Consider the following 65,866-nt stretch of genomic DNA (forward strand, 5'->3'; position numbering starts at 1 on the left):
TATGTTTTACGGTATAAGATACTATTTTTATTTCTAAATTTATATATATGCTAATAAATTTAGATTTATTATTATTATTTTTGTCATCATATATATATAGATAAATCTAGTTAGGATAAACAAATTCTTTAATACAAAAGAGAGTATTAAACATAGGTTTGTTCCATTGAAGGAGAAGAGGTATATTGATTAAAAAAAAGTACTATCTCTATTTCATGATATAAGTATTACATATTAGAAATGCTATGTTTTAGAATGGAGCCAAGGAGGAAGTAGTTCTTACTGAAAACATAGTGGGTGATTGTTTGATTTTTTTCATTGAAAAAGCCAAACAATATATTTATAAACGAAAAATAATTTGTGAATAAAATTTTTATATACGTACTTTAGCAGTCTAAAAGACAAGGCTCAAAAATAATCTTTGATGACAAACCTCAAAATTAACTTTTTTTTCTATTTTCCTTTTACATAATTTATATTTTTTATATTTTTATCTAGTTGTTTGATCCAAATGTACTAGACTTTTTATAGTGCATAGAATATTTAATTATGAAAATTTTATATATGAAATATTTGAGTATTTTTGTATAAAGTTTGTGTCAAAAAATTATGATATATTTTTTTAAAATATCAACGTTGTACCTATAACATTCTATGTATAAGTTTATAAAGTTCTTGCTATTCCTACATATAATCACGTATATGAATGTACATTAATACGTTCATATTTGCTATAAGCTTGTACACTAAGTCCATGCTTTATTTTTAAATATCTAAATAGGTTTAGGTTTACTGTAAGAATTACTTTGTTCTAATTACTTTCCAATTTCTTGTGGAAATTATCTCGTGATTAACTCATCTTTTTGAAATTTTCACATTAACCTTTCTATTTTCCATATATAAAGTATGTTTATATACATAAAGTTTACGCATAAAAAATTTATGTGTATAAAGTTTACACATAATTGTATAAAGTGTGCACATGGTTTTATAAAATATGTACATATAATGTTTATTTAAATAAAGTTGACATGCATGAAATTTTATTTTTATATATAAAGTTTACGCATGCGTGTGGAAAGAGTGTTCGCGTCTTTCACATCTACGCTAACAGTCATGGCATATTAAAAGCATAATATATAATGCTAAGTATAGAAACTATATACTCCATCATCTCATAATATAAGACATTCTTAATTTTTTTCTCTATCATATAATATATATATTCTTTAAATTTGTTTTGTTTTAAATTTTTCGCTTTTCAAACCTTTGACCACTTACATACATTTATACATATACTCAGATAAAGAGAATGAAATATAAATCTTTTAGTTACGTAAAGATGTTAGCGTGGGTAGTGAAGCGGTAAACCTCTCCCCCTTTCACATGGAGTCCGAGGGTGACGACGCGCATGGAGTCAGCGTATTAGAAGTACGATATATAATGCAAAATATAAAAACTTTATACTCCCTCCATCATATAATATAAATATAATATAAGATATAATTAATTTTTTTTCTTTGTAGGTGTGCATGCAACAATGCATTAGCTAGTGTATATATACATTCTTTAAATTTGATTTATTTTAAATTTTTTATTATTTAAACATCTAATTATATTACATGAATGGGTAATCTAACCGAAAAACGATTATTCCCTCTGTTTTGCAACATAAGATTTTAATGAATCTAGACACATATATAAATTACATATATTTATTAATAATAAATAAATTTAGATAAGACTAAAAAAATTTAAGATATAAAACGAAGATAGTAGTTTTTGTCGGTGCTAGTCGTGATTTATATTATTGGACAGAGGAAACTTTTAGGCACGTAAAGATGTTAGCGTGGGCAACGGAGCGGTAAACCTCTCTCTCCCCCTTGCGCATGGAGTTCGGCGCCGACGACACGCCGCCGCCGCAGGCGCAGCCGTGCGGCGCGGGGCACCGCGCGTCGCACACGCTGCCGACCTCGGCGGGCGGCCGCGTCTGCCTCTCCTGCGCGGCGGCCCTCCTCTCCTCGGCCTCCTCCGCGCCGTCCCACCACGTCTCCCACGCGCTCGCCAGCCTCTCCCTGGCGCTCGCCGACCCGGCCTTCCTTGCGCCGCTCCGCGCGGCGCACCCGCGCCTCCTCGCCGCGCCCCTCGCCGACGCGCTCGCGGGAGCCGCCGCCCGCCGCGACGCGGCGCTCGCGGCCCAGGCGTCCGATTTGGCGGCCGACCTTGCCGCCGCCGTGGGCGCCCCCGCCGCCTCCGAGCTCGTCGCCCGTATCTCCCGCGTCCTCTCCTCCGGCTCCCTCGTCAAGCACCTCCACACGGTACGTACGCTGCTGCCTTGTCTTTGGAAAGGCGAAAATCCGTGCGCTCTAGACGTGGCTGCTGGTGAATTGAGGTGGCAGTAGTGGATGGAGTATTGGAGTGTTTGAACAATATTTTACTACTAGCATATGCGATGCAAACGACAGTCTGAACTGTATGTTCTGCTTAAGAGGACTGCGGAACATGGTATTTGTTAATTGCTTTGATGTACAACTCATGTTGAGTGTATGAGATTTTGGTTGCTTGCTTACACATAGTGCCATTTCCTGCTTTCCAGGTTGAATATTTAATTGTTTATTGTTTCATTTCGTTGCTTCCATTGATGTTCTCTTAGTGCCTTATTACACATGGCCTGAGGATTTCCGTACTCCTAAACGGGATTATACAAGTTGTGCGTCATCTGAGTCAATGAGTCATGCATTTTATGTTTCCAACAGCAAATTTTCGTATACAAATATATTTGAAACAGTTAATAGGGATGCTTAGCTTGACCATTATATAAGTAGAAACACTAAACTCTCATGCAAAGCATGATCAATTATATAATTATTTTTAGCAATATTACAGAATCATTTCTATGCATTGATGGTCTGGGCCTCTGGGGCATGAATTTAAACGTTTCCAGCACTTGCTGTTAATGTTTTTATGGCGTAGATGGGCGATGTCTTGATTTTCTTTGACCATATTTACGTATTTTCAACCCCTGACTGTTGTATCTGATCCATTGGGCTGCAGCCCTTTTATATCATCGTTTAACTAGGCAGACTGGATCCTTTAAGATGTGAGGATTGGTACTTCTCTTGCAACTGTGCTGAAGTAGTGGCAACAACAGTGTTGCATTTTTACTGAATATATTTGCTACCCTAATTTCTGAACCTTACATTTATGTCAGTACAGCTACACTGTTTGGGAGTACTGCTAAATACTACGAAAGATGCTGCAGCTTACATTGGAGATAAACATTCTCTTTACTTAAACCTTGTCAATGATCTCCGGTTACCAAGGTTAATACCATTGCATGCTGACACTTTTCTGACCTTGAAAATAACTTTATCTGACGGCACCCTTAATTTCTTGTGGTACAGTGATGAAATTCGTGGAGAGATACTCTTTGTACTATACAAACTCTCACTGTTAAACACCACCCCATGGGATGATATATGTGATAATAACAATGTGGATCTTTCAGCGATTGGAAGAAACTTACTTCAATTCTCACTTGAAGTCCTACTCAAAACCCAAAATGATGCTGTTCGCCTCAACTGTGTTGGTTGGTATATTCTTTTTTATTCAATATAAACATAGATTTATTACAAATAAATAGATGACACTAACAATGATGCATTTCTATATGATGATGGTTTACTTATTACAGTGGCACATACAATTACCATCTCCAGATATGCAGCCAAAATTCTTGATGCTTTTGCCTTATCATGGTTTTGGAGAGGCTGGATGCAATTTCAATAGTATTAATTCTTACCATACGATTCATATCACTATTTATTCATTGAAGTCAAACAATTTAGCACTATGAAAGTTTTCTGTACGAAATCCACATATTATGTTCATGTGATCATTTAAATAATAAATAAATAATTAGTTAAATGTTAAAAAGAAGTTTAACTGAATGCCTCTCATGGTTTGCATGACTTGTGGTCTGAGAGAGTACCAAAAGATAACCTGCTAAAGTTATATAAATGCACAGTTTCTACAGTTGCATGTGTACGAAGAATTTTTTAGAGTTTTAAAATTGATGGGGATGCTTATGACAGTTCTAGGCTTCCAATAGTTTAGTATTCATCAAGGAAGGGAAATATTTTGTAAGGTTGATGAAGTACCTGAAAATTTCTTCAGACAGATTTTCTCATAGTGGTAGTTCATATCCATTTAATATATTCATATCATTCATTGTAATAAATTTATATTTTCATTTTAATATAATCATGGAACAGCTCATAAATGTTGAAAATTGAAATGTCTCTAGCCTGTTCTGTACTTGCTAGAATGCATAATGATGCTTTTGTTCTTCTGCAGCATTGCTCCTTACTTTAGCAAAGAAGGGGGCCTTTGACATTTTACTGCTCACTGATCAGAGCTTAATAAATTCTGCTGAAGCAGAAGATTATGTGCCACTAAATGCCTCTCTTGTAATTCTGTTTGCTGATGCTGCCAAAGGATCTCTGCTGTCTACTAATATAGAAGTGCAAACAGGGACGTTGGAATTGATTTTCTATTTCCTGTCATCCGACGCAAATACATTTGTTATTAAAACATTGATAGATGAGAATGTTGCTGATTATGTATTTGAGGTTCTCAGGTTATCAGGTATGACGTATGAGGGACCATCTTCTGTAGTCATCAAATGTTGCACAGTTTCTAACCAAGATGTTGTATGTTTCAGGAAATAATGATCCACTGGTCATTGCCTCTACTCAAGTACTATCACTTTTATCCAATTCAGAGGAGAGATTCAAGGAAAAGCTTGCCATTGCATTTTCTACTTTACTTCCTGTTCTTCACTTTGTTTCAGAGATACCATTTCACCCAGTCCAATCTCAAGTTTTACGACTTGTTTATATTTCAATAGTTAACTGTTCTGGCATTTTGTCGCTGTCCCAAGAAGAACAGATAGTGTGTGCTTTGTCTGCAATTTTGAGAAGAAATGGAAACGGTGAACTTGGCATGAGTTCTGAAACCTTTGCTCTAGTTTGCTCAATGCTTGTAGAGATTCTGAAGTTACCATCTGCTGATGACGTTGAAAAATTACCATCATTCATTGAAGAAGCATCAAAACATGCAATTTCCTCGACATTCTCTCATGAGTATGATTGCCAGTTCCTAATACCACATTCCCTTCTTCTTCTAAAAGAAGCACTTATATTCTGCCTTGAAGGGAATAAAGATCAGATTCTTCACAAGAAGGTTCTTGAGGATAGCATCGTTGAAACCTGCAAAACATATTTATTTCCTTGGCTTGAAAGTGCTATTGTCGATGGTAATGATGAAGAAACATTGTCTGGCATCCTTCAGATTTTCCAAATTATTTTATCAAGGGCATCTGACAACAAATCATTTAAGTTTGCTGAGATGCTTGCATCATCATCATGGTTTAGCTTATCATTTGGATTCATGGGCTTATTTCCTACTGATCATGTAAAATCAGTGGTATACTTGGTCATCAGTTCAATTGTTGATGAAGTTCTGGGCTTCAATTATGGGGAAACAATTAGAGATGCATGCATTTATCTCCCACCAGACCCTGCAGAGCTGATGTATTTACTCGGGCAATGCAGCTCAGAAGACTTTAACTTGGCATCATGCCAATGTGCTATTCTTGTTATATTATATGTTTGTTCATTCTACAACGAAAGGTCTGAACTACTGATCTGGCAGATACATGCATTTTGCTCACCTTCTGAAGAATGCGTATACATTCTCTAAAATGATAATTGTTTTCTGACCAGGCTAGCTGCTGACAATCAAATCCTGGCTTCGGTCGAGCAATACATCCTTCTCAATGGTGGGAAGTTCCCGCATGAAATCCCAGGTTCTCTGATGCTTACCCTTCTGGTCCATCTTTATGCCTTCGTCAGAGGTATTTCATTTAGATTTAGCATTCCACATAGTCCAGAAGCTGAGAAAACACTGTTCCATGCAATGACACTTAAGGAGTGGGACTTGCTTTCGAGCCGAGTCCATCCGATAGGGCTAAAATGGCTCTTCCAGAACGAAGAACTTATGGAACCACTCTCCTTTCAATTGCTGAATTTCTGTAAAACTGTCACGCTTTCAAGTAGTGGTCAGTTGGTGGACATACAAATGATTGCGGAACTGGTATATTCTGGGGAAACCTGCATCTCTTCTTTGCTGGTATCCTTACTGAGTCAGATGATAAAGGAGGATGCAGAAGATGAGGTCCTCTCAGTGGCTAATGTTATTACTGAAATTCTAGTGATCTTTCCTTGTACTTCTGATCAGTTTGTGTCATGCGGTATTGTTGATGCACTTGGTAGTGTATATGTCTCCCTGTACTCATCGAGGATCAGAGCAGTTTGTTCCTTGTTGGTATTTAACATTTTACATTCAGCAAGTGCAATGACATTCACCTATGATGATAATGTATGGATTGGTCTTACCATGAAGGTACTCATGTTCTTGTATTATTTGAGTTCAATGTTACACTGCCAGTTGGAGTTTATTTCATCTGTATATATGCTAGTTTTTCCTGTTTACTGATAGCTTATAGAGAGTGACTATCCTATAAATTCAATTTAGATTACAATCTTTTGCTTTTGTTCCCATTGTGCACTGTTCTGAAAGGATATTTCTTGTGTTTGTGTTTACCAATACCATGGGTGAATGCTGGCACCAAAAAGTTCCAAATGTAGAAAGAGTAAATAGAACTAACCATTTCCTTGCCCCTATTGGATCAAGCCTAGTAGCCAGCTGTTTCTTCGTTTGTCCTTCAAGCTCAGTTGCATGACATTATGAAAAATGAGTTCAAACTTTAATTGGCATCGTATTTTCTTTTGTTCCCTACTTAGAATTTATAATTTCGTCTAATTTACTAACCACTTTTTGGGCAGCTATTGGATTCTTTCAATTGTAGTCTTGATTGTACATCAAATGACCAAGAACGGAAGATATTAATTGGAATATTATGTCTTATTTTAAATCATTCGGCAAACAAGGTGCTTATTGAGCCTGCAAAAGCCATAGTCTTGAATAATTGTTTGGTTTTGCTAATGGATGGGATAGTTCAAGAAGCTTGTGCAAAGGGCCCATCTTTATTTCAACACAATCAGGAGACAGCCTTTGGGGAATTATTGGTTCTTATTCTTTTACTGATACTTTTCTCGCTACGAAGGTATGCATCTGAATTGCTTCCTTCATTTAATTGCTAGTGTATGAACCAATGGTAGTCTTCTTTTTTACAGCTTGCATGTGATACTAGAGGCAAGCATTGACTGGCAGGACTTCCTGCAATATTCAGACGACACTCAGTCTTGCTCTTTTGTTGGCATTCCGTGCCATGATTTGTGTCGTCTCATGCACTTTGGCCCTTCTCCTATTAAACTTCTTGCTTCACAGTGCCTACTGGAATTGTTGAATAGAATTTCATTTCAGAGGAGTTGTCTTAATGCAGAGTTAAGATGCTCTGCAAAGTATCTGAAGTCCATTATTGCAGTGACAGAGGGAATGGTCTTCAGTCAAGATAGTAGAGTTGCTGAAAATTGTGGTGCCTGCCTCTCGGTGATTTTAGGTTGGGAGAGATATGGAAACAAAGAGAAGGTGGTGATCAGAGAATCTAAATGGTCTAGGCTAATACTGGAGGAATTGGCAGTTGCCTTGACTGCTCCTGGTTTGACATCCAAATCCTTCACAAACCAGCAGAAGATTGCAGCAAATATAGCTGTTTCATTGCTCCAGCTGAGCCAAGTACCGGAGTGGCTGACGTCACTGTTCAATGGTTCTTTGGTGTCTGGTATAGTTGCTAACCTTTCTGCTAGGAATGTTACGGCAGAAATTGTCAATCTCTTCAGTGAACTTATGACAAAAAACTATCTCAATCAAGAAGACATTGCTGGTCTACACGACTTATTCCAGGTACGTACCACTATTCTTTATATTAACAAATCAGGCCACGTTGGTTATGATTTGGGGTAAATTATCTGGTGTAGAAAACATAGTAATAGATTAATACATGATTAATTAATTATTAATTATAAAAAATAAAAATAGATTAATATGATATTTTAAAGTAACTTTTTTTTGAAAAAACATACCGTTTAACCGTTAGCAAAGCATGCGCACGAAAAATGAGGGAACGTGGGTAAGTAGTAAGTACAGGCAAACACGGCCTCATAGTATTGCTTACATGCAGTTTGGCAGGTCGCCGTACGTTAACAATTGTTGATATTTGATCACAATTTATCCCATTAGTTGTTCTGTGATCTACACAATTGCACTTTCACTCTTTTAGGGGTTTCTCCCTAGTCCATAACTCCACGCTGTATGTAGGATTGGAAGCAAGCAGAGCGTCGGTTTATTTCTCTCTTGGATATGTGGCGTGATCTTTCCCTCGGTCCTCATTACTAAACTTAATGACAAGAAAATGCTTCCTTATGTGTTTAAAAAAAATTAAAAGCTTCTGCATTTCTTGCTTCATGGTAGACGATTGAATTACATCGGGCAACTCTTAATAATAGAAATGGTTTACATCTCCGACCTCTGTCGGGATATGCACACAATTAATTACTCTATTAGATTTCGTCATATATATCTTCGTTTGGATGATCATCTAAAACACTTTCATTCTCCATATCTCTTTGTACTTCACCAGATCATCTATATATATGACATCCTATCTTATTGGAGGATAGAGAGAGATCATCCAAATATGAAGGTTCTCTCCTAATATAGATGACATGCAAAAATAGATGATAGGATAGCTGTTCTGTTAGAGCATCTCCAACAAACTTGCTAAATGGCTCTCCAAGCTAAAATTTGACCATTCTCACTAAAAAGTGTACTCCAACAGAATGGCCAACCGGATGGCCAAGCCATCCGGCTGGCCAAACTTCTTCCCTAACTGGCCAAATTTGGCCAACCAAAATAGACTTGCCAAACATGGGCTCCACACATGGGCCCATAAACAGTACTAGTACTACTACTATACTACTACAACAATAGGGCCGCCGGAGGGGTGTCGCCGTCGCTAGGGGGCCGCCGGGGAGCCGTCGCCGTGTTCGGGGCCGCTAGCTCTCCGCCCTCGCGCCCAGATTCGGCCGTCGCCTCGCCGCCTCCCGCCGCGGGGCTTCTCCGTGCCGCCCGGGCCTCCCGCCGCCGCCACTGCGCCGCGCCGCCTCCGCGATCAAATCCGACTGCCACCATCCAAGGCCACCGCCGCCGCCGGCTCGCCGCCTCCCGCCACGGGGCCTCCCCGCTGCCGCCGCGCAGGGGCCTCCAGCGCCTCCCGGCCGCTGCGCCGCCACCGCGTTGCTCGACCTCCCATCCCGTGCCGCCTGCTCTGCTGCCTCTGCCGCCGGTCTATTGGAGAGAGAGAAAGAGATAGAAAAAAAAGAGGATGGGAAAGAGATTGAGGAAGAGGGAGAGAAAAAGACATAAGAGAGGATGACATGCGGGCCCCGGCTGTCATGGACTCGAAATAGAGAGCGTGGATGGAGAGTCTGTAGGAGTAAAAAACGAATATGAGTGGCCAAATAAAATGGGGAATGACCAAATAGGCATTTGGAGAGTCTAATTTGGACTGTCTGTTGGAGATACTCTTAGAGCTTAATTTGTAGTCATACTCTATTTTCGGAATAGAGGATGTGATAAATGAGCTGTTGATGATGCTCGTACATATTCCCTCAGGAAGTCGAGAGTGACAACTTTTGCGTATCCTGATGCAGGTCTGCAGGAGACAGGCCTACGAGGGAGGCGGATCGAATGCGCAGCTGCCGTCACCGGAGAAGAAGGCTGAGACGGCGGTGGCGAGAAGCGCCGACGAAGTGTGCGGTTTGCTCTTCGGCATGATGCTGGACCAGCGCACAGGCTCGTGCAACGCCGGTGAGACGGAGCAGCAGAGGCTTCTCCGCGAGATCGACTCTTTCTTCTTCCAGGAGTCGAGCCTGCGAGGACAGCGTGAAGCAGCTCAAGTCTCGAGGGCTTGAGGCCAGCCGGCAAACCATACCAGGCAAACTCGTACAATTCCCCCCCAACCCAATATGTAGATGCTGTACAGAACTAGGGAGTAGGGATATTAATCTTGTTGATATCGTTCAAAAGGCACCAAAAAAAAAAATCAAAATTTCCATCATACCAACAAAAATGTTGAAACTGCATATCAAAGTTGTTGGTATACCAAATGCAATCCATTAAAAAATGGAATATAATGATTGATGTTCAAAGGTAATATAATTGATTATTGAAAAATAGTTGGAACTCATTGCACTTTATGTTCCTTTCTCGAACTGAATTGATTTAAGTTCTCTGATGCGGAATTAGGTATTTTTTAAAAAAGGTTATTTGAAGCCCGTTTTCTAATTTTGATAATTCAAAACCATGTGCTAAGCCTGTTTTTTCTTGATTCTAATTATACTTTCTTTTTTCTTTTACCAAATTTCTCTAGGCTGTAAATACCGAGAAATGCAATGCATGTGCTGACTCTCTAGATTATAATTGTGCTCTAATTTTGCCTTGACCTAATCTCTAAATTCAACAGCATGTCACGATAACCACTGCACATTTAGGAAAAGTTGTAACATGACATAAATTCCAGACAACTGCATCAATTTCGTTTGCTGTTTTACCTTTTTTAGTGCCAAGTTTGTTTTACGGGTTTGGGCATTATCAAAATTTTGTAGGGCTAGTATTGTTTGGTTTAGTACCATATTTACCAAATGTGTGAATGAATGAATCCTACCAATCTTTTAGTAACATACTAGTACTGTTTTTTTCCATGGGCTTCCTCGGTTTTTTTCAAAGACGAGATTCAAAAATATAGCAATGGGAAGAACTTACTAAGGATGTTGTTAAATCTTGAAATTTGACATCATTAATTAATTATTAATATATGCCTAAATACCAGGATTTAAATGAAAAAAATTATATTAGTAAATCTGTCATGAAAAACATTATCATTTAATGTTATTTCTAATATTGTTGTAAACATATAATTTGAGATAATGATAAAACATGTCTAATAGAGGCTTTGTCGATATCTAAAACCTCATCCTCGAACACAGGTAGTACTCTTTTCTTGTAAAAAAACAAGTTGTTTTAGACTTTTCAAAGTCAACATTATACAATTTTGATTATCTAATTAGGCCACGTTCGAAACCTCCGTGTATAATCCTAGATTATCTCGTTTTCCGCGCGCACATTTCCCAAACTGCTAAACGGTGTACTTTTTATAAAAAAAATCTATATAAAAGTTACGTAAAAATCATATTAATCTATTTTATATTTTTTAATAATTAATAATTAGTTAATTATGTACTCCCTTCATCCCTAAATATTTAACGTCGTTGACTTTTTATACATATTTGACTATTCGTCTTATTCAAAATATTTACATAATTATTAATTATTTTTATATCATTTCATTTATTGTTAAATATATGTTTATGCATATATATAGATTTACATATTTAAAAAATTGAATAAAACGAACGGTCAAACATGTGTAAAAAATCAACGGTGTCAAACATTTAGTAATGGAGAGAGTATTAAATTATTAATACGTCTTCCGTACCGGATAAGTAACCCCTTCTTTCCCGTACCAAACACGGCCTTAGTTAGCATATGTTACATAAGTGTAATACCATTAAAACTAACAAATTTAGATACTCCTTTCAATTTAATATTTCTTATCGTTGTCCTTTTTTCATTTTGGGCAACAACAGGGTTTTTCTATTAAAATATGTATAATAAATATTTCTTGTTTTATTTAAGTACTCTTTATGACTCACTTATGCTACACATGTATTTTCAAACTAAATATCTTAAAAGTTATTAATGATTATAATTTTAGAAGTTTAACCACACATTTATCCAAAATGATAAAAACAATATGGAGCTGTATAAAAAATTATATTTTGAGTGGTTTTTATGGTCAAAGTTAACTAATGCTGACTGCATGTATTCCAAAATAACTTGTTTTCTTTTTGGAGGTAGTACTATTTTTAGATTGGCTTTTAATAGTAATTACCTCTATTATTAAATTTGCACTAAAGATGGTCTTCTATTTTTAGTTTCTAAACTTGTTCCATTTTTTAACCTAAATTATAAACTGGATGTTTTTCACCCGTAACTTATAAAACCGGATAAAAACACATCGGGGGATATATTTATTAGTGGTTTTGTATGAAGTAGAGTTGGTTTTCCTCGTTTATACCCTTGCTATGCATTTCTTGCTGGCACAAATGTCAATTGATTACATGTAGAAACCATGGAACTGATTTAACTGAAGTTCATGTAAAGAAAAACAATGATAGCATCGATTAGTTTAAAACTACGTAAAATTTGTTTACATTGTTGTGTGTTCGGTTTTCAAGGAATTGTTTGAATGTACTAATCTTACAGTTTATATTAAAGTTGGGCTTTGAGCAAAATACGACGACTAAAAATGAACTCTACCCCAAGTCATAAGTCTGCTAAGTAAAAGTGGAGTCACCCTCCTTCCACCGTTCAGCACAATGAAAACTATGAGATGTATCGTCCAGTCATAAAATATGAGCATTTTCAGATTATTTAGTATAGATTAAAGTTAAGAAAAAATAATATATTGATATTTAATAATGAGGAATAGATGAGATGAGAGAGGGTAGCTAGAGGTAAAATGGGAAGAACAGTGAATAAGAAGTGATTGATGTGACTAATACATATATTTTAGGATAATATTTGAATACTAGATATACTTATATTTTTATAGATGGAGGGAGTGATATATTTTGGTGAATTCCCACCAGCTATAGTACTCAAACGTACAAACATACCATCTCATAACTTACAAGAATTATTATCAGTAAATTTCAAAAAAAGAAAAACACATGTAATACAAGTCTGAGTTTCACAAAATCATATGGTTTTTGGTAGGTTGGATATGACCATAAGTATTATAAGCCTAGAGTTTCGTAAAACCATATTATTGACTAATTGTTTCTTCTATTCACCATGATTATGAGCTATAAAATTATACATAGAATTACGTTTGATTTATAAGTTTCATGATACAATTATATATCAAAGACTAAATGATTTTGTTTTACTCATGTACCAAATTAAATTGATTAATGGTGTGGTTTGTAAAATTTGTTATACCATAATATCTAGGTTTTACATGTGCTATATCCCACGCGCCAAAAACCCTTCTCCTCTTTCACCCTCATCTTTCGATTCAAAATTTAAACTTTTAACCTTAAATTTGAAGTTAACTTTAGAGTTTTTATCTTTGCTTTATTTTTTGTCATTATTTATATATCACTAAGAACATGTATATAAAAATTTCATCCACAAATTATTTTTCATTCATAGAAAACTATTGTCCGATCAATTATTTATCTATATATTTTGTAGCAAAACACCAAACATTATCCGTGGCTCGCTATAATGGAGACAACCCGTTACTTCGATTTTACTAATTTTTGTGATGAGCTCTACTATATATATAAGACCAGTCTCAATGCATGGTTTTATGGCATAGTTACCAATACTGTAAACTAGATAATCAAGCCAGATAAGTTTTATGGGGATGAAACTCCTCTCTTAACTCATGAAACTCCATCATTTAATGATCCTACAAAGTCAGCAATTTTGCTTATGTGACATCCTATTTAATATACATGACACCCTTATGAAACATGCATTGAGACTGTCCTAAGAGTCACGTGAACAGGCCTCAATGGGTCCACCAGTTGGTGAGTCCTTAACAACAGAACAGAATGAGCCCACCGCTCAGTGAATCTTCGACACCTCGCCTCTTTGTTTTTTTTTTGAGTCTTTTACGCCTATGCCATTAAAAAGTTGCTGCTTATCTGTGTGCCACTAAAAAGTTCGTAAACATCTTTATGCCATCACACAAACTTTTGTTTACCTACGTGCCATTTTGGATAGATGAAGACTTGACGGTGTTAAATAAAAGGGTAAAAAGACTATTTTGCCCTTCTTAGTAAATAATTGGTAGCTATTAAATTCTAACAGTAAATGTATATGAAAAATCAGTACAAAAGTTATTAACTGACATAATTAATTTTAAATCAAGAAATAAGTAAGAAAATTCGTAATTAAATTATATAATGTATAGAAATTCACAAAAATCCAAAAAATTCGCTCATAAATCCAGAATATTGTATTAAATAAAGGAAAATTCGTAAGTAAATCCAAAAAAAATCAAAAAAATGGATAATTTCAAAAAAACAGAAAAAGAACGAAATTTAATTATCAAATGTCTAGAAAGTCACGAAAATTCAGCAAAATTGGCTCATAAATCCGGAAAATTGTTAAAAATAAAGGAAAATTCGTAAAAATCCAAAAAATTCAAAAAATAATCAGATAATTCCAAAAAAACATAAAAATGCCGAAACTAAATTATAAAAAGTCTAGAAATTCATGAAAATTCAGCAAAATTGGCAAATAAATTCAGAAAATTGTAAAAAATAAAGGAAAATTCATAAAATATCAAGATAATTCAAAAAAATCATAAAAATGCCTAAATTAATCAGTAAATTAGGAGAATAAATCAGAAAAATATGAGAATAAATCAGAACAATATGGAATACAATAGATGAAATACATGACATTAATACTAAATAACTTGGGTCATATCATCAACATTCAAGCAGGTGCATGACCATTGCATACCAACAAAAAACAAGGGCATGACCATTGCATCCATAGCAACAAGTTCATATGAGCAACATTTAAAGTAGTTCATCAGCACAATAAGTTCGCAGATAAAAAGATCATCAACATTTAAATTAGTAGTTCACCACACTAAGTCCACACATAAAAAGCTGGGCTAGATGGGTTGGTCACTTCAACTGGAACCCTACTTGGTGTACTCTTCTTCATGACCAGCAACGAATTCTAGGGCTCCAGCTCTTCATGTCACAGTGGTAGCTTGTCTCCAAGATAAAATTTCCTCGAAACACCATCAGCATTTATCTGCAATACGATCATATCGATAAGTTTTGTCCATCGGTCTTTCAAAAATACATAATAGCATTTTAAGCAACTATAAGTAAGAACAAAGAGAACATGAAAGGCTTGTAGACTTAATTTTTACTCATGGTGTTTGTTTGACATAGCAAGCCAAATATAGCACAGAAACTTGTATGTTTGTATGAAGTCTATTAAAATAGTCAGCTCTGGTCTGTGATAGTCTGATGTTTAAAATATGTCCAACAAAGGAAGAAACAAGGACAAAAGGGATGAAGAAAAGCGAGCACTTACGGTGACTATATGAACAACCCCTCCACTAGCACCATCACGGGCTATAGCAAGGAAACTACCTTCACTACAAACTTCTGTAAAGATGAAAGGAAGTAATCAAGTTAAGAGACGAGGTGCAATTATTATACAGGGAATACTCGTGGTGTTTGTACTCCATAATTCTGGACCTCTCAAAATAACTTAGGAGATTTTCACTATATCATGGTGAAAATACTAATAAATAATTAACTGGACATATCCCTCCCACAAATGCCATAAAAAAGCTAATGTAACATACCTTATCACACATGCCATGAAAAATCTAATGAATGCTACTGCTCACAACAATGGTCAACCAAATAAGTAAGCAGTAATATAAGTATATAACCAAAAGGGAGAAGTGAACATAACTGTAGAGTTTATTCTACCAAGTAGATTGAACAAACTTTTTTTTACTACTCATGGTTTACATGTATTAGATGATATACCTCAGCTCTTCTTGGGACATGCCCTCCTTCCATTCATGGTCAAGCAGTCCATACAGGTAACTGGAACCTGAACCTGCAATACTCACAAACAACATCAAGTGTCAGAAACTGCGATCAATATAGCATAAGGTAAAGTAGGAACTCGGGAAAATTTCATGGTCAATGCTATAACCCAACCAGTTTGCATAAGAGGATGGTAAACAGCAAAGAGTATGATAGGATAAATATAGACGGAAGTGAATCATGATAATTACAAATATAGTCAAAAGCACGGGAGAGGTGGTAGCCGGGGCTGCAGGGGCCGAGGCTGCGGGCGCTACACACGGGGCTGCGGGCGCCACGCCAGCCTAGCCACACGGGAGGAAGGAGGAGCTATCGGTGACGGTCCCGGGGCGGCGAAGGCCCGACGAGGCGGAGATCCGACGGTGGCGGCTAGGGTTCCGATGGGGAGCCTGGCACACGGGAGGAAGAGGACGTGAGGAGGAGAGGACGGTGGAAGGGAGGGCAGCGGAGTAAATTCCCTAGGTGGGTTCTACATGTAAGAGGTTAATTTGTAACGGAAGATGAATGAAATAACATGTAGGTAAATAAAAGTTCGTGTGATGGCATAGAGGTATCTACGAACTTTTTAATGGCACATAGCTAACTTTTTTTTTAATGGCTTAGGCGGAAAAGACTCTCGTTTTTTCTTTCTCCCTCGCACGCATAACCGCGCCTCCCTCCCTCCCAAAAGGAGGAAAGGGGAAATGGCCACCAAAACCCCAAACCCCCCGCCGCCGCCGGCGAGCCCTCGCCGGAGCGCGCCGCCGCCGGTCACGATGCTCAGCCCTTCCTTCTCGCGGAACCCTCTGCGCTCCTCCGCCGGCCCCGTCCCGTTCCACTGCGACGAGGAGCGCCCCTGCGTACGAGCCTCCCCCCACCCTTTTCGCATTCTGGCCTGCGTTTCTCCTTTTTCTTCTTCTTCTTTTGCTTGTTATAAGTACTGACGCTTGCCGCCGGCGTGTCCGCGCACAGGTCGAGCTGTTCAACTGGTGGCTGGAGAGGGTGGAAGGGGATGACCGGAAAGTTCGCGTCGCCGGCCACGCGGAAAGGTGAAGCTTTTCTTGATAAAAGAAAGGAGGCTTTTTGTGTGTGTGTGTGTGTGGTTGATGTCTCTCGATCGATAGGCTTCGAGCCACCATTGTGTTTATCCATGCAGGAATCAGCGCGAGCAAGAACCTTTTTTTTTCGATCTCTGTCTTCTTTTCTTTTTCGCATTAATTTCGAAGCAGTTGCTTTCTTTCAAGTTTATTTGATACATGAAGTGGCATGAAGAACTGCTCCCTTGAGCTGGCTTTGGTTGGCAGTGAAGGAGAGGTCATGTGCGCCAAACTAGATGCAGAAATCTGCAATGTGCATATAACATGAATCGTAGAAGTGAAGGTCTGGATAAATTTGAAATGGAGGTGTTGTCCATAGTTATAGGAATCGATCCATCAGGGCATGCATAGAAACATTCCCTACCTGACCACCTGCTGGGTCTTTGTGAAAGGTGTGCCCAGACGATTGTTTGATACTCCAGTCCAAAACATGCTTCAACGTGTGCCTTGTGGTGTTACTCTTGCATTTTAGTTGTCTTGGAGACCATGAAACTGTCGTTGGGTTATGTAGCTCGTTGTTTTGAAACAGATTGAGCATCGTCTTGTAGTCATGATCCTCCTATTTTGGAGTCACCAGTATTCTTTCTCAATTTGTTTCTTGTTTTAAATGCAAATTTCTGGTATTTTAATGAAGTTATTGGTTGCTCATGTATAACAGGGGCCGCAAACTTCATCTATTCACTTCTGCACCTATTGTTAAACGTCATGAAGCTTGTTTTCTTGAAGCTGAAGACAGTGTCATAGTGTTAATTAATGGCCCGCTAGACCTTTCACAAATGCAAAAACATGGATATTCGCTTGAGGTATGCACATTTTTCAGTGTTTCTTGGCTTATGGACCACTTAAATGGACAATGTCACGAGCTGCTCGGCCAAAGACCTGTTTCTCTCATTTGTTCTGTGTATCTATCCTACTGTGTTACTATTTGCTGATAGATAACAGGAATTCATATGATTCAAAAAGTCACGCATTACCTATATTAACTTTGGAAATTTTGTCTGCTTGGTAACTTATTTGAAATTCATGTCCAAAAAGGTTCTACTTCTGTAACTGCAGTTATACATGACATGGTCTTTAATGTGCAAACAATGCAGGTCTGCGAAAAATTCATGGTTGGATTTCCATACTTCTGGGAGAGATACAACTTAGGATCTCAAGCAAGCTCTTGTAAAACTAGCAAGTTACAAGATAGTTCAACTAAGTTTTATTTGGAGAAATTTCAGCTAGGAAACTTTATTGATAAAGTTGGATATTCTTTCATAGCGAGCCTTCTTAACAACGGTACACATTTCTCAGGCGATGCTGGTTCCTTTGAAAATGTTTTCTATTTATCAAATAAAAAACCAAGATTTGAGGAATACGCCTGTGACATTGACATTTCAGCAAAGGAAAATACTACTGCTTTCAATGAAGGCAATGAAGGATCTTCAGCTGTATGTAACAAGGTGGGCAATGGGAAGATAGACTTGATCGTAGAGAGCACTTCGAAAGATAGAGATCATGGCGTGACTTCTACAGAAGAATTTACGAGGGACGAGACTTCTGAACAAGCTGGAAATCAGAATGAATTTATCCATCCAGATGTAGAAGATAAGGAGGCTGCCAGTCATCTTGTCAACTCCGATTCGATTTATGATAAGTCCACTGATAATATGACCTTTGGGATGGGAGATGGAAGTGCCAATGCTGGAAGTTCAGTGGGTCAGGGATCTAAAGAGGTTTTAGCCACTGTGCTACCTGAAAGGGCTAATTTCTCCTCAGACGATTGTTTGGACAATATTCTGCCCATAAGTACATGCAATAGCAATAATTGTGTGGAAAATCAAACTTGCCTGGAAATAGCTCAGCACATAACATTGAATGAGGAGGTTGTACAAAATGAAGATATGTCAACTTCAGTCCATTCAGATGGGGAATCCCTGAGAAATGTGAGCTTTAAACCATTTGTTAGGTTAAAATGTTCAAACCTCATTTAGCTACTTCTTGTACGTATGCAGTTTATGTGCTGATAAGCCCCTATTAGTTTTCCATTCTTTGGTCATTTGTTGATGTTGGAATAGTTTAAACAAACTTCTTGTACTTATGAGACAAGGTTATTTCACAAAGATATTTTAACAAGCATAACAATGCTGCATATAACCTGTAACACTATGATATAAAAATAAATAATCAACACAATGTAGCATCTTTGTGCAAGCAAAGAGGCATCATATTTATGATGTCGAGTTCATATTTAGCATGTTTGTCAGTTGTGTTCCTCATGATACACATGTATAAAAGGCTTGATAACATTTATCTGGAAAAGCAGCCTGCAGGCCCAGCAAAGGAGCAGATATCAAAGTCCAATGTGTTACAGGGTGCTCAAAGATGGCCTAAGAAGCATGTTGGCTCAGCACAGGAGCAAAGACCTGAGCGTTACATGTCACCCGGTGCTACTAGATCGCCAATGATCAGAACTGCAATACCATATGTAAGTATTAATTCACATCCCTTTTATTCTTTAGAAGTTAAAAATTTTAGTACCTGTAACTACTTGAAGAGTTATTGAAGGCAAAACAAGAAAAGGGTAATTGCAAATCTCAGTCATTAGGACTAAATTAAGCATGAACAATCCAAGATTGACACATAATTACAATCTTCAAACTTATTAGCAGCCTAGGTGGTGGGCACCTCCTCTGGCAGTAGACTCTAGATCCTCCACGTATCCTTCAGCAGTGACGTCATCAGCAATATCGCTTTGCTGTTTGACATGTTTTTTCCATTGTGGAAGTAAATATCCAGTATGATATAAAGGCTACTTTAGTAGCTCTACTATATTTATAAATTACCGTGCTATCCTTTTGGGAGATAGTTATGTTAAGCTGTTGGGTTTGAAAATTTGTGGTGATGATTTACCGCTGTTTGTACTATTCAATTAGGGTTGCCAATTCTTTCTGCCCATCTTCTGCATCTGCATGTATTTATCTGCCTACCCTATGTAAATCAGTCTGCATCAGTATGATATATTTTTGCTTTTATATATTTCCCTGTAATATTGTTGGAACATCTCAGGCACATTGTTCTCCTCTTACCCGTGCCAAGGCCAAGTCATCATCAGTTTCAACACCTGAATCTCTCGAACTGAGAAGAACTAGATCAGGTAAAATATACATTTTGCTGCTGGACTCTGTTTATTGAATTATTTATCAATTGCAACTAAATCTAGGGCAATTCTTTTTGCAGGTCGTGTGGTAGTTCCGCCATTGGATCCTGGACGCCAAAGGATTATATATGACAAAGTTAGTCAAGAAACATGAAATCTCTTTGCCATGTGATAAGATCGTCTCCATAATTAGTTTATATATGATTGCTAAAATTAATTAGTGTAGGTTCAGGGGATATTAGCCAAGCGGCATCCAACCTATATGTGATTTGACGCAGTGTGTTCAAACCCTTTGCTCAGTGTATCACTAAATGCTTTCCTTTTGTAGGATGGTTTGGTTTCAGGCGTGGCTGGTTTAGAGTTGCAATCACCTCTCAAAGGTTGATTTATTACTGCTGTTTCTAATTATGTTTTTTTTCCTCAGGAGACTCTGAAACACCATGCTTCGGGGTAAATCATAATGATGTATGATTTTTCTGGCAGGGAGCAAGTCAAGGACTCCTGCGAAGAAGAGAAGGGCTCACTGAGCATCTTCCATAGCCCACGGGTCGCTTATATCCTCTTCGAAAATGTGGGCTCTTTGTCTGCAACATTTTGCCGATCTATCTGGAACTCCTAAGGTCTAGGATGGATGGTACATTCTATATGTATACACCCAGCAGTTTATTTGCAGCTAATTGTCGTTCGATAGCTGATTCTGATCGTAGGCCTTGGTATGGAAGATGTATTGAGGGTTAAAAACGATTGATGCTGCTAGTGCGACTGTTAGTTGCAGCACCTCTTTACCTCCATTGTCGCCACCACTACTAACAAGTTTGTTTTTGCATCACCAGTTGCAGGTGTCTGCTCCTGGTACACCAGTAATATATATATATATCAATATATGTGCTGTCAAATATGAAATTTATTCATGCCTGTCTAGAGGAATTTGTGTTAAATCTTTTTTGTACTACTGTAATGCCTTCATGAAATTGAGTGAATCTCTTGTCCATGGCATGAATTCTGTACGGTGTTGGCTGCGGCTGAATGGAGTATGGAGAAGAGATGCACATCAGCAGCAGCTTATGCATATGTTTCGTGCATTGTTTATTCGAAGAGATTCTATAGTTTGCCATTGGCAAGTGTAGATTCTATTCATCTACTGAACCCCTTTGACAAATATACAAGGGATTTTCTTCACTTTTTCTAATCATTTACAAAATGCGCTGAAAATATGATCGCATGATAGTATTTTCATGGAAAATCTGTTGATTTTATTTGATGGAGAATCTGTTAAATGTCATGTTAATATTCAAAATCTTTACATTTTTGCTCGCTGAGTAAAACGTTTTTTGGAGTTCGATTATGCAGATTTTTAGACGATATTTGCTTCCCCAAAATTGCCAGTTTCATTTTTCTCATATTAAGTCGACTTATGGTAGTTGTAGTTTAAATTAGAATGATGGAAAAGAAAGACCAAAGTGTAATTAATAAGTAGGTATAGTGTGTGGATAGTTAAGAGGTACCAAAGCTATAAAAGCTTCTAATATGTGGTGGATGATAGATAAAGAGATACAAATCAACTTATTTTGAGAGTTGATACAAATCAACTTCTAACATTAAGATACAAATCAACTTCTACAATTACGATAGAGTTCTTTGAGTTTGTTTTTCTTTCATTGTCCTTAAAAATCAGAGTAAATTGTATTCTGTGCTAAGAAAAAATACGTCGGTTTTCAAATTGCACTAGCCTGAGCATACACATCCACTTTGCACTGGTGTTTTCCGTTTAACACCAGAACATGCTATCAATCCTATAGAAACTTCTTTGGAATTTTATAAAATATAAATGAAAGTTCATAAAACATGGTCTAAATGCAACATTCCTAAAGTTCCAATCATATTTTACAATATTTTCCTTCGGTTTTACTCTATCTGTTTCACAATGTAAGATTTTTTAGTCTTACCTAGATTCATATAGATGTTAATAAATTTAGATATATATATAAATTATATATATTTATTAATTGATGAATTTAGACAAGGCTGAAAATCTTACAAGACGAAACGAATGGAGTACGAAGTAACCTAGGGTAAAAGTGAAAATTAATTTGATATACCCCGATGTGAGCTGAAACTTCAGGCTCGAGCCAACCTCAGACCTAATGTAGATAGAGAATTTTTTTATTTTTTAAATCTTTTAATAAATAATTTTATTAGTAAACCTCCGGGATAAATATTTTCACCGTATGAACCTTTTGACCATGTCACCACTGACGAAACGGCTTGCTACGCTATTGGTGGTGGCGTGGCAGCATTATTTTGCCACGCCACCAACAATGGCGTAGGCGTAGCAAGATTGCCACGCCATGCTATGCCGACCAGGTTGCGTGGCAGTGTTGTCTTGCCACGCCGTTAACATTAGCGTTATCAAAAGATTCAGTTTTGAAAAAATTTTGCCCGGTGGTTTAATAATAAAATTAATTGCTAAAAAGGTTTATTTAATAAAAAAATTTCATAGATAGAACTCGAAGATGACATGTTCCAGGACAACTTCTTTCGTAAAAAAATTTTGACTGAACCAATTTTCGTATAAAATGAGATAAATTATAATTAGTCATATTTTAATTATTTTAAACATGAGAAAATGAGTTTATTTGTGGCTCTAAAACAACTGATCCAAGAGGTTAAAAACTAATTCGTGGGTAAGACTTTTATATACATGTTCAATAGATATAAAAACAATAACCGAAAATTAAACTATGATGAAAAAATCCTCTAAATTAGATTTAATTTTAAATTTTGGCTTATAAATATATAAGAAAAGGCAGAGCTCCAAGGAAACAAAACAAAAATCAGGTATTAGTAACCGTTGCGTTTCGTCGGAAGGAAGAGCCTCTCAAACAAATCGTAGCAGGCAGAGGAGAGCTGCCAACCAACCCCAACGGCAACGGGAAACCACCTCCTCCGCTCCCTCCCTCACCGGCGGCGGTACGGCGACCATCTCCTCCCATCCCCCTCGCGGCAAGGCCGCCTCCGAGCTCCGTAGAGAGAGAGAGAGAGAGAGAGGCCCCTCCCTCTCGTCGGGAGCTAAACCCTAGCCGCCGTCCGTCCGAACGAACGGGCGACCAGCCACGGCGCTTGTGCGCGGTACGTACGCTCCTTCTTCCGCTTGCCTCTGTTTACTTTCGTAGCACCCCCCCCCCCCGCGCGCTTTGTTGGCTGGTGGTCGGTAGAGGAATGGAGCACACACACCCCAAACTAGTGTTGGAATTGTGGAGGGGAGTTCTTTCATGTTGATGGAGGATGGGGATGTTTTGGGACCCCCCCCCCCCTCCTTTGATTTGATTTGGAGGGTTCTTGCCACTATACAAGATTGGAATTTTTTTTTTTGGGTCGGGTTGGGTGGACAGAGGAGCGTAGTTCGTGATTTGAAACACATGGGGTTTGCTTTGAGCTGAGATTCTATATGGCATTTTCTTCTGTCAATGTACATTCGTACCAACAAATTTGTGCATAGAAGTTTCTCATCTGACTGTTCTAAAGCAAAATTTCAAAGTTTGTAGCAGTTAATTCAGTCGTTTATACCCTCGAATAGTTATCAGAAAATCTAACGATCTCAATGAGACGATGTTCTTAGCATTGCTCATTCAACTCAATATGGTTGAGGTATAGAACTAGTTGAATTCTCTTTAGACATCTAATTGCAGCTATATATCCGAATTTTTCCTTTAAAAGCACCCACAATATTGAGGATTCTAGGCTTTCACTAAAGATACGAAGTTCTTGTTTTTGGTTACATGTATTTTATTCCAAATTTTATGTTTGAGGAATTCATGAAAGCATGCTTTAACTCTAGTATAATCGAAAAACTGTTATGATGCATCGTTGTATGACATGCATGCAGGTCTGCTTGATCGCTATTCCAGTCACGAGTAACTAGAACAGTTTGTATGCCTGAAAAGCAAATTTGTGGATGTAGTCTCAATCTGGCTCTGTTGTCACCATTGGTCCAGAGAGTGTGTGCAACTCAAGCGTCCTTGGAGAAGTTTGTGGAAGACATCCGCTTGCAACTTATCTCATGGGAAACGTTGTTAACACTGTAAAGAAGCTCTCAGGCAACAATGCTGATGCTATTCCCTTACAGAGATGCTCTTGCTTACCAAATAGGATACCGAGATTAGACAAATATACATTTGATGAGAATGGGAGTTCAGTGACCAGAAAATCTACTTCTGCTATAAATAACCCTATTAATGGACATACGGAGGTGGTTAATGAGGAAATGCACTTGGCTACTGACTGTACCTCTAAATTAGAGTGCAATGGTGATACTTGTACCAACAAAGAAAGAGAAACTCAGAATGAAACTAACCACACTGATTTGAGACAAAATATGGATACAAAATATGGATGCTAATAATTCTGACAATGTTGTTTTAATTTGCAATCAGACTGCTGGTCATATCTCCTATGAATTGGGTGGTGAAAGCAATAGAAGTTCTGGAAGCTTAGCAGGTGTGAATTCTGAAGTTCTTGTTAGTAAAGCACCACCTGAAAAGAGATTATGTACAGGCCATGAGGAAGCCGGGGATTTGGAAAGTACTCCAAATACACGTGTGAGGAAAAGGTCAAGACTGAGCAGGGTTTCTCCTGCAAACAATTTGTTTGATCATGAGGCTTCTGATGACTTCATTTGTAGAGGTCATAATTTAGATTGTAGTCATACTCCTAATTTGCATGATGAGATGGTACCAAATGAAGATAAAATACCTTGTGCTTCTTTAGATGTGAGTGGTTGTGAAAATACCCCTAAAACTTCATCGAAGAGGCGAGTGAACAAGAAAAGAACTAAACATGAGTCATCAAATCAGACAACGGAACTATATGGAAATACTGGAGCTTTAGTTGTAAGTGTAAATTTCTTTCCAGAACTCCCTTTATAATGGGGAAATAGCTCCCTATTCCTATAGGTATTGCTGGTTCATATGGAATCCGTACAAAATTTCTTTTCATGTCTGCCAAACTGCCTGCTAAGGTAACATATGGTTTAACATTCATAGAGTATGTTTGAGGTTGATTTAAGGCATACTTTCTTACATTCGAAACTTACATTTCACAACTTTCAGTAAGTCATCGTATTATTGATCATGCAACTAATAGATAAGATCTAAACTAAATGTTTGATCCCTTTTTCCAAAAGGCAAATACTCTTGTTCTGGACGATATCAAGGGAGTAGGCTTCTGATGACTACCTAATTTAAAAGAGAAATAGATAGCCACACATATAACATATTCAAACAATCAGCAAGATGTGCAAATTCTGGTTTTATGTTTTTTTTGCTTTCTCTTTCAGCCTGCATACTGCCTATAATGAAGTTGCTTATACATTATGAATCCATTTGTGTTTCATGTACATGTATAGTCTCATTTATATGTGAAATATTGCTGCTTCTATTGAACACTTATATAAGCGTTTGTTGAAATTTTAAGGTGATTCAAATTCCACTCACTCGTACTAAGGCTAAGGCCTTATGTCTTGCTACACCTGAATATCTCAGGAGAAGCACTAGATCAGGTGAAAATGTTTGGTCTTTGAATTTCGTTATTTTTAACATTTCATTCATTTACCCAAGAAATGATTTTTTCAGGTCGACTGATAGTTCCACGTTTGGATCCAGGAAGCCAAAACATTATGTATGACATGGTTAGTAATAACATGACTTGAATTGATTGCCCGTCGAATAGTTAAACTGTAAATATTGGACTCTGATGTTAAAATTCTGCTCATTATGTCTTCAGAAACTGTATTTTGAATTGCTTGTGGTGTCTAGCAGGAACCCATGTGCTCCATGAGCTTCTTTCTATGCCGCTTAACCCAAGGCTTTTAATTGGTGTTTTGTGTGGCACCGCAAGGCGACGTTTTTGTTTTTTTTTTGTTTTTCCTTTTTCTTAGTGTGGGTTTGACAGTGCCTTTCCTTTTTTTTTTTCTCTCTTCTTAATGCAATGAATGGCAGTTCTCCTGCTTTCTTTTATATAATGGAACACGTTCTTACATTTCGAGAAGAGTAATATGGGTGAGACTGCAAAAAAATACTTGAAACTTAAAATACAGTCAGTTACTTAGGTTGGCTCAGATTATTTTCCTTTCTTCAATAGACAAACCGTAGAAAACTGACTCCTGTTCCTGGCAAGGCTATTTCAGGACATGTCTGAGTAAACCGTTTTTTACTGTGACTGAGGAAATCTCGACAACTACTTATTAGGCATGCCTTGAACTTTTCTCTCTCACTACTGAATACATAGTTTTGTTCACAGGACGGTTCTATCTTTGGCATAACTAACTTAGAGCTGCCCCAGCTTCAAGGTTTGTTCAGAACTTCAGACATCCTTGCCATTGCACATTCCTTTCCAGTTTCTTGTGCCTGATGATCTGAGCCAAACCTAATGTGATGCTATGCCATCTCTTCTTCCTGCAGGGCCTTACTCGGAGCCACCTTCCAGGAGGAGGAAGAGGCCTCGATGTTCGTCCCCAGGCCACAGGAGATTGCTGCTATTCTGATATGGAGTTTAACCAGCTGAGATAGCTTCAGGAAAAAAAAAATGTATCGTGTGTATAGTATGCTGTTATGTTTTCTCTGCTAGGCTTCGAAATGGATGCTTGCCGGAACGGATGTGCTGCAAATTTAACATCTTGACCATTTAAGAAAATACTTATTTAACAATGTAGCCTACGCAAAACTAATCGCATGAATGTGCCATTTTTTGTCATAGCCAAACCACTCTGATTAGTTCGGGTTGACGAGCCGTCCACCTACCCCCATATTCATGACCATTGGCACCAAGCTGGTGTATCTGATATAGGAACTTACCAATTGCTAATCCTATTTTACTCATCTATTCTCTTAACCTCATCTATTCTTTATTTATCGAGGGGCATCATAATCTTTTCTCCTCGACCTTAATAAATGCTAAATAAGTTACAAATAGTTACATTTTTGGATGAACGAGAAAGTTTCTTACAAAAAATTTATATATATATATATACATATCTATATCTATACTATTATAAAAACGGTAACGATTTCGCCGGGAAATTTTCGTCCGTCCGTGCTGACATCAGCAATACTTCTTGATGACGTCAGCAGCAGCAACGTTGCCAAACTTTTTCTCTTCCGTGTCCACGCGACAACTGCAGTCATATTTTTATGCTCAACAACCAAGTAAGCAATCGTTTGTTGGGACAGTGGAACCAAGTAAGCAATCCTCTTGCAATCTGCAAGTTCCTGGTTCAAATCCCAGGGCAGGCGAGGCGGCGGTTAATTTTTTTTGGCGACTTGATTAACTGCAGCTAGCCGATTAATTAATAAAATTAAGATTTGATTATTGTTTTATATTTTTTATTATTAAATATATCAGACAGTATATTACAAATTTAACACAAAAAATTTGACACATAAATAAATTCTTAAATTAAATCTATATTATTATAAAAAGAGGATGGCTACAGGACGGCATTCCGTCCAAACGGCATGTGAGTGCGGAGATGGGTGGGTGGAGGCACATGCATGCGGAGGCAAACGTGACGGGATACCGTTCTGTAGGTTTTCTCTTATAAAAAACGGTAAAGAATTCTCCTCGGGATTTTCGTCCGTTTGTGCTAACGTCATCCATACGTCAGCTGCAACAGCGATTTCTTTGTTCTTTCTTTACACCCATGCTACTGGGCCGGCTATAGATGGAGAGGCACACAAGCAGACCACTCACGCACGCCGCATATCGCCGTCGCCGCCGCTGGATGTCTCGCTCCCGTCGGACGTCTCGCCGTTGTCCACCCGCGTATGGGTCTCAGCGCGACACCCCAAGAACACACACACGCACGCTTCAATGTGGTAGTTGTGCACGTGCAGACGTCTCCATCGCCTCCTAGCGATCGGTGAAACCTCCACCTCCTCCTTTGGTGCAGCCACCGCCGTCGCCAACAAGCGAGTCTCTCCTGTGCCTCAACGCATCGTCGCGTTTCTCTATGGTCTTCTCATCGGCCTTGCGGCGGTCGCCGTCGCGGTGTCGCACAAAGACCGTGACTCCGGTCTCGGGAGCTCAGTCCATTGGGCCAAGATCCGGACGGCTCCCCGCCCCAACAGGAGGATGATGACCGCCTAGAGCGCAGTAGCCCGTCAAGGCGTACTTCCTCAATTTGCAGAATAACCCTATCAGATGATCAGATCGCCATTAAGGAGCAAAATTATGGAATATTACAATGGCGTTTTAACTTGGGAAAATCAGAGAAAGGAGTCTACTTTGCGTTGCTTTGGAATGACAATAATTTGCCGCGATTCCTAGTCTGGTTGCTGAATGAATCATCATAATCATACGGTGACCAGATGGAGTGGGTGTTGAAGACTAATATCAATCTTGAAGCAGTTATAGATAATGCAACAATTACCGATCATGTTAGTTTTAGTACACTATGAATCATTAACTATGTGACCAATGAAGCAATACGCATGTTACAGGACGACGAGAAACTCTAATTTTATTGCATAACTATCTTTTTTATAACAATTACACCATCGTCTTTTCACTTCTTTTTATAATTATATGCCAAAATTTGAACTTAACCTTAAATTGAAGTTGATTTTTAAGGTTTTTCTTAATCGTACTTTTTTTCAACATTTGTTATTACATAGCTAAAAACAAGTATGTAAAAGTTTTATCACAAAATATTTTTATTTGCACCAAACAATAACCCTTTAATCATCCATAGTTGTATACTCAAAAGTCACCCGTTGCTATGCACATGCATATTGATAATACCTTTATCTATTTAAAAATATGAATTATTTCTATTCATCCATCTGCTATGTTCTCGTGATACGTGCCCAATTAATTACATCAAATCCTACTTAAAAATATTTTTATGAGACTTGACAGCCTATTAAATTATATATACATGTATGTCATATATCTTAATTGAATTTTACATGGAATGATTTTTTATCCCCGTGACGAAGCACGGACATTATGCTAGTGTATATATATATATATATATATATATATATATATATATATATATATATATATATAAAATCTAAAATGGAAATAGACTGTGGGAGCTCACAGCATAAGGCCCGGCCCATGTTCCACCCCAGCCCAGACCGAAAGGCCCAATAGGGCCCACAAGCGGCTTCCCATGAAACCCTCCGTTAAACCCTTCTCTCTCTTCGGCTACCCCCTTTCCAAAAGAGAGAGAGAGAGAGAGAAAGAGAGAGAAAACTCGTTCCCCTCTCCTCCACCGGCGGCAATGGCGACCCAACCCCGACCACCCGCCGACGTAGCGCCGCCGCCGGCGGTCCCCGCCGTGTCCTACCTTCAGGCCTGCGTAAGACCCGTCCCTCCCTCTCGTGAGCGCGTTGGGCGCGGGCTTGGTGGGCTCACCGTGCTGCTCTTCCCTCCGCGTGTGTGTGTGTGTGTCGGCTAGGTCGAGCTCCGCGACTGGTGGATGCAGAGGGTGGAAGGGGAGGAAGGCAAGGTCCGCGTCGTCGGCTCCGACACCACGACGTGAGCCGCTCTCTTCGCTTCGCTTCGCGTCCCTTCCCTTCCCTTCCCTTCCCTCCCTCTGTATGTTCCGGCTACTGCAATCTCTGCCGCGAGTAGTGCGGTCGATTTCTTGTTTAGTGGCGCTCGCTAATGAAATCTTTGGGGTTTAGGGGTTGCAGGATGCTCGCTACGGGAGATTTGGTATTTTGCCACTCGAAGAAATGGCTTCGATTATCTTCCAGTAGTCACCTGCCTGCCTCCATAGAGTTTTGCGTTTTCGTCGAAAATTTGGTTTAGGTAATTATTTAGTGGCGTTAGTGAAGGTTATCATCAAAGTACCTCGCGTTCATTGCATTTTTAACATTGTTTGTACATAAACGTGTGTGTGAGAGATAATGAGGATGTGTGAAGTGGCAACTTAATAGGAACAGGCAAGCTATATGGAAAAAAATTGTCGATGGGGTTCATAACGAAGTTTCTAGGTGCTTGGTTTAGGGTAATTTGTGGTTGTTGTGCTGTGTTGTACTGTAATTTGAAATCTAGTTACTTAGGGGAATGTTTACTAAATCGAGTATGATTTTTTTATTTGAATACAAACAGAAATGCTTCAAGCCCTTGCACCCAAAATAAATATGAAGGGACTAATTCTGTGTCTCTTTGAAATTTTATTCTAGATAGTTGCTTCATTTCTCTAAGTTCTGTTATAATATTATCTGTGGATTTGTTTTTTGTTTTTGCCAAATACCTCCAGGTGCTTGCGTAACATTTATCCTGTCCTGCTAGTGTTTCTCATCTTTTGGGTTGTAACTTGTAACAACAGGATTACTATCTTCTGTAAACACAATATTAAACCACTTGCAGTTTTTTTGTGGATCAACAAACACTTTTTATTGACAAATTGGTCACTCTGTCAACAGGAGTCGAGCTTGTCGAAAATTCACTTCTGCTTCCATTAAAACACGGCATGCTAATGGTGATATTGAGACTGCAGATAGTGTCATTATAATGACGGTAGGCCCACCGGACATTTCTAAAATGCATCAGAATGGATTTCCTCATGAGGTATTGGTTTCTGTCTTGATTTTTTCTCTGGAGAAGAGTGCAGAGGGAGGAGGGGCTTGACCTCTCCCAACTAGGGTTTCACTTACCGCGTAAACCGCCAAAACCGCGGTACCGCGCTCTCGTGGATCCCGCACGGAAACCGCAAAAACCATAAAAACCGTGATAAATTTGAATCCAAAAAATTTGAATTTACACTCGCGCGGTTTTCGCGGCTTACCGTGCGGTTTCGCGCAGTAACCGCGGTAAGTAATTGCTGAAACAGCGCATGAAAACTGCGGTAGCCGTGGTTTCCCGCGCGGTTTTTGCGGCCGAAACCGCGGTTACCGCGAGGAGACCGCGGGTGTAATATCAAATGCAAAAGACTTTAAAAAATCTAAAAAAAATACATAAAAAATAGGAAAAATATTTTGTGACTATATTTATGACATAGGAAAAATATGATATGTTATAGGGAAAACAAGAAAATTTTCACGGGTCCTTTTCTAAATTTTTGATATTGCAACATACAAATATACACCGTCATATCATCCTTCACCAAATCATTCACAACAATAACAAGTAACAACAACTTTATTTTCATTGCTGCGTCACAACTATATCTACTATCCATTATTATGAATAAAACTATTATGTATGTACTAACATGCACGTATAATTTTTCTCCACACATATTTTTTATATATCCATCGATATATATTTATATTTCAACATAATGTACCCTAGTGTCTAGTGTAAATTAATAGTGTGTCAACACAAAATATTCTTAACCATCTTCCTATGAAATATTATTTGCAATAGGCTATTTTTTAATTTTGTTTCCCGAAATTCTCGTGTTGTCTCATATACCCCATCAAATTCATGCAGGTGTCAAAATACTTTATGCTCGGTTTTCCTGTTGAATGGGAGAAATATATTAATGCAAGCATGTCCGAGATGAACGATCAGCCACAGTCTCCACTAAAATCGACTGAATATTATATAGAGAAGTTTTTGCAGGGAAACTTAAAGTATTCAATGGGACTTTTTGCATGGGATTATCTCAACACATCTGAGAGGTCTACAAGTGATACAGACAGATTTCCTAGCCAAAGGCATTCTAATTCTTCCAATAGAAGACATAACTTTGAGGACTATGCCTTTGTGCAGTATCAGGAATCAAGTGCAGGACCTTCTGTAGATACAGCAAAGAATGCTAGGAATCAGGTAGAGCAAGATGCAGATATTCAACAGGAAAATATGCACAGGTATTCAAGTGAGCAGCAAATTGTTACTCATTCAAATGAGTCTGCTTTAATTAATAATTGTACAAATGAAGTATCCTCTGGCTTAGAAGATTGGGAAACACCAAAATGTGGAAAAGCATCAACATGTCAAGGGACTAAAGATGCATTAGATATTACAACTGAAGGGATGAATCCACAGCTTGGAGTTAATCAAGGCTCAGAAGACAATACAGTCAGGCGATTACGGAATGGTAAAGTGTTTGGAATGTCAAGTAGTGCTTCCTTAAAGAAGGTGGTCTGTAAGAGGGGTCGGATGCAAGTCAAAACATTCTTAGAGAAGATTATACCAATTGAAGATGTCACACATCCCGCAGATCTGATTTCTCGTGAGAAGGTATGTTGAGTTTTGCTCCTTGAAGGAAAATATAGAGAACAGCTAATTAAATGCAAATTATTTAAGATTTAATTTTGCTTTTTTCCTCAATGCTTTGTACAACTTGGTATTCACCCTCTACGTTAAATATTTTATTATTTTCATGTAATGATCTACTTGTATATGTATAGAGTGATGTTCATTCACCCTCTGTTATAATTTGACTGATGAAATGCCGCTGCTTAAATAAATATAGATATAGCTAAGCTGCATGTTATTTCATATCTTATAAATCCATGTGATAATAATGGTGTACTCCTTTAGACATTTTTTATACGAAAAAATTAGCAGTTCATCATTGAAATTGGTGGCTATTTGATTTCATTGTTCTTGACAAAATATTGAAGGTTTAGTATAAAATAAAATATTGATGTACACTACCAGTATATTGATAATGATTGGATTCTCATCTGTTAATTTAACCTTGCTATGTTATGCAGACTGCTGAACCAAAATGTTTTACTATTAAAGTTGTTCAGTTTGATAGCACGTTATTTTACCTCTTATTGGACTTCCATGTCATTGATGTTCATATGTTTCTTTTCTAATGTACACAGTATGAGATATGCAACATTTTCTGTTCCAAGCCAAGTTGGTTAACCACATAATTTTTGTAATGTATAGACTAATATACATAGTTTCTGTTAAGTTCTGTGAATGGTGAAATAACTTAAAAGCTGTGATCTCTAGGCAAGAGAAACTATATTTGTATATTAAGTTCATAATTACATAAGCAATGCTTTATTTATATCCATGGCATGATTCTACGGTTTCAATGAACAGTTGATCACATAGCTTCATATGTTCTATTTCTCTCTCTCTGAATATTAAACAGCATTCAAATAATCTATGGATGACTAGTTCCTTTGAAGTCACCATTCTGCAACCTGTACATATATAGTTTGATCTTATATTATATGTTAGTGCCACTTTAACCAAGTGAAGCAATTGTAAGTTACACCTTTTTTTTTATTATTATTTTGTCTTTTGGTTTTATTTGTCTCAAGACCTGCTAGCATCTCATCTTCCATCAAAGCTTTGTTTGCCTTTTTTCTGTGTAATTTAATTTAATGAGGATGCATTAGCCTAGTAACCTGTAACATGCCAACTTTTTGTATGGCACCTATGAACCTTTTAGTTTTTTCCATACACGTTCAGGGTGAAATGTTCTCAGCCAATCATGTTGTTTTGTTGAGAGGCTTTTTTCCTTTTTTTTTTACCTTCTGCTGCATCTTTACTAAATCTCGTAAGATGTCACTCATTGTCAGGTTGGCTCAGTTGCTGTGTCCATGTCCGCTAAACTGCAAATACATGATTCTCCCCGTAAAGGTTAGTTAAATGAATTGCCTGATTTGTTATCTCCTCTATACCATCCAAACATTGAGTTGTCAGCTTGCAATTACATTTTCTGTCATGGTAATTAGGAGCTCACTGCCATGTTACTTGGACAAAATGAAACCTGGAAGCATTTCCGGTCATCTTCGCAATTCATCTTTGTTTCTTAATGTGGGAAAATAAAAGGGAATCTGGAAACACTTTTCAGTTAAGAAACTGTGTTCAAGACTTTGTTTCTTCTTGAAAAGAGAAACTTACATGAAAAACACACGTTGACAGGACCAGGACGACCGTCGAAGCGTGGAAAGAGGAAGAGGTCTTGAGCATTCTGCCTGAAAATCGGCGGTACTTTTTTATTGCAGTAGTGGCTTAATGTTTGATTCAGTATTGAGAACGCTACCAGGTCCAGACGTAAGTGCAGAACGAATGGGATAATGTTCTGTATAACCAGTGGGTTCTTTTGCAAGCACCAACTTGTTTGTATCTAGATTAGTACCGGATGGCTGAAACATGTACATAATCAGCAGCAGCGTTCTTCCTCCGACACTTCTGTAGTAGGTTGACTAAGGGTGCGATTAGATTCCAAAAATTTTTGGAATAAATATTACGTCAGACGTTTGATCAGATGCTTGAAGAGGTTTTCGGATACAAATGAAACAACAAATTATGGATTTCGCCAATAAACTACGAGACGAATCTTTTAAGCCTAATTAATCCATCATTAGTATATGTTGGTTACTGTAGCACTTATGTAATCTTGGCTTAATTAGGCTCAGAAGATTTTTTTCACGATTTCTCTCATAATTATATAATTAGTTTTTTTATTTATATTTAATGTTTTATTTATGTGTCCAAATAGATATGATGCTTTTGGAACTGCGGAACTAAGCAGGGCCTAAGATGAAGATGGATGCAGAACAGCGTTGTGTAATGTGCCGCTGACACTTTAAGCTACGTTGAAATGCCATCATGAATCATATATGTGCTGTTGCTCTGTGCTTTCGGCAAAGTTATTTCACTAATTTCCTCATGTTTCTTATACCTAAGCTTGTTTCTTTTGTTGATATTTGATAGAAGATAATTTAATTTTTGTGGTAGCTATTTAATAGTATAAATAATGGGATTATGTACTATAAAGCTGGAAAAAAATTCTACTTTACAATTTGTAAGGTGATGAATTCCTGTATAAAAACCTTTTGTAAAAAAAAAGAGAATGTTTATTGTTTTGGGAAGCATGCGTATAAAAACCAAGGAAAAAAAGCTGAGATTAATTTGGAAAAAAAGAAGACAACCCTAATTGCTGGATTTATCCAGGGAAATATTATTTTGAAGATTTTCCCGTAAACATATGACTATGTTCAGATTTGGCACTTAATGCTGATACAGTTGTCTAAAAATGAGCTTAAATTTGGGAAGCAAAATGTCTATGGACAACTTACATTGAAAATAGTACATTGGTTTGGTTTTGACCTCTCAGCTATAGAAACGTTTACTTTTGGGTTCATTCTGTTTTTATTATATAAGCCAAATCAATGCGTAGGAAGGAATAAAAAAACCAACACTCGATGATTGAAACGGTATATTTCCGAATGAAAAATAATTTATGAATAAAAATGTTATGTACGCATTTCTAGCGATCTATAGGCCAATGCTGCAAATAAACTTCGGTGAAAAAAAACTTAAAATCAACTCGAAATTTAAGGTTGAAAATTCAAATTTTGATTTATAAGCATAAGCCAACAGATGGGTGTTTAGAGAATATAGTGAGTATTTATTTAGTTTTATTTTATATATTCATCGAGGATAACCTTTAGGATGAATGAGCACACGTAGAAATAGGATTACTATAGATAAGATGGGTGATATGGGCACAATTAATCGTTCAACGAGATGTGAGCCTTCGTGGGGACGGACTAGAGGGATGTGGAGGCGGCGGTAGATGTAAATGTGAAAAGACCGATAAGGATGATTGGTTGATCTTGACGGAGCCATTGCCCACAACAAAGGCAAGAAACTCTCCAACCACTTTTGTTAGTTGATTTTAGTGTTTACCCCAACAGTCTTCTTATGTATATATTCTCTAAAATATTGTAGATCCTATATGTCAGTCTTATCTTTTTTCTTGCCCCACTAACCGACCTACCCTAGATACAATCATAAGAGAGTGTTGGGGAGGATGACCTAGATACGAGACACAACAAAGCTGTCACCGTCGGCAGTTGCACCACCCAGACATTGTTGTTGTTGGCAGGTGTACAGTAGAGACAACGCATTAGCCAATGATAGAGTGACGGTGGTGTGAAGGTAGATGCAGGATAGCTAGCGAAGGATCAACATTGTCCTAGAGGCAATGGCGTGTCGCTAGTGACCGACCAATAGTGGTGCGAGATGTACCGTCTGGTCACGCCCTGAGTTTTTACCCTAGCCTAAAATTAATTAAATAATACACTAAAAAATTGTTTAATTAAAGTTCAAGAGAAAACAGTGTATAAATTTAATTAAACTAATTGGAAGCTTTTTGGAATATTCTAAAATGTCCCGAAAGCATTTTAAATGATTAACACGATTTAAATTTAAATTTCAGAGAATAAAATTTGCTCAAATAACTTAATAAAAATCGGCAAAATCTTTTTTTCTTTTTCCCTCCCTCCTTTTTTCTTTTTCCCTTCTTTCCCTTCCCTCCTTATCCTTTCCTTTTTTTATTTCCCTTCTCCCGGTCATTCGTCTGTTCTTTGTTTAGCCGTATGTTTTCGTTTTCGAGCCGAAATCTGAGTTTCACTTGTGTTTCTAGCCCAAAAGGCCACATGCCTATCTTCCCCTCTCCCCACATGCGCCCTCAATCCTCTCCCTGGCCGCACTCCCCCTTCCCCCCTCCCCTTTGTGCGATCTTGTTAACGCCAGATTTTGGTAAATTACCGTTATGGATTGAAGCACAATTAAAGACCGAATTGGACGAAAAAGGATGAATCAGTTGGAGGCAGGAGATTGGAAACGGCATGGATGCAGTCGATAGAGTCCGAATCGGATAGGAATTAGAGTCTGATTGGGCCCAGGGTGTAGAGATAGGTTCGGTGTTAGCTGTGAGTTCATGTAGATTAAGTAGTCTTTATCTTAGAGTTTATTTAGGATTTTCGTATTTAATTAAAGTCCAGGTACAACAAGTTGGTTAGCAACGGATTCTTATCCGGTTAGGTTAGTTAGATCCAGGATATAAATATTTGTCCCGGGGTCATTGTAAATCATCTTCAAATCAATCAAATTCGACGAATCACCACAAAACATTCGACTTTCCTGGACTTTCGGCGCAGGGTTTGTCAGCTTCGCAATGTAAGTCCGTGCCTGTCAAAACCCGTCGATCAACTAGAATAGGACTATCTCGGTTAAGTCCGATTCTCCTGCCTGGTTGATCGGCGGGCTGAGTTCTGCTATTGCTTTAATCTATTCTAGTTTAAAGTAGTAGTAGTTCTCGATCAAGTCCTAGCGAGTTCTTCTGTTTGATTTGCTAACGTGATTTCCATTGATTGGATTCTGTCTTGGTTCGGTCCGATCAATCTAGTTGATCGGGTTCATATTATCAGATTGGATTGAATGCTCATGAGGGTTTCTCGCTGGAGTTCTCGCCAGCATTACCCTAAGTAATTTGTTGATTTATTTATTAAATCAATCTTCATATTTCTATGATCATATTGTACTAGATTGCATACTGTCTCGGTTAGGTCTGATCTATGTGTATTTGGTACGATCTGCTTATAGAGGTTTGTCTGATCAGCGGGGAGTAATAAGTAGGTTGATAGATTACGTCGGTTCACTATCCTGTTATTCGCATGCCACAATGATTAGTTGATCTCACGTATGATTATATTTAGGTCTATACTGTCTTGATTGGGTTCGATCTTCTAGAACTAGTGTAAGCATATGTGTAGTTAATTACTATTGTTTTATACTAGTAATTGGTATTGTATTACGGTTTATGCTGAATTCTACATTTAGTCTCCTATCGGCTGTCGATTTTACGTGTGATAAGTGCTAAATTGGTCTGATCGGCTGATTAATCTTAAAACTATCTCGGTTGAGTCTGATCTTTTAAGATTAATCAGTTGGTTAGTCTGTTTGGTGTTTATCATGCTTCTGACTCAGCCGATTGAGCATATTTACACCTAGTATCATGAAATTCCTATAAAGCCGATTGTCTAATTCATCGGCTAGGGTCCTGGGACAATGTCGGCTATCCGCTCGATGGCGATTTCAGGGTTAACTCACTTAACTGTTCTCCATGATATATCTTGTCAGTTGCAGGATCAAACTGACTGGCACGCCCAGTGATTCTAAGAATTAGGTCCTGCACTAGAGTGGTCTAAGATTAACTCTTAGACCTACGTGTGTGACCGTTGTTGTTATTTTCAGCGTCAACATATCTCCCACCACTCCCTGTGTGCGTGCATCCCTCATCTCCACAGCCGTGTGTGCCACCAACTCTCCCCCTCACCATCGCCGGCCAAGCCCCTGCCTGGCCGTCTCCTCCTATCGCCGCCGGTTCAAGTCGCCATTGCCCGAATCCCCAAGCGATCAGCACCCCGGCCGTCCGTAGCCCTAAGCCCCTGCTGTTGCTGTACCGCCCCTATTCAGCATAGCATCAAACCGCTGGCAGCCCTACTACTCCCTGGTCATAGCAACCGTTCATCGATTTTTTTCCATCGAATCTCAGGTTTGCATACGTTTTACTCATGTGAATCAATCTATTTTTGATCTACCGTGTAATTATTTAGGCTTTCTAATCTATTAGCTAGCGCGAGATCCATCTACAGTGCAGAGTTCAATTTCGTACACGTAGATTGGTTTTACGTTAAAGTTGTTAAGTTTCAGTTTAGCGAATCAATAAATCTTGATTTAACAGATCGTTAGACCATGTCGTTGTTCTGCTTATAGTTCACAGGTTCGCCTTTTGGGTCTGATTCGTCATGCGAATCTCTTATCCGTGCACGTTTTGGTTCTTTTTTGCGAATACATGTTCTGTTTGTGATTTTCCGAGACGCCGCTGTTAACGCCAGATTTTGGTAAATAGCCGTTATGGATTAATGCACGATTGAAGACTGAATCGGACAGGAAAAGGGCTATCGGACGGAAGAATAAACGGAACACAGATCGAGTTCAGCCGATAGAGTCCGGACCAGATAAGAATTGGAGTTCGATTGGGCCTGGATGGTTATAGATAGATTCGAAACCGATCGCAATATGTGTAACTTAGCTTTACCCATAGCTTAGAGTTTGTTTAGGATTTTATATCTAATTAGAGTCGATGTGTAATAGGTTAGTTATGGATCCGTATCCGGTTAGGTTAGTTAATTTCTGGGATATAAATAGGGTATCTTGCAGCTTTGTAAAGGCAACAATTAGTTCAATCAAAATACTTTCGGCGCATCGTCAACTTTCGACAAGAGCGAGCTCTCGGCGCGAGGTTTGTCAGCTTCGCGATGTAGTTCGTATCTGTCAACCTGTCGATCGGCTAGAACATGACTATCTCGATTTAGTTCGATCTCTGGTCTAGTTGGTCGACGGTCTATCTGAGGCTTATTATTACTTTGATCTGTTCTTGGTTTGAAGTAGTGATAGGTTCTTGATCAAGTTCTCGTGAGTTCTTTATGCGATCCATCGATATGAACCTATTTAGCTTGATTCTGCCTCGGTTTAGTTTGATCAATCTGGTTTGCTGGATTTGTATTACTAGATTGGATCACGTACTCATGAGGGCTTATCGCTAGAGTTTTAGCCAGCATTATCTTAAGGAATCCATCGGCTTATTTATTAAGCTTGTAGATCTTCACATTTTCTATAGTTATATCAAGCTCGACTGCATACTGTCTCGGTTTGGTCCGATCTGCATATAGAAACGTGTCCGGTCTGCTAAGTTTAGTAGGCAGGTTGATGGATTATGTTGGTTTGGTATTTAATTACTTGTATATTGCAATATTACACTGATTCCATGCATTTGGTTATGTTTAGGTCTGAACTGTCTTGGTTTAGTATGATCTTCTAGTTCTAACGTGAGCATGTATGTGTTTGGTTATTTTTTGTTTTTGTACTAGTAATTAACATAGCAATCCGGTTTTACTTTGAATTACATGCTTAGTGTCTTATCGGCTGCTGACTGCATGTGCGGTAAGCGCTAGATCGGTCCAATTGGCAGACTAATCTTAAAATTGTCTTAGTTAAGCCTGATCTTTTAAGCTAAGTTAGTTGATTGAATTATTTGATGGTTATCCTACTCATAATTCATCTGATAGGATATATTTTTATATATTATCATGAAATTTTTGTAAAGCCGATTATCTAGCACATCGGCTAGAGTCCTGAAGAAGTATCGGCTATCCGGCTGATAGCAGTTTAGGTTTAATTGCCTTCCATGTTTATATTTTGTCAGTTACATGATCAAACTGACTGACACACCCAGTCTTTTGAGAATTTAGGTTCTGCAAAAAAAACGTTCTGACAAGTGATTCCCAGGCCTTCATGTGTATCATATGGATCACATTTTTGACATCAAAAGCCACCTCTCTGCGTAGCCGCGCCGCCTGTTTGCCTGAGTCGAATCATCGCTCGTTGTTCTCACGCGTGCATCACGCCGAGCCGCTGCTCTGCCCTATGCCACACTGCGTCCCATGTGCCACGCCGCCGCGCCGCGTCCCGTGTGCCACGCCGCCGCATCTATCAACGCGCCGCCGCGTCGCACTGCCGGTCTCCTCAGCGTCGCGGAGCGTCGTCTCCTCCCTTGCGCAACCGTCACTGCCCGCCGCGTGTGCTCACCCGCAGCCGCCGCCAACGCCCAAGTCGCCCCGGCGCAACGGTCGAGCGCAATCGCCGGGCGCCGCTTTCCCCGCATCCGCCGCATGTTGCGCGCGCCCGCCGCCAACCACCTCCCCGCGAGCGCCGCCGCCTCCTGCTCCTATTTAACCCTCCCCGTCAGCCGCGCCGTCGTCCTCCTTCGCCTCTCTCTCTCGCCTGCCTTCCGCCGCCGCCGGAGAACGCCGCTCGTCCGTGCCTCTCCCGCCAGCTCAACCGCGCCGATCTCCTCCGCCGAGCGTCGGCATCGGTCTTCGCCGCCGTCGGGCGCCATCCTCGACATCACACCTTCATCTCGTCGAGCTGCAGCCGCCATCCAGCGCCGCCGGTGATCCCCGTTTTCCCTTCCTCCTTCCTCTCTCTCTCCCGTCGCCTTCACGCATGAGTCGCGCTGTCGTGACGACGCCCACCTACCGCCTGCCGCCTTCTCCTCCTTCCCCATCCTCTCGCGTCAACGTCTTGCTTCGCCGCCTTCTCCTCCTTCCCTTCCTCCTTCCTCTCTCTCTCTCTCTCTCTCTCTCTCTCTCTCTCTCTCTCTCCCGCAGCCTTTAGGCCGAGTTCTTTCTCCCCTCCTTACTAGATTTTAAACGTGCCCGCTGCTAAACGGTATATTTTTTACGAAATTTTCTATAGGGAAGTTATTTCAAAATATAATATTAATATCTTTATGTTTTTTATAACTAAGAGTTAATTAATTATGTGTCAATCTATTATTACATTTTTCACACCGGATAATATAACCCTAGCCGAATGCAGCCTGATTCATGTTCTTGATTTTGTTCTAAAACAATTTGTTTTCTCTCACTTTTTTCTGGATACTAATTCATGTTCTTGATTATTTTACTCCCTAACACATTCGCCAATATTTGCTCTGAATACTTATACTAATTTATGTTCATGATTTTCTTTTTTCACCCCTAACGGATTCAGAGTTGGGGACAATAAATTGGCGGACGTCTGCCATCCCCGTCCTTTTACCTTTGCTTAAGTCAAGATTTGAATTTTTAACCCTAAATTTAAATTTAGAGTAGATTTTTGGTTTTTTTATCGTAGGTTATTTTTCAGCCTTGACTTTTAGAACACTAAAACCACACATATAGATTTTTGGGTTAATTAGATTCATGCCACTACAAATATGCTAGTTTAGAAAAATATCATTATAATTCAACTATTTATAAACATGGCACTACAATTGGCACTACAATTAGACTAAAATTGCTCTTATGCCACTCTGTACATCTGAGTAGGTATTTTACTCATTTGTTGTGTACTGTATTTATGTATAGACTAAATAACCCTAGGGAAAATTCCCAATCTCAGAACGAGGACGACGGAGCTAAGACCGGAGCAGAGGAAGGTGAGGCGGGAGGGCGACAAGCTGGGGACGTGGCGAGCGAGGAGGTCGGCTGGCGGGGCGACGGCGACAGACGGTCGGTCGCTCGGCCGGCATGGCGACGGGCAGAGTCGACGGCGGTCATCGCAGCGACGAGGACGGCGGGTGGCCGGCACGGCGATGGGCCCAACGATGGCAGGTGGTCGGCCGGCTAGCGCGGCGATGGGCCGAGTCGATGACAGTCGAGGTGACGACGATGGATTCAACGGCAGCGGCCGGCTGGCCATAGCAGCAATGACGTGGCCAGCCAGCCAACGCGGAGACGAGAACGGCAGGTGGCCAGCGCGGCGACGGCGCGACGACGAGGGAGGCCAGCCGGCGCAATGACGACGTAGAAACGAGGGCGGTGGGCGGGCGTTGCGGCGACGGCTGTCAGTTTGGCGACGGGGGCGATCGGATTCAATGGCGCCAGAGACAAGAACAACGGGTGGCCGATGTGGATGGCGGAGTACACAACGACGGCCGGCTGGCCGACGCGGCGACGACGCGACGACGAGGAAGGCCAGCCGGCGCGATGACGACGTAGAGACGAGGGCGGGCGGCGGCTAGCGCGGCGACGATGGTCAGTTTGGTGACGGCGGCGGCCGATGGATGCAACGATGATGAGGGCGGCCGGCCGTTGCGGCGACGGCGCAAAGATGAGGCTGGCGAAGGCGTGTCGTACAGTGACGAGAGAAAATATAAAGCTAGGGCATTTTAGGTTATATGGTAATATATTGGTCCGCCATGTGGGTCCAAGTGTCCAACAACCTTAAAAGTGTATAAAATGGCATGTCTATGATTGAGTGATAATTGTGATAGCATATTTATAAATAGTTGAATTATAATGATATTTTTCTAATTAAGTATATTTGTAATGACATTGATCTTATTAACCCTAGAGTTTTAGTAGTAGAGTTTTTTTTAGAAATTCTAAGTGACAGTATCACGTCGGTACGGGATGAATTAAGATGACCCTTTAATTACCAGGTCCTGCTTATTGGCGAGGATGAGGATATGCTGTTGAGCATGAGGGGTCATCGATGTTACATTAATTATACCGTTTATACGGTATACCGTATGGTAGTACTTCTCTTTTTTTTTCCGTTTTTTGATTTTACTTTCTTGATTTTTTTTGTTACGAGAAATAATGCCCTTGCGTTGCACCGGATCAAATTAATTTTAATTATGTAAATTAAAATAAATTTTAAAAATAAATTACATGTCACGTATGGAATAGTAAATTATGGCCAACCAACAATTGATTTCAGAAATATATGTTGCATCGGGAAACTTATAAGTGAGAATAATAAGTAATAAATTATGCTCAATAGCTACCTGATTTTGCTACTTGATTTTGCTACCTGATCTTTTTGGTAGTTAGCAAACGATACCTGATTTTGCTGGTCAGATTCGCGCGCAAAATTCTTAAAACACGTTCACGGCGCATACCAACAAACCAAACCTCTCGTCCCCGTCGATGTCCCGCCCCCATGTCTCCTCCCTCTTCGCCGCCGCATCAGCCTCACGGCGCCGCAAGAGCAAGAGCACTCGCGCAGCCTCGCTGCCTAAGCCGCATTCCGGCAGAGGCTGCGCTCCGGGACGCTCGGGCCCGAGGACGCATCCTCTCGCGGCAGCGGCGATGTCCCGCCCGCGTCTCTCCTCCCTCTTCGCCGCCGCGGAGACCTCCTCCGCACCGGCCTCCACGGCGCCGCAAGAGCACCCACGCAGCCGTGCTGCCTACGCCGCATTCCGGCAGAGGCTGCGCTCGGGGACGCTCGGGCCCGAGGACGCGCGCCAACTGTTCGACGAATTGCTCCCCCGCGCCCCCGCCCACGCCTTCAACGCGCTCCTCGCCGATCTCGCCCGCGCGCCGCCTTCCGCCGCCTGCAAGGACGGCCCCGCCCTCGCCGTCGAGCTGTTCAAGCGGATGGACCGACGGGCCTCTCCCACCATCCACACCTACGGCATCCTCATCGCCTGCTACCGCCGGGCACACTGCCCAGGCCTTGGGTTTGCCGTCTTCGGCCGCCTGCTCAGGACAGGCCTGAGGCTGAACGTGGTTGTGTACAACTCGTTCATCGACTGTTTCTCTAAGGACGGCAAGGTAGACAAAGCTTACCAATTACTCCATGACATGAAAGAGCTGGGCATTATGCCGGATGTGATTACTTATAACTCAATTATTGACGGGCTGTGCAAGTCAAAGGCAATGGACAAGGCTGAGATGGTTCTAGAACAGATGGTTGATGCTGGTATCCAACCCAATAATAGGACATACAATAGCTTAATCTATGGATACTCCACTTCAGGAATGTGGAAGGAGTCAGTTAGATTGTTGAAAGGAATGTCAAGCTCCGGTCTCATACCAAACGTCAACAATTGTAACACCTTCATGGCTGCTCTTTGCAAGCATGGTAGAATCAAAGAAGCAAAAGATATTTTTGATTCAATGGTTCTCAAGGGCCCCAAACCTGATGTTATCTCATACTCTACTTTGCTTCACGGGTATGCTACCGAGGGTAGCTTCACTGATCTGCATAATATCTGTAAGTTGATGGTTACTAATGGCATCATGCCTAACCGTTATGTTTTCAACACACTGCTTGATGTATATGCTAGGTATGGGATGATGGATAAGGTTTTGCTTATACTGGAGCGCATGAGTAAGCAAGGATTTAACCCTGATGTAGTATCATTTGGAATTGTGATATCCGCTTTTTGCAGAATGGGTAGGTTAGATGATGCCCTGAACAAATTTAGCCACATGATTGATATTGGTATAGCACCGAACATTGCTATTTACCATATTCTGATTCAGGGTCATTGTAATCATGGTGATTTGGTGAAAGCCAAGGAATTGACTTCTGATATGATAAATAAGGGTTTTCCTCCTCCTTCTGTTATTTTCTTCAATTCAATAATTAGTGACCTATGCAGCACAGGAAGGGTAGCGAAAGGGAAAGATATCATGGACTTGATTGCACACACTGGTCAGAAGCCTGATGTTATTACATTCAATTCACTGATTGATGGATATTGCTTAGTTGGCAAAATGGTGGAAGCATTTGAATTACTTGATGTTATGGCGTCAGTTGGTGTTGAACCTGACAGTTATACACACGATACACTTCTTAATGGCTATTGCAAAAATGGAAGGATCAAAGATGCATTGACTCTATTCCAAGATATGTTGCATAAGATAGTTACACCTACATGTTGCTCATATAACACCATCCTCCATGGGTTATTTCAGGCAGGGTGGACTGTTTCTGCAAAGAAAATATTTCATGAGATGATGGAAAGTGGAATGGCAGTGAGCATTGATACATACGGTATTGTACTCAGTGGACTTTGTAGAAATAATTGCACTGATGAAGTAATCATGCTGTTAGAGAAATTGTTTGCAATGAACGTAAAGTTTGATGCTATTATTTTTAACATAATGATTAGTGCAATGTTCAAAGTTGGCAGAAGAGAAGAAGCTAAGGAATTGTTTGCTGCTATGTCTACTTACGGTTTGGTTCCTAACATATGTACCTACAGTGTAATGATAACAAATCTTATAAAAGAAAATTCATTCGAAGAGGTTGACAATGTCATTTCATCAATGGAGGATACTAGTTTTCCTCCCAACTCTCGTTTGTTAAATAAGATCGTCAGGATGCTTCTCAAGAAAGGTGAGATAGCCCAGGCCAGAAATTATATGTCTAAAATTGACGAGAAGGGTATCTCGCTTGAAGCGTCAACCACTTCCTTGTTGATCTCTCTTTTCTCAGAGAAAGGGAAATATCGGGAATACCTAAAATTGCTCCCTGCAAAGTATCAGGTTTTTGAGGGAGTAAATATCAGCTAATAGTTATATCTGTACTTGACTTCTGATGGGAAAGGTATCCAGGTAGGCATGTGAACTGGGACTATAAAGGGAAGATAAATGAGTCTATAAGTGATGCTTTCAGGTATTTCATGTTATTGTGTACTCCTATTTTCATGTGGATTTAGTAAATGTTATAAGGTTTGATATTTTTATTTTCAATGTTATGATTAGGGCAATGTTCAGAGTTGGAAGTAGAGAAGAAAGCTAAGGAATTATTTACTGCTCTCATTACTTACTTGATGGTGCCTACTATACATACATACATACAACATATTGATGACAAACCTTATAAAGGAAGAGTTGTTCGAAGAGGCAAGTGGCTGTTCCCAACTCTCTTATGTTAAATCAGGGTATCAGAATGTTTCTCAAGAAAGGTGAGATAGTGAAGGCCAGAAATCATTTGTCTAAAGTTGACAAGAAGGGTATCCCACTTGAAGCTTCAACCAGACAACCACTTCCTTGTTGGTCTCTCTTTTCAGAGAAAGGGAAATGCCATGAATACATAAAATTGCTTCCTGCAAACTATCAGATTTGTTAGGAAGTAAGCAAGAGTTGGTAGTTATCTCTGAAGTCAAACCTCAGAAGGTAAACTTGAGTTGTTTATTTCCATTTTCAGGCCATTTCCTTCTGCTAGTAGGGCAAATGCAAGTTTATTTCCATTTTCAAGTTGTTTAAATCAGGGTATCAGAATGTTTCTCAAGAAAGGTGAGATAGTGAGTTTTGCTTTTTTGTCAAAAAGTTTTTTAGGTAATTATTTAGTGGCGTTAGTTAAGGTTATCATCAAAAGTACCTTGCGTTCATTGCATTTTTAACATTGTTTGTACATAAACGTGTGTGTGAGAGATAATGAGGATGTGTGATGTGGCAACTTAATAGGAACAGGCAAGCTATATGGAAAAAATTGTCGATGGGATTCATAACAAAGTTTCTAGGTGTTTGGTTTAGGATATTTTGTGGTTGTTGTGCTGTACTGCACTGTAATTTGAAATCTAGTTACTTAGGGGAATGTTTAGTAAATCGAGTATTATTTTTTTTATTTGAATACAAACAGAAATGCTTCAAGCCCTTGCACCCAAAATAAATTTGAAGGGACTAATTGTTTGTCTCTTTAAAATTTTATTCTAGAAAGTTGCCACTTCATTTCTCTAAGTTCTGTTATAATATTATCTGTGTGGATTTGTTTTTTGTTTTCGCCAAATACCTCCAGGTACTTTCATAACATTTATCCTAACCTGGTAGCGTTTCTCATCTTTTGGGTTGTAACTTGTAACAACAGGATTACTATCTTCTGTAAATACAATATTAAACCACTTGCAGTTTTTTTGTGGATCAACAAACACTTTTTTATTGACAAATTGGTCACTCTGTCAACAGGAATCAAGCTTGTCGAAAATTCACTTCTGCTTCCATTAAAACACGGCATGCTAATGGTGATATTGAGACTGCAGATGGTGCCATTATAATGACCGTAGGTCCGCCAGACATTTCTAAAATGCCTTAGAATGGATTTCCTCATGAGGTATTGGTTTATGCCTTGATATTTTCTGTCTTCAGTCAGTGCTGTAGAAGAGTGGAGAGGGGGGAGGGGCTTGACCTCCCCCAACAGCATACAAATTCCATTCAAATGACTAGTTTTTAGCAAACTAGTCATAAATTAGTATCATCCTACCCCTAACACCCAAAAAAAAGTTTTCTGCCTCTGCTGCTGTCTTCAGTGACTGGTGTTTTGGAACATTATCTGCTGCTAAAACAATTGAGTGATCCTGCTCCTAGTTCTGCATATTTAGACAGTTTTTCTTGACATGCCTTGTTTACCCTGCCAATTTAATCTCTGGAGGGCACCCTAAACTCATGGCTCAACATACATCTCATATACCCCATCAAATTCATGCAGGTGTCAAAATACTTTATGCTCGTTTTCCTGTTGAATGGGAGAAATATATTAATTCAAGCATGTCCGAGATGAACGAGCAGCCACAATCTCCACTAAAATCGACTGAATATTATATAGAGAAGTTTTTGCAGGGAAACTTAAAGTATTCAATGGGACTTTTTGCATGGGATTATCTCAACACATCTGAGAGGTCTACAAGTGATACAGACAGATTTCCTAGCCAAAGGCATTCTAATTCTTCCAATAGAAGACATAACTTTGAGGACTATGCCTTTGTGCAGTATCAGGAATCAAGTGCAGGACCTTCTGTAGATACAGCAAAGAATGCTAGGAATCAGGTAGAGCAAGATGCAGATATTCAACAGGAAAATATGCACAGGTATTCAAGTGAGCAGCAAATTGTTACTCATTCAAATGAGTCTGCTTTAACTAATAATTGTACAAATGAAGTATCCTCTGGCTTAGAAGATTGTGAAGCACCAAAATGTGGAAAAGCATCAACATGTCAAGGGACTAAAGATGCATTAGATATAACAACTGAAAGGATGAATCCACAGTTTGGAGTTACTCAAGGCTCAGAAGACAATACAGTCAGGCGATTACGAGGTAAAGTGTTTGGAATGTCAAGTAGTGCTTCCTTAAAGAAGTTGGTCTGTAAGAGGGGTTGGATGCAAGACAAAACATTCTTAGAGAAGATCATACCAAATGAAGATGTCACACATCCCGCAGATCTGATTTCTCATGAAAATGTATGTTGAGTTTTGCTCCTTGAAGGAAAAAATTGAGAACAGCTAATTAAATGCAAATTATTTAAGATTTAATTTTTCTTTTTTCCTCAATGCTTTGTACAACTTGGTGTTCACCCTCTACGTTAAATATTTTATTATTTTCATGTAATGATCCACTTGTATATGTCTAGAGTGATCTTCATTCACCCTCTGTTATAATTTGACTGATGAAATGCCGCTGCTTGAATAAATATAGATATAGATAAGCTGCATGTTATTTCATATCTTATAGATCCATGTAATAATAATGGCGTACTCCTTTAGACATTTTTGTAAGGCTATCAGATCATCATGGAAATTGGTGGCTATTTGATTTCATTGTTCTGGACAAAATATTGAAGGTTTAGTATGAAATAAAATATTGATGTACACTACCAGTATATTGATAATGATTGGATTCTCATCTGTTAATTTAACCTTGCTATGTTATGCAGACTGCTGAACCAAAATGTTTTACTATTAAAGTTGTTCAGTTTGATAGCACGTTATTTTACCTCTTATTGGACTTCCATGTCATTGATATTCATATGTTTCTTTTCTAATGTACACAGTATGAGTTATGTAACATTTTCTGTTCCAAGCCAAGTTGGTTAACCACATAATTTTTGTAATGTATAGACTAATATACATAGTTTCTGTTAAGTTCTTTGAATGGTGAAGATAAGTTAAAGGATGTGATCTCTAGGCAAGAGAAACTATATTTGTATATTAAGTTCATAATTACATAAGCAATGCTTTATTTATATCCATGGCATGATTCTACGGTTCATAATCACATATATTTTTTAAAATGAAAAGGAGAATGCATGGACATTAAGGCAAGGTACCAAATTGACATCTACTTTGGCAAGCTGGTGAAGTAGATCCATAGACACTTTAGATATATATAGTAAAATACTAAAATATGTATGGATAGTCAACATATCTTCATATGGTGTATTTCTCTCCCTCTGAAATATTAAACATCATTCAAATAATCTATGGACAACTAGTTACTTTGAAGTCACCATTCTGCAACCTGTACATATATAGTTTGATCTTATATTATATGTTAGTGCCACTTTAACCAAGTGCAGCAATTGTAATTACACTTTTTTTATTATTTTGTCTTCTGGTTTTAGTTGTCTAAAGACCTGCTAGCATCTCATCTTCCATCAAAGCTTTGTTAGCCTTTTTTATGTGTAATTTAATTTAATGAGGATGCATTAGCCTTGTAACCTGTAACATGCCAACTTTTTGTATGGCCCCTATGAACCTTTTAGTTTTTTCCATACACGTTCAGGGTGAAATGTTCTCAGCCAATCATGTTGTTTTGTTGAGTGCCTTTTTTCCTTTTTTTTTTTACCTTCTGCTGCATCTTTACTAAATCTCGTAAGATGTCACTCATTGTCAGGTTGGCTCAGTTGCTGTGTCGATGTCCGCTAAACTGCAAATACATGATTCTCCCCGTAAAGGTTAGTTAAATGAATTGCCTGATTTGTTATCTCCTCTATACCATCCAAACATTGAGTTGCCAGCTTGCAATTACATTTTCTGTCATGGTAATTAGGAGTTCACTGCCATGTTACTTGGACAAATGAAACCTGGAAGCATTTCCTGTCATCTTCGCAATTCATCTTTGTTTCTTAATGTGGGAAAAAAAAAGGGAATCTGGAAACACTTTTCAGTTAAGAAAATGTGTTCAAGACTTTGTTTCTTCTCGAAAAGAGAAACTTACATGAAAAACACACGTTGACAGGACTAGGACGACCGTCGAAGCGTGGAAAGAGGAAGAGGTCTTGAGCATTCTGCCTGAAAATCGGGGGTACTTTTTTATTGCAGTAGTGGCTTAATGTTTGACTCAGTATTGAGAACGCTACCAGGTCCAGACGTAAGTGCAGGACGAATGGGATAATGTTCTGTATAACCAGTGGGTTCTTTTGCAAGCACCAACTTGTTGTATCTAGATTAGTACCGGATGGCTGAAACATTTACATAATCAGCAGCAGCGTTCTTACTCTTACACTTCTGTAGTAGGTTGACTAAGGGTGCGTCAGATTCCAAAATTTTTTTAACAAATCTCGACGTTTAATCAGATGTTTGAAGAGGTTTTCGGACATAAATGAAAAAACAAATTTCAGATTTCGCCAAGAAATTTCGAGACGAATCTTTTGAACCTAATTAATCCATCATTAGCATAGGTTGGTTACTGTAGCATTTATAGCTAATCTTGGTCTAATTAAGCTCAAAAGATTCGTCTCACGATTTCTCGTATAACTATATAATTAATTTTTTTTATTTATATTTAATGCTTTATTTATGTGTCCAAATTTTTGATATGATGCTTTTGGAACTAAGCAGGGCCTAAGATGAAGATGGGTGCAGAACAGCGTTGTGTAATGTGCTGCTGACACCTTAAGCTACGTTGAAATGCCATCATGAATCATATATGTGCTGTTGCTCTGTGCTTTCGGCAAAGTTATTTCACTAATTTCCTCATGTTTCTTATACCTAAGCTTGTTTCTTTTGTTGATATTTGATAGAAGATAATTTAATTTTTGTGGTAGCTATTTAATAGTATAAATAATGGGATTATGTACTATAAAGCTGGAAAAAAATTCTACTTTACAATTTGTAAGGTGATGAATTTCTGTATAAAAACCTTTTGTAAAAAAAAAGAGAATGTTTATTGTTTTGGGAAACATGCGTATAAAAACCAAGGAAAAAAAGCTGAGATTAATTTGGAGAAAAAGAAGACAAGCCTAATTGCTGGATTTATCCAGGGAAATATTATTTTGAAGATGTTCCGGTAAACATATGACTATGTTCAGATTTGGCACTTTATGCTGATACAGTTGTCTAAAAATGAGCTTAAATCTGGGAAGCAAAATGTCTATAGACAACTTACATTGAAAATAGTACATTGGTTTGGTTCTGATCTCTCAGCTATAGAAACGTTTACTTTTGGGTTCATTCTGTTTTTATTATACAAGCCAAATCAATGCGTAGGAAGGAATAAAAAATCCAACACTTGGTGATTGAAACGGTATATTTCCAAACGAAAAATAATTTATGAATAAAAATGTTATGTACGCATTTCTAGCGATCTATAGGCCAATGCTGCAAATAAACTTCAGTGAAAAAACTCAAAATCAACTTCAAATTTAAGGTTGAAAATTTAAATTTTGATTTATAAGCATAAGCCAACAGATGGGGGTTTAGAGAATATAGGGGGTATTTATTTAGTTTTATTTTATATATTCATCGAGAATAACCTTTAGGATGAATGAGCACACGTAGAAATAGGATTACTATAGATGAGATGGGTGATACATGCACAATTAATCATTCAACGAGATTTGAGCCTTCGTGGGAACGGACTGGAGGGATGTGGAGGCGGTGGTAGATGCAAATGTGAAAAGACCGATAAGGATGATTGGTTGAGCTTGACGGAGCCATTGCCCACAACAAAGGCAGGAAACTCTCCAACCACTTTTGTTAGTTGATTTTAGTGTTTACCCCAACAGTCTTCTTATATATACATTCTCTAAAATATTGTAGATCCTATACGTTAGTATTATCTTTTTTTTTTCTTGCTTCACTAACCGACCTATCCTAGATACAATCATAAGAAAGTGTTGGGGAGCATGACCTAGATACGAGACACAGCAAAGCTGTCACCGTTGTCACCGTCGGCAGTTGCACCACCCAGACACTGTTGTTATTGGCAGGTGTACAGTAGAGACAACACATTAGTCAATGATAGAGTGACGGTGGTGTGAAGGTGGACGCATGATAGCTAGCGAAGGATCAACATTGTCCTGGAGGCAATGGCGTGTCAGCTAGTGACCGACCAATAGTGGTGCTATAGGTACCGTCTCGACAATGGTGCAAAGGATAGCGGTGTGACAAGTGACAAATGATAGTTAGCTCCTATAGAAAGAGTTCATGGAGAGAGATGTGGAAGGAGAGAGAAGTTATAGCGGCAGGGTATTTATTGGGATTTCAACCTGCTAAATTTAGTTTGGCAAATAAGATGAAAAGTGTTTTTGAACCTATTAGTTGACCAAATTTGCCTTGGACCCATAATATTGCCTCATTAGAGACGCTCTAAGATAGAGCCAACTTACTATTTATAAGCTTACATTAGAGTCAATACAAAAGAAGATTGACTCTGCATTCAATACATTTCTCTTAGGGCATGCATAGAGCTAGTGCTTGTACGAGAGCTAACCCCATTTTATTTTTATTATTAAAGTCTTCCACGTTAGCTTATAGCCAATTTATAGTTTATTATACATACTTAGAGTGAGCATAATAAACTACGAGCATAGACGAAACTAGACTTTTTCAAGGCAAAAACAACAACAACAACAAATGTAAACTAGATTTTTTTCAATGCAAAAATAATAACAAAAACAACAACAAAAAAGAAGGAAAAAGCTAAAAGTGACGCGGACCGGCCCAAAACAAAGGCGGCCGCCTCCTCTCCCTACGCTTGCAGTGCGTATATATCCGCGTCGTCTTCCCTACCAGAAGAGCCGTGCAAACCCTAGCTCGCCGCCGCCGCCCTCCTCCTCGCCGATGGATCCCCAGCAGCCGGAGCCCGTCAGCTATCTCTGCGGAGGTGCTCATCTCTCTCTCTCTCTCTCTCCCTGTTGATCTGTGTGGGGTTTCGCCTGGCGGGAGTTTGGCCACGGCGTCGATTGGTTGATTAGGGCATGGGATTTACGCGTCCATGGCTGGGGGGGGGGGGGGGGCTCCATCGTGCGATTCCATCTTTATTTTTTTTATCCTTTTTTTGGGGGGGGGGGGGGTTTCGACTTGTGATTCCGTTATTGTTTGTTTCGATATCCTTTGGTTTGATTCGCGTCTCTGTTTGGTTTCACTTGTCAGATTTTGACACGAAATTCATCTTCTTTTCTTTTTGGTTCGCTCTGGCTTCAGATTGCGGAGCTGAGAACACACTGAAGCCGGGAGATGTCATCCAGTGCCGTGAATGTGGCTATCGCATCCTCTACAAGAAGCGCACCCGCCGAAGTATGTTAACCTCTTCCTTAAAACAAATAAACTTCATATTGTTATTGTTATTGTTCATCGTCTTATATATCAAAATTTAGTTGCTGTTTGATTTCTTGAGTTTCCATGGTTTAGTTTCCCTAGTAGTAAGGGCATGCTCGACCGAATTGTGCACAGATGCTCTAACATAGCTCCGATACAATCCTATTTTACATACCATAAAAAGATTAGGGAAAATAGAGGCTGCGTGTGTGTAAATGCAAACTTGAAAAGGAGATAGTGATGAACTTCTCACCTTAAAGTAAGGATCCCACCTAAGTTCCCTGCAATTTTTGTTGGTGTGTCCAATGGGGGGGTACCTGATTAGTTCAGATCGCAGGCCACCAGTAGCATGAACGACTTTGTTGAAATGATGACTCACTGTTTCTCCAGATCTATCATTTTTTTTGCCAGCTAACCTATTTCTAAGGTTGTGACCCACTGTTTGTGAAAACATAGCTACCTATTCCTCAACACAGATGTGGATGGTATCTTCAAGAAACCACAATCCTTAAAAAGCTTACAAAACCAAAAGAAACTTGCTCATTTAACCCTAAGGATGGCTACACAGGTTATGTCATCAGTCCACATTTTTGTGTCTAGGTATTCATGTCTCATCCTACCCCTTTCATTGATTGGACCATATTTAATACCTTCTTTCCTTGCACATATTTTTCTTCATCTAAACTCAATAATCATGGCCATCATTGACAACAACATATTTGCAGCAGCAGCAAAAATTAAAAACTTGGTCGTATTTTTCCATCTACAATACAAATATCAAAGAAAAATAAATATGTTTGCATGTCATGGATGGTTACTCGTTCACACCACAAATCCTACAGCTTGCTTATAAAAATAGCCATAGCTCAAGCATAAATCACAAATCACATCACAATGGTTACTCATTCACACCTAAAATTGACAAACAACACCATATCTAGTTCTAGGGTTTGCTTACCTTTGGGGAGAGAAATCCAGATCCGGGCACTGATGATGAGGGGTAACACAGGGACGTGCAGCAGCCATCTAGAGGGTGTGGCTAGACTGTGTGGCTACTTGGCTGCCACCGCCTTCGTACCTGGCTGCTCATGGGCGGCTGCTCATGGGAGAGGTAGTAGGGCCTGGCCTGTTTCTTGTATGGAGGCTCCTCCTTGGATGGAGGAGAGAGACGAGGGTGTTGCTGTTTTGATGGAGGAGAGAGGAGGTCGGCAGCGCAGCTGGTTCACTGGGACACAAAATCGCCGCCGCCTCACTATAGATGTGTCGCCATAGCTACGGATGTGCGAAAGGAGAGGGAGAGGAACGGTGAGCGAGAATGGGGAGTTAGGGAGATAGGGCGTGGGAGGTGACCCTCACAATGCGTGCGTTGCATGTGAAGTGCGTGCCGCAGGTGGGGCAACATGATCCGCCTGATTTTTCAGGATAGATCTATCCTGCATATAATAGGAACATTCCCTGTGTGGATGGTCCCATCCATTACTGTTCCCAAACCAAACAAGCATAGTTGTGGAATCGCCCCCATCCCATCCCTCTTGGTCCCTCCAACCAAACACATGCTTGCATGCCATATTTTTAAGCAAAAATATTCTCAGTAAGTTGCACATTAAATGGAGAAATTTCTAGTTACTTTTTTTTCCCGAATTGTAGCTTTATGGGCTAGTTTGTAGTTTACTTTTTCCTAAAAGAGATTTGGATTTATCTGAAGATTGTTTCTGTATAAGAATTTTGTATTCCATGTTGGATCGGTTCAATGGACTTGAGCTAGTGGAAACACTTAGCTCATCCATACAATGAGGTTTGATGGGTTATTAAAATAATCATTGAACTTAATGTTAGACTTCTACAGGACTACAACAGCATTTTGGATTATATCATTTCTCATGCTTTAAATTGTGACAATACATGAATACATGATTACATATGCAGCATACTAGCATAGTGGTGCCTTTTATTAATTAGATTCAAATAGAACGAAACAGGATGACCACATGAGGACGCGTAGTAATCTATCATGTTTTTCTGTGGTCTTCTAAAGTTACATGAGATGCACTCATTCCTAGATTCATGAAAAAATGAAAAAGTTGTCTGCATGGATATTCTAGCTGATCCTTGGGTATTTCCTTGACCCGCTCTAATTCAACTAAATTATATAAATTTCACTTTGGAAACATGAGAAGTGAAATTTATTTCATTTAGTTGAAAAGTACAATGGGCCTAAAATTACCTACGAGTCGTTCTGTGCCCCTAAATTTAATTCCGGGAGCTGGGTTAACTGTTTTCATAAATCTTTTGTTGTTCACAAAGACTGGTTTTCATAAATTCGTTGTAAACATATGAAGTATTTGCTATTTATTATTACGGAATACTTTTACACTTGTGCTCCTTTTCATTTTGAAATTGCACTTACCACTTAAAAATCAGGTTGTTTCTCTCAATAAAAACATTGTGTACTTGTAAACTGCTCTATGCTTTGTTTTAATTGGTTGTGGGTTTGTTGCATTTGGAAAGTAATGCTTAGTGAACGGTACATCTCACTTGTTGCATTTATTTTCGAGTAAAGATATGACCGGTCATTAAACTTGTGGCGCGGTACCACTTAGGTTCATAAACTTAGAAAATGCATGTTTAGGTCCATGAACTCGTTTTAACGTCTAAAGTCATGGACTTGGATGGTACGTTAAAACGAGTTTATGGATCTGGATGTTATATTAAAATAAGTTCATGGACCTGGATGGTATATTAAAACAAGTTCATGGACCTAAACATGCATTTTCTAAGTTTATGGATCTAAGTGATACTGCGCTACAAGTTTAAGGACCGGTCATATACTTTACTCTTTATTTTTTTTTTTTTGCCAACAATGTGAAAACTGAAAACCACTTAATCAGCTGGGCATCTTGTTTCTCATACGAACTGACAAGAAAGTAACATACTCATATTGCAAATGGTAGCTAGACCAAGTTCAAAATCAGCAGTCACCGTCACAGATTGCTGAAGTTTAGATGGTATGGGCAATTTCTGATCAAGTGTCTTGTGTTTGCAGTTGTTCAATATGAAGCGCGTTGAAGTACTGGAACGTCATGTGCCATCAGGCTGCTTCCTAAACCAATATAATGGGTGACCTAAACAAGGATGATCGTATTGGAACTGTATGGTATTCAGTTGTAGGTCGTATGGCCGTTGAACTTTGGATAAAAGTGGTTACATCCAAATTGTGTTTTGGGATTGAGAAAATGATGTATCGATGCAGGGCTTATTGCTTGAGCTCTTGAAATGAAATACATGGCTTTGTATTGCTGTTTTGCAGCTGCCAACGGGCAGCAACGGTTTATGAAACCGTGATTTCGTTACCGCCGCCGGTAGCGTGCGAACTGCAGAAGCCATGACAAATCCTTTTTCAAAAGTTTGAATTCAAACTCCATGCATGGTCTCTGCGGTTTAAAGTGATTACCCTGCCGTTTGAGCTTAAAAACCATGGTCTCTTTGCAATGAGTAGGATGAATCAGAAATCTCGGATATGAAGAAGGGACGAAAAATTTTGTCGCACTATAAAAACTCTTAAATTGAGCTATTCAATTTTTTTTCTAAAATAGTAGATAAAAAATTCTAAACATTAAAAACTAACCATACCATTTTTTATCATTATAACCAAGTTTATAAATCATTTTGTTAATGATTATCTCAATATTAAATAAATGCTATAATTTATAATTTATTACATATAAAAGTACACACTCGCATATTATTACGAAGTTTATATATCATATTACAAAGTAAAGTGCATATCATATAAGTTATTGCAAAGTAAGTGTTTGTGTGTATGTTTTGATTAATTAAGGATTTAAGGTTAACTTGCTAACGTGGATTAGTCTATTTAGGCTGATATTTTGGATTTAAATTCTGAGAAAAATTCTGAAAAGTTTTTGACAGGTACTGTTCTTATTGTATCTGTTTTTGAGAAAAAAAATTCTGAATCTGTTTCCATTTCTAATAAATTTCGACCGGCAATTTTTATTTTTGGAACCTGGTCAGAAACTCAAAAATATTCCGAACCATTTTCATCCCAAGGTATAAGGAAAGTAAAAATGAAAAAAAATCATAAAAAGTTAAAAATGATGAAAAAAAACGAAATACATACTATTATATTCTTGGAACATGTAGGACATATTAGTTGGTAAATAGAAAATATTGGCATGATCTTTTCTAATTGACTAATAAATATATAACACAAATAAAATTTAAAATTTATGCATGTACATAATACGATATCAATTGGTAGAAGATTTATAGTGTCTATTATACAAATACTATAGTCTTCATGATAGAATCATAGATGATACCATCAAATATTATCTAAGACACATATAATATTATCCATGAGAATATGCATGCATGCCGATTCGTCTCCTAAAATGTCTAAAAACTTATGGAAACATAGGAAAACTTATGGAAACATAGGAGGTAAGTATGGAAAAAGATATATATAGCCTACTCAAACCTTTATTCATTTTCCCATATTTAGTTGGTTTTGGTTTAGAATTTGATTGTAGAATTGTAATTTTCAGAAAAAATTAACACTTTTCAGAAAAATTTAACACCAAGCTGCTTTACTATTCGTAAGAACTTTGGCTATCATTTCCACAAATATTTTCAACAATTGAATTTAGTCCAAATTCACAGTAGTTCTACAAATACATATCTATTCCCAGTAATTTTTGTGACTTTTTCCACATTTTCAAAAAAAAATTAATTTGATCCAAATTGGGGACAGTGGCAACGTGTCTCTATTGCTATCTCTTCAATTATTATTTATCATTATGCAACCGTGAATTCCACCATTCAACATGTTTTCATGTAGCAACTTCTAAGTTCCCTACAGTCCAAAGTACTACACTGGTTAATGGTAATGTTGTCTTGTAATCGACCAATGCCCAAAAATCTCAAAAGTAGACTTCTACGGCTTGGGAAAAAAAATCCCAAATATCGATAAACTAGACTTGACAACTAGGATAAATGCAATGAAGTAATGGGAAAGATGGATAGTGAAGATACATAATGTTTTTAGTGAAAGTGAACACTTTTAGTGGAACGTGAAATGGCAGGCCCCTTTGATTTGTAAGAATTATTCCATGTGGAGGATTTTAATCCTATATAGAGAATTTCTTTGTCTCAGATTTTGGAGAAAAATAAACATGACAAACCTGTTTTTTTAAAATATTGTTGCATTAAGATGACGCTTCCTGTTGCAACAGGATGAACAAAACAATGTTCGGAGACTCAGGGAGCTCCATCCAACAATGGATGTAGTTGTTAATTGAGCTACAGTAAGACAAACTAGATCAAAAAAACATCGATATGATCTTGCAGCAATGCTGATATAACACAAAATAGATTCAGGTCTCATACAATCTAATGTATCAAGAAAGAGCTGGCGCCAAAAGATAAACATAGGTATGCGTTGAATCCTGCTGATGCATCTCAATACAGGGATAAGAACATTTTTTTTCCTTAATAGCAACTTCTGGCAGACAACTTGAAGGTCAGAGAACAACAAATTTAGAAGAGAGAGGTTCCCTTGCCCTTCTTGTCTCCACCGATTTCAAAGTGCTTGCACCTCTGCAGTAAAGTGGCGAAAGGAAACATCAGACACTTCAGGAGATAGTAAACTGTGATAAAAGAGTACTACAAAAAAGACAAGCGGTAGAAATACCTTGATCGGATGCTGAGAGTAGTGCTTGCAGCTCTGGCACTGCAGCTTCAGCACAATCTTCTTCGTTGTCTTGGCCTGAAATGAACAACAGAGTAGGATTAAAACAACGAATAGCCAACAAACTTCAGAGTAGCTTGATGTTATCCTTGGGAACTTAACAAGGATAGCAAGTATCAGGATCAGACCTTCTTGTGGAAAACAGGCTTTGTCTGACCACCATATCCTGACTGCTTGCGGTCATAACGCCGTTTCCCCTGAGCAGAAAGGCTATCTTTTCCCTTTTTGTACTGGGTAACCTTGTGAAGGGTATGCTTCCTGCATTCCTTGTTCTTGCAGTAGGTCTTCTTGGTTTTTGGAACGTTCACCTATAAAAGAGCAAGAACATCCATAGTTAACGGGTGTAAATAAACAACACAAACCTAAGAGTAAGAATAAGCCACATAAACAGAAAAATAGAAAACGCTAACCACCTATGCAATAAGACCAGATTAGCTAATGTTAAGGTTTAAAGATACAAGGTGCACTTCTGGCTTCGAGTTATACAATATACAGTGACATAAAAGAAACAGAACAATATTTATATGGAACTGTCACTTCTGGCTTCGAGTTATGCAATATACAGTGACATAAAAGAAACAGAACAATATATATATGGAACTGTTACTGTTAGCTTCCTTCAATAAACCATTATTGAAGCACTATTGCTGTTGTAGTATTAACGGGAAAAAAAGAACATAACAAGGTACTGCTGGCAGTCACATCCAATCAATTCTACTATCGCTAGTTCTTTATGATTGGTAGCACAGCACCCCATGATACAATACATAAATCACGGTGTAGGAAACAAAACTATATACAATCTAGCAATACCTGAAAAAACTCAAACAAACAGCATAAACTGGACTAAGCACAGAGCATTTTTTCTCTTCTTGTTAAGTCTATCGTTTTAGTGGAAATGCTATCAACCAGTTACTAATCTTGTATCTTCTCCCAGAAAAGGGTCAATCCAAGCTGATAAACTGCCACATGAATCCGTGTCGGCAAGTACGTCCAACTCCAAACTAGAACATCATACAAAAACATGGTGCCAGATATTAAATCCATTTCGCAAAACGCAACACGCTGCTCAAATCGGATCTAATTTTCGCCCAGCGATGGCTATGCTCCAACCAGCACACGTACACCGTCGCTGCCTCAGCACAGATCCGACCATGCGACCGGCTTCTCGCTGAGCTACCCGCACTCTCGCATTCGTACGCGGGAAACGAAAGAAGACACCCATACCCTAGGAGCTCGAGAAGTAGGAGCAGGAGGAAGAAGAAGGGATTGCTGACCATGGCTGCCGGCGATCCGTGCGCTTCCTCCTTCCTCCTCGGTGCGAGATGGCGGCGGCGGCGGCGGGCGCGTGCTCGGAGCTGGAAACCCTAGAGATTAGCCAGACCGGTGGCCTTATATAGCAAGTGAGATGGGCCGGCCCACGGGGGTGCGTCACACATGGGCCATCAGCATTTCGTTTGGGTAGGTCTAACATGCGTCCGCGCGCACTGTACTGAGCGCGATCAGTTTACATCACACACTTTTAACACTTATGCGTATAAACTATTAACTTTAGACATATAAACTATATATATACAAACTCTCTGTATGAAAAATCTACGTAGATACCAATATTATATATACACAAAATATTATAAATATAAACTTAATATTATATATAAAATGTAGATCCTAAGTTTTTTTTAAACAATAGATACATAGAAAGGGTAGAGCTACCTTTTTCCAGCTCCACAACTCCAATTCCACCCCATATATAGAGCTCTACCAGGCCCTAAGATCACATACACACTGACAAGTGATAACAAACGTGCTCTCTAACATGGATTAAGATCCTTTGACTTAAAGCTAGAGGGATGAGATGACTGATATGTGGACCCCCTACATTTGTGGCACCAAATGTCAACGATCACGTCATAAGAAGTACATTAGTGGAGCTTCGTCTCTCTAACATATGGGAAGAATCACATAGACTTTCTGTTTATCATCCACACTTAATATTTTTACAAAAAATTAGATACGTACTTATACAAAACCTGAGTCAGAGGTTATGATAAACTTATGCTCAATCGCCATTTGGTCCATATTTTTCCAGCTCGCTAAGAACTGCACAAAGAGAAGTTATGTTGGCTAGCCAAAGCAGCTCTAAGATAATGCTAATCCTTTTCTTTTTCTCAAAAACTTATATTGGGTTTATTAAAAAATATTGGGTATAAAAATTACACCTTGAAGCCCCAAATTGAATAACATGTATTGGAAACATATATTTATGTCCCAAATTTAGGATACAGGATAAGTTAATATATATCAACTACACATTTCCCCTTAAGCTTATATCAAGAAATAATCTTGCATGCACATTTAGAGTAAGGAGAGAGAAATCCCTCGTATGGATGATGGCTAAAAATGGAGGATATGTTAGATCACATTTTTAACCCTTCGTTGTCTATTTTATAGATAAAGTATGAGATAGATGAGCTGATGGGTATACTCTAATAGAGGAATTCCATTGAGTGAGCCATGTGAGTCCAACCCAAAAAATGCCTTTTGAGAAACAACTCGACTATAGCATGGGATGTCGTGTGAACGACACATTTTTATGAAACCTGGACAATATAAATAACCAACTCTATTTTCTGCCTCCACGTCGACGCTCTCGTGCCTTTGCACACTCAACCTCGCTGGCGAGCTCTCTCGGTTGTCACTGTTATTGTCGTTTGCTTCCTGCCTCTGCGTGCGTCGTGTTCCTATCGTCGCATTCCTACCTCTGCGGTAGCCGCATTCCTGCCATCGCGCGGTAGAGAAGCCGCTTCGGTTTCGTGCGCCTATGTGCTCTCAACCTCGAAGTGAGCTCTCTCCGTTATCGCGTTCAACCTCTCCAACGCACGTGTCATCGACATATGAGTGATACCGGTTGGTACTAGATAATACCAACTAGTATAATTGGTACCTAGTATTAATTGGTACCAAAGGATATTAGTTGGTATCATCTGATACAATATGATACTAATGGGCATCATTGATACCAGAGGTCGGCAGCAGGTGGAGGGGAGCAACGCAGGAAAGGACCGCACTGACAGGAAAGCAGCCGGAGGGAGAGCAACGTGTGAGGCGGCCAATGCGGATGGGACATCACAGGAAAGGCTAGCACCGATGGCAAAGGAAACAGAGGGCATGGAGGCAGAGCGTGTAAACAACTAGAGGGGAGTAGCACACGGAGAGGCCAGCACAAGGAAGGCTAGCACTGGCGGCAAAGCAAGCGAAGTAGCGGAGGGCAACATGTGAAGCATGCGGCCGATTTCATTTAGACCTTGTTTAGTTGCCAAAATTTTTTGGTAAATAGGTCACGTCGAACGTTTGACCGGATGTCAGAAGGGATTTTCGGACACGAATGAAAAAACGAATTTCACAGCTTGCCTGGAACCGCGAGACGAATCTTTTGAGCCTAATTAATCCATCATTAGTACATGTGAGTTTCTGTAGCACTTATGGCTAATTATGGACTAATTAGGCTTAAAAAATTCGTAAACCGATTTCCCCCAAACTATGCAATTAGTTTTTATTTTCATCTATGTTTAATGCTCCATTTAAGTGTTCAAAGATTCGATATGATGTTTTTAGAAAAATTTTTAGAGAACTAAACAAATTTTGCTACTGTCACCAAAAGAGTATATTGCATCTGTTCTGAGCCATTCTATAGCTTGCCAAGACTGACATCAATGATCTGAAGAAAAGCCACCTTTGGCATATATTTCTGGTACAGAAATCTGACACCAATTCTTCTTGACTGTTTAATGCTCTATTTAAGTGTTCAAAGATTCGATGTGATGTTTTTGGGAAAATTTTTGGGGAACTAAACAAATTTCACTACTGTCACCAAAAGAGTATATTGCATCTGTTCTGAGCCATTCTATAGCTTGCCAAGACTGACATCAATGATCTGAAGAAAAGCCACCTTTGGCATATATTTTTGGTACAGAAATCTGACACCAATTCTTCTTGACTGTTTAATGCTCCATTTAAGTGTTCAAAGATTCGATGTGATGTTTTTGGAAAAAATTTTGAAGAACTAAACAAATTTCGCTACTGTCACCAAAAGAGTATATTGTATCCGTTCTGAGCCATTCTATAGCTTGCCAAGACTGACATCAATGATCTGAAGAAAAGCCACCTTTGGCATATATTTTTGGTACAGAAATCTGACACCAATTCTTCTTGACTGTTTAATGCTCCATTTAAGTGTTCAAAGATTCGATGTGATGTTTTTAGGAAAATTTTTAAAGAACTAAACAAATTTTGCTACTATCACCAAAAGAGTATATTGCATCCGTTCTGAGCCATTCTATAGCTTGCAAAGACTGATATCAATGATCTGAAGAAAAACCACCTTTGGCATATATTTCTGGTACAGAAATCTGACACCAATTCTTCTTGACAACTACTGACAATATTCATGATCCATTTCGATAATAAACACATACTCATCGCTTCTGTATTTAAAATTCCTAAACCCCACAAAAACCTTTAGGCCACACATATTGTCCCATTGAACCATGTGGTACTCATAAATTCCTTCTACACCCTCCGAAAAAACTACTATCAATACCACACCAAGTTCAACCAGTCCTGCTGACATGATTCAAAGAAAAGAAATTAGTTGAAGCTTCAACATAAGTTTAATTAACAGGAGAGATCACACTGCAGTACGAATCCTCATCACACCTCTATCACCATGCTTCACCTGTCATGGGCTTTATGGTCACACATGTCAAGCAACTAACTCAGCCGAGTAATTGATCTGCAGGATTAGTTACTTCAAGAGATAAACTCAGCTCTTAGATTTATCGTACAGTTTCCTAATTATCTTTAAAGTTTGCTAGGGCCTATTCCTATAAAGGACCTAATGCAACTTGGGAGATTGAGCAGAGGATTTGACGAAACATCTTTTCCTCTCCTCACATCAACTTCTTCGAGCCGCTAGACTGTTCTTTCTTCTATGTCCCTGATGCCCAAACCAAGATGTTGCTATTTGTCCAATTTCTACCCCAGCTACCTTCCACCAAAAATCAATCCATAGCATCTAGTTCTATTGACAAGAGTAAAGATAAGTTCATAACAACACCAGTTTATTGACAAGTTAAGAGTAAAGGAGAGTTTGGAATAAATTTTCTCTAATATTCTGAATATTCCAGAGTTAAGGCATACCCAGTACCTACTTCCATTTTTTATCGCTAGTCAACATCATGCAGTCCATGTCAGTGTCGGAAAAACAAGATTATACAACTGCCCCAGTTTTTGGAAAGTTTAAACACAAAAATGCATCTGATCACATCAGAGTAGTACACTACATTTCCATACTATCTCACTGAATACAAAATAATCGGCACATATCGAGAATACTGCTTTCTGATAGCAAGTACAAAGGTTACAAAAAGGGAAATCAACTAGGCAATGTTATCAGAACAAAAAGTTTTGAGGCATTATGTATGAATCAATAAAAACTGCATCAATAATTACATGCATTGTATGTTTTGGAATTCATATATACAATTTTACAAAGCAAAAGATCATTCGAGGAGCTAGGCAAAACGACTACTGGAGATTGCAACGTGTAAATACAGAACAACAGAGGAACCGCCAACAGGAGCATGAATTGGTTAAGTAAATCCTAGAAACAGTTTGGCCAATTGCAGGTTCATACTGGATGAGTCTGAAAACTCCTTGGGACTAGAGATTAGAGAGTCAAATTTTAGAATGTCCCTTCCAAAGTATCCAGAGTGTAGAGAGGCAAAATTTGGAAGGTCTCTTCTAGAGGATCCAAAAGGCATAAATGATGACACAAACAACATATCCTACAGAATGTATCCTATTATTATTACTATCGAATGGCTTAAGTAATCAAAGCTCTAGTTTGTTTGTCGATATGACTGCATGAAAGGGCACACAGTTGGTCTATAGTTCCTCATTGTACAACTATAAAAGGATGCAGTAGTTACTCATATTATATAATTCCACCAAATAAAAAAAATATGAAAGGCTGGATTTTTACACAGGTAACTTGTATTTGCCCTACTAGCAGAAGTAAATGGCCTTGAAAATGGAAATAAACAACTCAAGTTTACCTTCTGAGGTTTGACTTCAGAGATAACTACCAACGATTGCTTACTTCCTAAAAAAACTGATAGTGTGCAGGAAGCAATTTTATGTATTCATGGCATTTCCCTTTCTCTGAAAAGAGAGACCAACAATGAAGTGGTTGTCTGGTTGAAGCTTCAAGTGGGATACCCTTCTTGTCAATTGTAGACATATGATTTCTGGCCTTCAATATCTCACCTTTCTTGAGAAACATTCTGATACCCTGATTTAACATAAGAGAGTTGGGAACAGCCACTTGCCTCTTCGAACAACTCTTCCTTTATAAGGTTTGTCATCAGCATGCTGTATGTATGTATGTCAGTAGGCACCAACATGTAAGTAATGAGAGCAGTAAATAATTCCTTAGCTTTCTTCACTACTTCCAACTCTGAACATTGCACTAATCATAACATTGAAAATAAAAACATCAAACCTTATAACATTCACTAAACCCACATGAAAATAGGAATACGCAATAATATGAAACACCTGAAAGCATCACTTAAAGACTCATTTGTCTTCCCTTTGTAGTCCTAGTTCATATGCCAACCTGGCTACCT

The 65,866-nt window shown here is 38.8% G+C and overlaps 5 protein-coding genes, 1 long non-coding RNA gene and 1 pseudogene across 10 annotated transcripts; 5 read left to right on the forward strand and 2 right to left on the reverse strand.

The window, feature by feature from the left end:
* Positions 1–2,290: 2,290 nt before the first annotated feature.
* On the forward strand, positions 2,291–10,269 carry LOC102702929 (protein PUTATIVE RECOMBINATION INITIATION DEFECT 1). Its single transcript, XM_040522935.1, has 9 exons — positions 2,291–2,318; positions 3,217–3,323; positions 3,405–3,589; positions 4,357–4,647; positions 4,724–5,693; positions 5,787–6,465; positions 6,909–7,189; positions 7,260–7,929; positions 9,738–10,269. Exons 5-9 carry the CDS (start codon positions 5,005–5,007, stop codon positions 9,996–9,998), a joined length of 2,580 nt encoding a protein of 859 aa, XP_040378869.1. The 5' UTR covers positions 2,291–2,318; positions 3,217–3,323; positions 3,405–3,589; positions 4,357–4,647; positions 4,724–5,004; the 3' UTR covers positions 9,999–10,269.
* Positions 10,270–14,700: 4,431 nt separating this feature from the next.
* LOC107304117 lies at positions 14,701–15,820 on the reverse strand. Its single transcript, XR_001550109.2, has 3 exons — positions 15,747–15,820; positions 15,280–15,353; positions 14,701–14,991 (listed from the first exon to the last, which is right to left on the reverse strand). It is a non-coding gene; the product is annotated as an uncharacterized LOC107304117 (long non-coding RNA).
* Positions 15,821–16,039: 219 nt separating this feature from the next.
* LOC102699399 lies at positions 16,040–21,117 on the forward strand. The gene is made up of 9 exons (XM_040522952.1): positions 16,040–16,648; positions 16,761–16,837; positions 17,544–17,688; positions 17,980–18,813; positions 19,194–19,355; positions 19,937–20,024; positions 20,108–20,163; positions 20,356–20,407; positions 20,511–21,117. The coding sequence occupies exons 1-9, from the start codon at positions 16,493–16,495 to the stop codon at positions 20,552–20,554; spliced, it is 1,614 nt and encodes a 537-aa protein (XP_040378886.1). The 5' UTR covers positions 16,040–16,492; the 3' UTR covers positions 20,555–21,117.
* Positions 21,118–22,910: 1,793 nt separating this feature from the next.
* Positions 22,911–26,820, forward strand: LOC102703204 (annotated as a pseudogene).
* Positions 26,821–29,497: 2,677 nt separating this feature from the next.
* LOC102699681 lies at positions 29,498–34,786 on the forward strand. Of its 2 annotated transcripts, none has more exons than XR_001550060.1 (6): positions 29,498–29,567; positions 30,464–30,608; positions 31,473–32,225; positions 33,533–33,593; positions 33,689–33,806; positions 33,879–34,297. XR_001550060.1 is itself a non-coding variant. In XM_015836387.1 (6 exons), exons 1-5 carry the CDS (start codon positions 29,509–29,511, stop codon positions 33,920–33,922), a joined length of 1,062 nt encoding a protein of 353 aa, XP_015691873.1. In that variant the 5' UTR covers positions 29,498–29,508; the 3' UTR covers positions 33,923–33,944; positions 34,459–34,786. The 2 variants fall into 2 exon arrangements, 1 of the variants encoding a protein (XP_015691873.1); XM_015836387.1 differs by lacking the exon at positions 33,689–33,806 and adding an exon at positions 34,459–34,786 and having other exon boundaries at positions 33,879–33,944.
* Positions 34,787–42,969: 8,183 nt separating this feature from the next.
* Positions 42,970–50,923, forward strand: LOC102700235 (protein Rf1, mitochondrial-like). Of its 4 annotated transcripts, none has more exons than XM_040523353.1 (7): positions 42,970–45,767; positions 45,857–46,270; positions 47,060–47,204; positions 47,580–48,328; positions 49,761–49,821; positions 50,106–50,237; positions 50,708–50,923. In XM_040523353.1, exon 1 carries the CDS (start codon positions 43,289–43,291, stop codon positions 45,662–45,664), a length of 2,376 nt encoding a protein of 791 aa, XP_040379287.1. In that variant the 5' UTR covers positions 42,970–43,288; the 3' UTR covers positions 45,665–45,767; positions 45,857–46,270; positions 47,060–47,204; positions 47,580–48,328; positions 49,761–49,821; positions 50,106–50,237; positions 50,708–50,923. The 4 variants fall into 4 exon arrangements, with proteins under 4 accessions (XP_040379287.1, XP_040379288.1, XP_040379289.1 ...); XM_040523354.1 differs by having other exon boundaries at positions 50,106–50,171; XM_040523355.1 differs by lacking the exon at positions 50,106–50,237.
* A 7,819-nt stretch (positions 50,924–58,742) lies between these two features.
* LOC102703481 (60S ribosomal protein L44) lies at positions 58,743–60,533 on the reverse strand. Its single transcript, XM_006652123.2, has 4 exons — positions 60,452–60,533; positions 59,303–59,482; positions 59,118–59,192; positions 58,743–59,023 (listed from the first exon to the last, which is right to left on the reverse strand). Exons 1-4 carry the CDS (start codon positions 60,452–60,454, stop codon positions 58,964–58,966), a joined length of 318 nt encoding a protein of 105 aa, XP_006652186.1. The 5' UTR covers positions 60,455–60,533; the 3' UTR covers positions 58,743–58,963.
* Positions 60,534–65,866: the final 5,333 nt, after the last annotated feature.

The sequence above is a fragment of the Oryza brachyantha genome, chromosome 4, assembly GCF_000231095.2.
Source record: "Oryza brachyantha chromosome 4, ObraRS2, whole genome shotgun sequence".
In the NCBI taxonomy this organism is placed as follows: Eukaryota; Viridiplantae; Streptophyta; class Magnoliopsida; order Poales; family Poaceae; genus Oryza; species Oryza brachyantha.

Excerpts from the sequence above, each read along its gene's own strand:
- LOC102699681 (XM_015836387.1), top strand. The coding sequence starts at position 29,509 with ATGCAGAGGGTGGAAGGGGAGGAAGGCAAGGTCCGCGTCGTCGGCTCC. Across the intron at positions 29,568-30,463 it reads GTCGGCTCCGACACCACGAC|GAGTCGAGCTTGTCGAAAAT; the intron begins GTGAGCCGCTCT and ends CTCTGTCAACAG. Across the intron at positions 33,594-33,878 it reads ACATGATTCTCCCCGTAAAG|GACCAGGACGACCGTCGAAG; the intron begins GTTAGTTAAATG and ends ACACGTTGACAG.
- LOC102699399 (XM_040522952.1), top strand. The coding sequence starts at position 16,493 with ATGGCCACCAAAACCCCAAACCCCCCGCCGCCGCCGGCGAGCCCTCGC. Across the intron at positions 16,649-16,760 it reads GCGACGAGGAGCGCCCCTGC|GTCGAGCTGTTCAACTGGTG; the intron begins GTACGAGCCTCC and ends GTCCGCGCACAG. Across the intron at positions 16,838-17,543 it reads GTCGCCGGCCACGCGGAAAG|GGGCCGCAAACTTCATCTAT; the intron begins GTGAAGCTTTTC and ends CATGTATAACAG.
- LOC102703481 (XM_006652123.2), bottom strand. Across the intron at positions 59,193-59,302 it reads AGCCTGTTTTCCACAAGAAG|GCCAAGACAACGAAGAAGAT; the intron begins GTCTGATCCTGA and ends TGTTCATTTCAG. Across the intron at positions 59,024-59,117 it reads ACTCTCAGCATCCGATCAAG|AGGTGCAAGCACTTTGAAAT; the intron begins GTATTTCTACCG and ends ACTTTACTGCAG.
- LOC102700235 (XM_040523353.1), top strand. The coding sequence starts at position 43,289 with ATGTCCCGCCCCCATGTCTCCTCCCTCTTCGCCGCCGCATCAGCCTCA.
- LOC102702929 (XM_040522935.1), top strand. The coding sequence starts at position 5,005 with ATGAGTTCTGAAACCTTTGCTCTAGTTTGCTCAATGCTTGTAGAGATT. Across the intron at positions 5,694-5,786 it reads TGTTCATTCTACAACGAAAG|GCTAGCTGCTGACAATCAAA; the intron begins GTCTGAACTACT and ends TTTTCTGACCAG. Across the intron at positions 6,466-6,908 it reads GGATTGGTCTTACCATGAAG|CTATTGGATTCTTTCAATTG; the intron begins GTACTCATGTTC and ends CTTTTTGGGCAG.